Genomic DNA, 60948 nt, shown 5'->3' on the forward strand with positions numbered 1-60948 from the left:
TTTCCTCCTCCCTTTGGTTCGGCCGACTCCCCACCCTCATTCCCTTCCACCGCCATCTCCAATTCCAGCTACATCTTCATATTCAGCTCCACTTTCTTCCATTTTTCGGTCCTAGAAGGCCACGGCCAGCTTACCAAGGACGCACGTAGAACTCATGAGAATACTAAGGCAAGGGAAACATCTTGATTCTAAGCCTATTGATCCCTTTTCATGCTTGGTTTTAGTTGTCACATCCTCACCTCGGGGTTATTAATGCGACGTTACAGGCGCGTCGCCGTCCCATTTCTTTTATCTTCTCATTAAGAGCATGACGTCCCGTTCAATTTTATTTTATCGTTACGAACAAGCGGAAGCATAAACTCGGGACAATCAAACAAACAATGGGGTTAAGACAAATACCATGAGCAAATCTTATATTTACAGGATGGCATATTTATTACATGAGTGTATTCTACAAGCCCCTTTCTACGGGTTTTTTTCCCTTTTCAACACACTACATTTATCCGCGTAGGTTAGGGGAAATTCCTATCTCCTCTAGGGTGACCACAGCTCCCAAAACTGATATGAGACTTCCATACCTACAAATCTGAAAAACAACGGAGTGAGTCGAGGACTCCGTAAGTAAAACTCACTAAACTCCGGATAGGAGTATGCCTCACCATCGAAAAAAGCACATGTCATAGCCACATCAATTGATAGCAGATCAATAGCAAAGATGCTTCAAACACACTCGTTTTTGTGCATAAGATGATCTCAACTTGCCTTTCTATTCAAGCAACAACATCTCGATCAAAAGCATGTACACAAGGGATTCATTATCTCAACCGTTGGTACGGTTCTTTCGGAAATTCTTCAGGCAACGTCCCCTAATCCAAGGGTGACGGCTTTTCATCCAAACTTAATCAAGCAACGTCCCATAATCAAAGGCAACGGCTATTCATCCTAATCCATCGGGCAACGCCCCCAATCAAGGGCGACGGCTATTCTTTTACCTCGTGCGACCATGCCAATAAGCATCATACCAACTTGAGTACTTCACACGAAGTGTGTATCATGCCATGTTGCCTATAAAGTCTTAAGTCATGCCGGGCACAAAATCAAGCTCGTGGCCCGAACCGACCGGTCATGGCACCGACCTACACCAAGCGAGGCTTGAATCGGTACTCCTCAATACCGATCCTCCAAGCAAGGCTCATTCCAACACGCCTCGACGTCGATCCGAACCAAATGAGACTCGTTCATGATCCAAGCATGCTCTTAAGCATATCAAGTGTTCACAAACCACATAATTCATGCAAGCACCACAAACACATGATTCGCCCAACAACGCAACACGACACCTTAGCCAAGGTTTAGTAAGTCTACTTACTACCCTCCAAAGTCGTGGCCGTGTGTGGCCTAAGGGTGAGCCGAGCAGCAAGGGGCGCGGCAAGGATATAGCGAGACACGGGCACGGGCGTGGCAAGGGCACGGCCGAGTTAGAGAGGGCGGCCAAGAGAGAGTGAGGGCGTGAAGGAGAGAGAGAGAGAGAGAGAGAGAGAGAGAGAGAGAGAGAGAGAGAGAGAGAGAGAGTGGTGATGGTAGAATGGTCAACCAATGGTGCAAGAGGGGGCTCCTCTATTTATAGACCTCAACCTCATCATTACTCTTCCATTTGGACCAATAAAATTCCTTGAAGTGGCAATCCTATTTTGATAAGTTGGCTAACCTAGCAAGAAGAGGTGGCAAGCCGAAATAGATGGTGTGGCAAGCCTAAGTATTAGGTGCACGCTTGCTTTCTTCTCATTTGGCCACTTAGGGTGTGAATCATCCTAACATTAATGAAGTGTAATAATGTAGGAGACATCTAAGCTAAGTGACTCACCCTCCCTCATTAATGTTAAATTTGGTGTAATCATGAGCTTAGAATTTGATCTTACCTCTAACTTGCTCTCCAAGACAAGCCCTTCTCTCTAGAACATTTTATTTTGTCAATTTTCCAATGAGTAAGGCTAACATGAGAACTAGGCCAAAGGAAGTGCTAACTTGATCGGGTATGAGTTTCTCGTGTTCATCCACGATTGACCATGCCTACAAACCGAGGTTCGTAGCCGAGTTACCATCGGAAGTGACGGGACGTGGCCAAAGTTGTTTTGGATGACTAAGTCGGTGGCCCATATCAAAGGCACAATGGCCGGCACTGACCGGGTGCGTTGCCTAGCAAACCGAGCACACGGCTCGTGTAGACCGGGCGCACGGCTCGTGCAGACCGGGCGCATGGCCCGTATGCGACCTGGCACACAGCCCATCCGCAGCGTCCACAGGCCGGACGGCACATGGCCGGCGCTTAGGCTGGCCTTTGGCCTTACGGGAGGGTCTAAATTAGGCACATGGCCGGCTCGTGGCCCGGCACATGGCCTGGCACACGGCTTAGGCACATGACCCATTTAGCAAGGTCGTCGAATCAATCCGCGACCGATCCACGACCGGTCCGTGACCCGTCCAAGTGTCCCATGGCCAGTCTATGACTGGTCCATGGCTAAGCATACTTGGTCCATGGACGACCCTCGATTGTCATGTAGTTGTGTGGGATCGATCATTCCGTGACCCACACACGGTCGCACTGATCGATCCATAGTCGTCTGCAATCGATACATAACCGTGCGGAACCACCCTCGACCGAAATAAGACCCCGTGAAATCTATCCATGATCGTCCACTAATCCATGGTGGTTCAGGACCATCCCACGACCAACCCTTATGGTCGAGAAGTCGATCCATGGCCGAATAGCTCGAGTAACTTGTATGGTCCTTAGATTGATTCACTGTCGATTCCTTTGATCATTCCAAGGTCGATCTTTCGATCAAACCATGGTTGATCTCCTAGTTGCCCTTCCGATCGGGTTGATCAGTCCATGACTTATCTTTGGATTGGTCTATGGCCGATTTCTCCCACAATCTGCACGCAAATTCTATAGCCATTCCGTATAGCCAAAATCGTGGATGTCACAACTCTTCCCCCCTAAAAAAAATTTCGTCCCCGAAATTTCAAAACATACATGATCCTTAGAATAGATATGGGTACTTGCGCTTCATGGCCTCTTAACTTTCCCATGTTGCCTCTTCTATTCCGTGGTGTTGACATTGGACCTTAACTAGGGGAATGGCCTTACTTCTTATTACTTGCTCTCTTCTGTCCACGATCCACACCGGCTCCTCAATATAAGACCCTTTGTCGCCTACTTCGATCTCTTCGAAGTTTATCACGTGTGCCAAATTGGCTCATACGTAATATTAATACATGGAAAACATTATGTATTTGAGCAAGTTAGCATTATGTATTTGAGCAAGTTTTTGGTAGCAATGCCAACCGATAGGCTACATTCACAATCCTTTCTAAGATTTAAAAAGGGTCATACGTACATTGGGCTTAACTTACCTTTTCCTCAAAACGAGACACACCTCTCATAGGCAACACCTTGAGAAAAACATGGTCGCCGACTTGAAACTCTAAAGGCTTTCTTTGTCTATCCGCATAACTTTTCTGCCTACTTTGGGCATTCTTAAGTTTGTTCCTAATCACCTGCAATGCATCTACTGTAAGTTGTACTAACTCTGGACCATCGATCTTCTTGTCCCCGACCTCATTCCAACAGACTGGAGTTCTGCAAGCTCGACCATATAATGCTTCGAACGGAGCCATGCCAATGCTTTGCTGGTAACTGTTATTACATGAAAACTTGACGAGATGTAGATGCTCATCCCAACTACCTTTGAAATCAATGACACAGGCTTGTAACATGTCTTCCAATTTCTGGATGGTTCTTTCTGTCTAACCATCAGTCACTGTTGTTGGCCTTGACCAATTTATCACTGCTTCCCTTTTGGCCGGATCTACCACACTTTCGCTGCGCCACTCTGATTATTATTCATTGTTAATCACTACGTGGCCTAGAAATACTATGCAATTAAGCCAAAATTCACACTTGTTGAATTTGGCATATAGTGCACGTGCTCGGAGTGTTTGCAGCACCATCCTTAAATATTGCTTATGCTCACTTGGACCTTTCGAGTACATCAAAATGTCATCCATAAACACTATGACAAGATGGTACAAGTACAGTTCCAATCACCCGGTTTATCAAGTCTCCGTAATAACGGTCTCGGAGTTTTCTGATTCCTCTTGAGTAATTGCATAAATTCTTCCTTGAGCTAGAGGATGATTATCATGCGATGAAACTCCGTCTCGTTGAATCGTTTGTGGCTACTGCTGCTGCATCACTTGCCGTTGTTGCGAGCAGTCCTTTATGCTGTGGCCTTGTTGACCACAACCAAAACATGCTCCCATTCATATTGGGCACAGAGCATTTCCATGACGCCTTTTGCAATTACGGCAGGCATCCCCTGCAGCAGAGATCGGCTTCTGATTTTTTATCTTCTTGTTGGGAGTGAAGAAACGTTTTCGTCCCGGCATCGGCCTCTTGTCATGACGCTGGTTGGATTGAGAGGCTGGATGATAAGGCTTTCCTTGGTTAGTTGCGGTGGTAGCTTTTTCCAAGGAATCTTTCTCTATTAGCTGGGCTCGTTCGTACAGTTCGTTGTAATCCATGAGATTCAACGGCACTAGTTAACTTCGGATGTCCGGTCTCAGGCCATCTCAAAACCTTTTTGCCCTTTCCATTGGATCTTCAATCAGTTTAGGGGCGTACCTTGATAGCTCTGCAAACTTGGCTTCGTATTGATCAACGGTCATATTCCGTTACTGGAGTTGTAGAAACTCTGCCATTTTCCGATCACGAGCACACTCGAAAAAGTATTTTCCGTTGAATCCTTCGACAAAAGCATTCCCAGTTACAGCAGCATTTTCTGGAAATATGATTTCCTTCATCACCTTCCACCAGTGACTAGCATTACCTTATAACTTGTACACCACCAAAGTCATCTTTTCTTCTTCAGAGCACCTTAGAAGCGCAAATATCTTCTGCAGTTCATCGATCCATAACTCAGCTTCTTCGGGATCTCCTGTCCCGACAAATCTTGGGGGTCGTAACTTCAGAAATTGTTCAACCAAACCCATGCATCGTATGGTCATCATTTCCGTTTCCATTTCCATTTGTTGTGGCATTTCTAGCAACATAGTTTACTTGCTACTGAACGTGCTGGCCCATTAATTCTCCAAAGGTCGTAAGAGCTTGCAGAATTCCGTCCAGTCGGCAGTCCTCTTTGGACTTTCCTTTCGAACTTGACTGGCCCTAAGTCGACTTTCCTCTCGTAGTCACTTGATCCTGAGTACTCATGTTTGTCAACTAATAGGACAACTATAAAGATGCCAAGAAAGCTTTATCTACAACCACAATAAAGGGTCGGTCGTGTTAGAGAAATCTATCGAACAAGCAATCACATGCATAGAATGTTCTTTCTAGCTAACTATCCCATGACTCTTAGCGCATCTTATGACTCCCGTAATAAACCCCGCATTTTAATTTTAGAACCGTTTTCCCTCATTCAATGCAAAGTTCGGTCCACTCCTATCCCCTACACCGTCCTAGAAGCCTGCCAGGAGCCACTCAATGATCAAGCCTTGGCCCCGGCGCCACTTCTATTTAGAAGCCGCTCAATGATCAGGCATTTATCACCCCAGCGCTACTTCTATTTAAAAGCCGCTCAATGATCAGGTGTATACCCCGGCGCCACTTCTACCCAGAGGCCGCTCAATGATCAGGCTTCTTGCCCCGGCGCCACCTCTATCAAAAGCCGCTCAATAATCAGGTATTTATTGCCCCGGCGCCACTTTTGTTAAAACTTCTCCTTGATCAGGTCTTATGGCCCCCGCGCCACTCCTCACCCTCATCGGACCGGGTAGTCACAAGCCGTCCCGAACGGCACTTACTAGAAGGGAAACCTACTCTGATACCAAAGCTGGATGTCACTTCCTCACCTCGGGGTTATTAATGCGACGTTACAGGCGCGTTGCCGTCCTGTTTCTTTTATCTTCTCGTTAAGAGCATGACGTCCCGTTCAATTTTTTCTTATCGTTACGAACAAGCGGAAGCATAAACTCAGGACAATCAAACAAACAACGGGGTTAAGACAAACACCATGAGCAAATCTTTTATTTACAGGATAACATATTTATTACATAAGTGTATTCTATAAGCCGCTTTCTATTGGCTTTTTTCCCTTTTCAACACACTACATGTATCCGCGTAGGCTGAGGGAAATTCCTATCTCCTCTAGCGTGACCACAGCTCCCAAAACTGATGTGAGACTTCAATGCCTGCAAATCTAAAAAACAACGGAGTGAGTCAAGGACTCAGTAAGTAAAACTCATTAAAATTTGGATAGGATGACGCCTTGCCATCGAACAAAGCACGTGTCATAACCACATCAATGATAGCAAATCAATAGCAAATATGCTTCAAACACACTCGTTTTTGTGCATAAGATGATCTCAACTTACCTTTCTATTCAAGCAACAACATCTCAACCAAAAGCATGTACACGACGGATTTATTATCTCAACCGTTGGTACGATTCTTCCCAAAATTCTCCGGGCAACGTCCCATAATCCAAGGGTGACGGCTTTTCATCCGAACTTAATTGGGCAACGTCCCCTAATCAAAGGCAATGGCTATTCATCCGAAATCGATCGGCAACGTCCCTAATCAAGGGCGATAGCTATTCTTTTCCCTCGTGCGACCATGCTAATAAGCATCATACCAACTTGAGTACTTCACACGAAGTGTGTATCATGCCATATTACCTTTAAAGTCTTAAGTCAGGCCGGGCACGAAACCAAGCTCGTGGACCGAACCGATTGGTCATGGCGCCGACTTACACCAAGCGAGGCTTAGATTGGTACGCCTCAATACCGACCCTCCAAGCAAGACTCGTTTCAATACGCCTTGACGCCGATCCGAACCAAGCAAGACTCGTTCATGATCCGGGCGTGCTCTCAAGCATGATGCCAAACACATGAGCAAACCTTACAAATGTAAATGCAAGCATGGCAAGCTATATCAAGTGTTCAAAAATCACATAATTCATGCAAGCCCCACAAATACATGATTCGCCCAACAACGCAACACAACACCTTAGCCAAGGTTTAGTAAGTCTACTCACTACCCTCCAAGGTCGTGGCCATGTGTGGCCTAGGGGTGAGCCGAGTGGCAAGGGGCGCGGCAAGGATACAGCAAGACACGGGCACAACCGAAATCGAGAGGGCGGCCAAGAGAGAGTGAGGGCGTGAGGGAGAGAGAGAGTGGTGATGGTGGGATGGTGAGCAAATGGTGCAAGAGGGGGCTTCTCTATTTATAGGCCTCAACCTCATCATTACTCTTCCATTTGGATCAATAAAATTCCTTAAAGTGGCAAACCTATTTTGATGAGTTGGCTAGCCTAGCAAGAAAAGGTGGCAAGCCTAAGCATTAGGTGCACACTTACTTTCTTCTCATTGGGCCACTTAGGGTGTGAATCATCCTAACATTAATAAAGTGTAATAATGTAGGAGACACCTAAGCTAGGTGACCACCCTCCCTTATTAATGCTTAGATTTGGTGTAATCATGAGCTTAGGATTTGATCTTACCTCTAACTTGCTCTTCAAGACAAGCCCTTCTCTCTAGAATCTTCTATTTTGTCCATTTTCCAAAGAATAAGGCTAACATGAGAACTAGGCCAAAGGAAGTGCTAACATGATCAGGTATGAGTGCCTCCTGTTCATCCACAATTGACCATGTCTACTAAACCGAGGTTCGTAGTCGAGTCACCATCGGAAGTGACGAGTCATGGCCAAAGTTGTTTTGGATGACTAGGTCGGTGGCCCATGTCAAAGGCACAATGGCCGACACTGACCGGGGGCGTGGCCTGTCAAACCGGGCATACGGCTCATGCAGACCGGGCGCATGGCCCGTGCAGACCTGGCGTATGGCCCGTGCGCGATCTGGCACGCGGCCCATCCGTAGAATCCACAGGCCGAACGGCACATGGCCAGTGCTTAGGCTGGCCTTCGACCTTACGGGAGGGTCCAAGTTAGGCACATAGCCGGCTCGTGGCCCGGCACATGGCCTGGCACATGGCTTAGGCACATGACCCATTTGGCAAGGTCGTCGAATCAATCCGTGATCGATCCATGATCGGTCCATGACCCGTCCAAGTGTCCCATGGCTAGTCTATGACCAGTCTATGGCTAAGGGTGCGCATGAATACCATTCTGTGCCCGGGAGCTATTTCTGAACAGAAATGATTTTTTTTTATTCTGTGCCCGAAAACAATTTCTGAGTATTTGAAGGCGTTTGATAAACTGTCCAAAATTTCTATTCCTAGAGTAGAAAAAAACAGAAATGCGTTTGGTAACTACACAAAATTTCTGTTCCCAAATAATATTTTAATAATATTTTAAATTTTTTATTTTTTTTTTCTTTTTACCTTCTTTTTCTTCTTTGGCCGGTGGCCGGTCGCCGGCGACCGGCCACAGCCCAGGGCCGGCGAGGGCGTCACGGCCCTCGCCGGCCGCCGGCGGAGGCGAGGGTCGCCCTCGCCGGCGAGGGCGAGGGCTGGACCCTCGTCGCCGGGAGCGAGGCCGAGCCTCGCCGTCGCGACCCACGGCGAGGTCGGCTTCGCCGTAGGTCGCGACGGCGAGGCTCGACCTCGCGGATCCGGGCGAGGCCGAGCCTCGCCGTCTCGGGCGAGGCCGACCTCGCCGTCGCGACCGACGGCGAGGTTCGGCCTCGCTCGATATGGGCGAGGCCGCCTCGCCCAGCGGCGAGGGCCGTGACGCCCTCGCCGGCCCTGGGTCGTGGCCGATCGCCGGCGGCCGGCTCAGCCAGGGAAGAACAACACCACAAAATAAGAAAAGAAAAAAAAGAAAAAGAAGAAAAAAAACTGATTCTCAAAATTGTGCCGAGAAACAAGAAGCAACTTTTTTTTACTTCTTGTTTCTCTTCCAAAACTGTTTCTCGGCACAAATTTTTGCAAAAATGTGCCCAGGAATAAAAAGTTTACCAAACGCATTTCTGTTCCCAAACTATTTCTGGGGACAAAAGAACAAAAATTTTCACTATTTGGCACGTTACCAAACGGGCCCTAAGCATACTTGGTCCGTAGACGACCCTCGGTTATCATATAGTTACGTGGGACCGATCATTCCGTGACCCATACACGGTCGTACGGATCGATCCATGGTCATCCACGATCGGTATATAACCGTGTGGAACCACTTGCGATCAAAATAAGACCACGCAGAATCTACCCATGATCGTCCACCAATCCATGGTGGTTCAGGACCATCCCACGACTAACCCTTATGGTCGAGAAGTCGATTCATAGCCGAATAGCTTGAGTAACTTGTATGGTCCTTAGATTGATTCACTGCCGATTCTTTTGATCATTCCAGAGTTGATCTTTCGATCAGACCATGGATGAACCCCTGGTTGCCCTTCCGATCGGGTTGATCAATTTATGACCTATCCTTGGATTGGTCCATGGCCGATTTCTCCCACAATTTGCGAGCCAGTTCTATAGCCATTCCGTATAGCCAAAATCGTGGATGTCACATTAGTTGTGATGTGCTGTGGATGAATGTTCCTTGATTACATGTGTGATTTTTGATCTTGTATGTGCTTGCATATGAAATTCCAGACCTGGACAGTGAGTAGCATGTGAAGATGATGGGTCTAGATTCTGAATCAAGGTCGAAATAGAGGTTGTATGTAGGTTTAGACTCCTCTAATTGAGTTTTATTGAACAAGATTTCGTGGGTTCCATTTGGAGTGGTTTTCTTGGACTTTGGTTTTGAATTCCAGAACAGTAGCTATCGGACCTCTTCTATTTTCCATTTTTATGGAGAATTTTGTGGACCAAATTTTGAGAAATTTTATTCATCAAAGTTGACCACAAAATCTTGAAATATAACATACTTTAAATTCATTTTTTTAAGCTAAAGTGGGTGGCACGAAGACCCTGTTTTTCACCGTGCTAAACCCATCTTGTATTGTAAAATCAGCGACCTTTGAGTCTTCTCGATTTTTTGTAAAATTTTCCAATTCAATTATGGATATACTTTCTTCACAAAGGTTGTTAGAGACATTCATTTCTACAACATAAAAAAAAAATTCAAAGCATTTGGAGAAGGTATGAGTTGCGAAATGAGTATCTTTTGGGTTGCATGTAAAGGGGACGATGGAGTAGAGAGGAGGACTTTTGATTGACTACGGTAGAGATAGGAGCGGATGGCACTTTTTGGCCTCCTATGTGTAGTTTGATGTATAGGTGGTTTGTAAGTAATGCCCTGGAGGCCAAAAAATATCATCTGTTGGGACTAACTATGCAACCTAAAGGGGGGAGGAGGGGTTTAAATAGGTTGCTTTTGAAGATTTTAAAACTTTGGTGGAAAACAGCGTGTAACAAAAAGATATCACAATACGCCAGCTATATGAGAGGCAATGTATCACTTGTATGCTAGAGATGACAAACAGAAGAATAAGCAACTGCACACAAGGATATATGTTGGTTCGGCTTTGATTCCAAGCTTATGTCCACTCTCACCACTAATAGCCACAAGTTGGGCTGGATTGCACCAGTAATGTGACGATACCAACTCGAGCCATAACGTCCCAGGCCGTCATAAAAACTATTCGGGTTATTTATCAGGTTTGATTAAAAACGCAAGCGGAAGACAACAATACAAACAGAGATATCAGAAGAACATAACGGACAGCTTTTTATTTATCTTTTTCTTTAGGCGATAAGCATAATTACAACACAAAGGAAATGACAACTGCGAGCGAGGTTCAGTCTACTCCTTCTACCAGCTACAAAAAGTCACATCCACGCCTGACTTGAAGCTGTCACATTAAAAGTCCTAGGAGACTACCAGCTAGCGGCCATGATGCAGCTTAAACAAAAAGGGACTGCTGCACTAACACCTAGCCTGATCAATCACCAGCCACGAACCTCTTCATACTCTCGCATGGGAAGGGGACAGGTCCATTCAGGCGACCATCCAAGCGAAAGTAGTATGCTACAAAGCGATACGGCAAACGACCCAAAGAAGTAAAGCAATCGACCCAAACAGTGGTCGAATAGCGCTCTCACACCACACCAGGAACAACAGGATCGGGACACTCGACAAACGATCCCTTGATATCTAAAACTAAACCATAAGTGGCGATAGGTCTAGTCGGCGGAAAGAAAGCCATGCTAACGATTTGAAAAACATGGAAAGTAACAACAGTGAGATAAACTCATAAAGTAAATCAAGCCATGGCTATTCTATTCAAACAGTTATATCACGATTAAAGAGTCTACACGAGATCATCGATTTCCATAATAATATGAATAATGATAATATGCATATGATATGCCCATTAATTTCCCGCGAATGCCACTCCCTTAGTAACCATCAGTTTTAAGAATTGATCTTCTGTAGACCACATAGCAGTAGGCATCTCGCTTCTACTCTGAGGTCATGCGACTTACTTGCGCATCTTCCACCGAGACCACGAAGCACGGCCTTAAGGTATACGACCTTGAGCTTCCCGATTTCCCTCGCTGGCTCCCACGGGGCATCATCGGTTCTCCGTCCGATGGTCCTTACCGTAATCCTCACCATGTAATGTTTATGTATGAAATGATGAAAATGTAAAATGCCAATTTCAATGCTCGACTTTAGTCGAAATAACCATCAGTCAGAACATCCACGGCAATACTACTAACCGTACCATCTCAATCCCAACATCACTGATAATTCTAATATTAATCACATCATTGTGATCATCACAACTAGCTCACAATAAATATAGAATGTTGTAGAAGCATGTAAACAATGAAAGCTAACCATGCAAGCAATTCACGTTCGTCTTTCACATACATAACCACTAAATGATCTCATCGTGCCAATTTAACCATGAAACGAGTATTTTCTCTTCCTCAAAATAAACACCAGCCGCAACATCAACATAGTCGGCTACCAATGGAATTTCCGAATTGACGGAAAAACACATCTATCCATCATTTCTAAAGCAAACAATCTCATTATCACAAACCACTTCATTTCAAAGCTTCCACCATCAATCACAAGTTCCGCACGACTACCGGTCGGCTTCACACATATCACACAACCCAAGCTCCACCTCTAACCATAACATAAAAGGTTGAGAAGAAGAAAAATGGCGAGAATACTCGCCTTAGACACAAACGCAAACTCCGTCCTTCGTCTTACTCACGGTACACCGGAATCCAAGCTTCAACGGAGAGGAAACGGACGAGATTTCAAGAAGCAAAATGATGAGAAAATGAGGACAAGGAGAGAGCACGATTGAGTAAGGGAGGCTGTTGTTCGGTGATGAAGAAAAGAAATGAGCGAGCAAGAGAAGGAAGAAAGAAGATAAGAAGGAGAGAGTCACAAAGTCAATTCTCATCATCAAATTTTCAATCAATGCTACCCAAAACATTATCCAATGTAATATCAATTGATATAAGACAAGAACAATGAAGGGCAAAGGATGGGTTCTGCCGAAAGAAAGGGGAGGAGAGAGAAAGAGAGACTTTCTTGGCAAAAATCATCATCACTTCTCAATTAATTGAACTCCAAAATATCCAAATGAAGTTCATAAAGTGATGAGGAGAGAGAGAGGGTAATGGCCAGTTAGTCTTGGCGTGAAAAGAGAGAGAGAGGCAAAATGCTTTTGGCTTTGTCTTTTTTTAATTGAAATAATGGGGAAAATTAGAATAAAGAAGTTATAATCAAAGACAAGAAGAAGAATGGTGGTGGCAGAATCAACGTGAAGAAGGGGGTCAATGAATTCCAAATGAAAATCAAATTTCACTTATAAATGGCCTCTTTCCCGAAATACCCCTGAAGTTTCCGAAAATTACGGTATTGCCAGCGAGTCAATTTTTTTTACAAGTTAATAGACAACATGAGCTAAAAATGTAAGGCGCCACCATCACTAGGCCCTTTAGATCACACGCCACATCAACAGAAATTATTTAAAGCTCATACACCTCAAAATCACAATTATCGCAAAACCGATAATTCACAGAAGAAACGTAAATAAATCAGGAATTAATCACTCGAGGATTATTCTTCAATAGCTAAAGCGAAATAGCATAACCAAATGTTATTATCTGCACATTAAAATAAGTAAGCCAGAATCGGGATGTCACAAGTAATTTGCTGATCAAGTTACACTCAACAAGCACCCCTCAAATGCTTTGAAATTTTGGCTTCCCTTTTTTGGTTTTATCTTCTTGCATGGCTAAAGACAAGTGTCATTAGCTCTTGACACTTGTTTTATGGCCAAGTGACACATTTCACTCAAGCCAAAGAGAAAAAATGGAAGAAAGAATAGGGAATAAGGGATAGTGGTGGTGGTCGGCCATGCATAAGGGACATTAGGGTTCCAATCGTATCCAATGTTATGTATAATAGGTGCATATAGTAATCACATAAGACATACATTAATGGCCATTGTCCCTAAATTATCTTAAATGGTCATTTGGAATACATTAACTAATATGATTCATTCGTTGGCATCAATATGATCATTCGTGGCTCGCTAATCGATTTGACGAAAATTGGGATGTCACATCGCCGGTCACAGGCAAGGACGCGAAGGCCCTCGCTAGATCTAGGCAAGGGCCTTCGCGGCCCGGCCGACCACGGACGAGGCCATCGTGGGCGGCGAGGGTTGACAGTGACCTCGTCGGCACAAAAATAAAAACCAAAGAAAAAAGGAAAAAAAATCAAAAATAAAAATAAAAATCGAAAAAATATTAAATTATCATTAAAAATTGTCCACATAGCGCCGGCTATATCATATAAGACGGTTGGCGTCCACGTTAGCGATTTCATACCAAAATTAATCGGATGAACTCAATTGGCAAAAAGTGAAAAGGTTTAGAAGCAAATTGGCAAAATTGAAAGGTTTATTGCTAAACTGGCCTTTAGGACTTTTTGTCCATTCGTGCATATAAAGATTCGGAATGTAGTCGGCTATCACCCACCTGATTACTCATCAAGACAATCAACTAAATCCCATCAATTGTATTACTAATATCATTCATAATCCGACGAAAAAGATTAATAAAAAACACTAACCACCATTAACCATAGGCTAATCTTATTGACACAGCATATCTTCTTTCCCCCAATTCCTACAGTCCACTTAGCGTAACTGGTACAACGTTGAACTCGATCATTCCAAGCAGTTTGATGATGCAAAAACACTAAACCCAATCAACTGTTTATAAGATGTATTCTGAATTAATTAAGAACGCTAACCAAAATTACGTGATTGGTATAACGTTGGATTCAATGGTTTTAAGCAGTTCGATGATGCATGTATTGAAAGAGTGAAAACAGCATACCGAGGTTGGAAGGTCACTAACCCCTAAGACTAAGATGTTCAAAAACCAACAAATTTTCAAACTCTTAATCAATTGGAATTTGAATTTAAACGTCAAGTGACCTTGCTCATAAATATAAAAAAGGAACCCATCAAACTAATTAATTAATCGCTAATCTACTTTGAACTTTTCATAGATATCTTCTTGTGCTTCAGCTGACCTTTGAACATCACCGCAAGCTCAATATAGCAAGTGCCAAATACGTGGAATACTCAATCTTATCATAGTCGAGTTGCTTGTCAACCACAATGTGCGAAATCCTAGCTTTTATAATGTGCATAATTGAAACGATAGAACCTACCCAAGTATGTATCAACCAAATCACAAGGAAAAATACCCAATCAGGATCAAATGTAAGAAACTCGCGCGTTTTGGTTGGCAGGGTCAAATTGATTGGTCATGTCCAACCAAGGATTACAAAAACCAGTGGCTTTCCAAGTGTATAAATCCATACGTGAGTTGAAGTCTCTCTCTCTCTCTCTCTCTCTCTCTCTCTCTCTCTCTCTCTCTCTCTCTCTCTCTCTCTCTCTCTCTCTCTCTCTCTCTCTCTCTCTCTCTCTCTCTCTCTCTCTCTCTCTCTCTCTCTCTCCATAGCATTTGCATTTGCATTTGTATTTGCATTGATTCTCAAGAGGGTTCTCTTTCTCGGTTATATAGGGTGAGTTATTTTCGAGTACAAGCTCATAAATTGGACTCACCAACTTAGGTTAATATCGATCTCGCTCTATTCTCCAAGTGCAGCTATATCTAGAGTTGTCATCAAGGTGCATTGATTCTCAAGAGGGTTCTCTTTCTCGATTATATAGGGTCAGTTATTTTCGAGTACAAGCTCATAAATTGGACTCACCAACTTAGGTTAATATCGATCTCGCTCTATTCTCCAAGTGCAGCTATATCTAGGGTTGTCATTCGGGTGAGGCTGGGTCGGTTCGGTTCAACTACATACATAAAGTATGACTAAGTTTTGGTTTAGGGTTTAAGTTTATCGCCATCTGAGCATAGTATCCTTACCAAGCGTCTACTTATAGCGAATATTGAGATGGGCTATAATTTCCTCCAACAGCCATCTGATTTGCAAGTTACAAGTTGTGGACAACATCCACATGCATGCAAAATTAACTAAACTTAATGACAATAATGTCCATGACTGTGCAACCCACCAATCAAAAGGGTGGTCGAAAAAAAACATGTGTCTATCAATCGGCAACTTAATTAGTTAATCATAGATTGGTTAATGTTCAATATGTCTGGTAGAGATTGATCGAAAACGTGATGCATATCCATAGACGGATTGGGATTGGGAAAAGACTGAAAATCGAGAACTGACATGTATCATCACAATATGTGCGGCTTTAATCTTCCTACCTTAATCTCTTTTTCAGTGAAGACGAAGATGGGTGGAGAATGGAGATCAAGTTAATTGCTCCTATTGGTGTCTGTTGCAAGCTTAGTAAGTCGAGGTACATCGAAGCACAAAGCCCCACTACCACCAGTCACGGAGGCGGCCCTTCATAAGATAGCGCCTTCGTTGGACATGTTCATGGATGAACTCCCTCAAATGCCGAGGCTCTATGGTTACTCCAGTCGTGATGGTTTGCTTCTTCCCGGAAATCTCACCATCGGCATGTAAGAGAAAAAATGGGTAAGCTTTCATTTCTTTTTTAGTTGTATGCTATATGCGTTTATGAACGTTAACCGTTGAACCCAAGCTTGGTAATGACCCTAACTTATAATTTAAATAGATATTAATAAGTAATACAGTAAGTCTTGGTTACATGATTATTGTTAATTAAATTTACAAATAGATACCAAACAAGCAATACAGTAACTTGTGTATTTTATGATTTTTATGTCTATGTACAAAAATTCCTTCAAGATTTACCGGCCACCACTGTCTTTGCCTACGGTACATTCGCTGCAATTGCGACCGTGCCCGGTCTAACCATTGAAGTACTTCAAAGCGTCCCCACTTCGGTGACGTGGCTCAATTTCCTCCCTAGATCCCACATCCTCCTGTGGGACCCAACCATCCCCACGGCCATCCCCGAGCACGGCGGCATCCCCACAGTCGTCCACCTCCACGATGGGGTCCACCTGCCAGACTCGGACGACAGCGCTCTCGCATGGTTCACCTCGCATTTTCACGAGACCGGTCCAAAGTGGACTCGCAAGACCTACACATACCCCAACATGCAACATGCCAGAAACCTTTGGTACCATGATCACGCGCTCGGCCTAACACGTGTCAACCTCCCAACCAGTCTGATTGGTGCCTATGTAATACGTGATCCGACATTGGACGCAGAGCTTGATCTCCCGTCGGGGCCCGATTTTGACCACTATCTAATGGTGTTTGACCAGAGTTTCACCGAAGACGGATCTTGTACATGAACTCCACCGAAGACAACCCTAACATACACCCGCAGTGGCAGCCAGAGTACTTCCGCAGTGCCATCATAGTCAACGGCAAAGCTTGGCCATACCTCCAGGTCCAACGTAAGAAATACAGATTGCGCATAATCAATTCATCTAATGCGTGCTAATACAAATTCTCATTGACCGATGGCTTGTCATTCATCATGGTCGCCACTGATTCATCCTATTTGCCGTCGCCGGTGATCACCAAATCGATTCTCTTAGCTCCGTCGGAAACCGCCGACATCATCATTGACTTCTTCACGACTGAGGTGAAAGAAGTAATGCTCAGGAACGGCGCTCCATACCCTTATCCCGGTGGCAGTTTGGTTGACAAGCTGAACGGAGAGATAATGAAGTTTGTGGTACCGTCAGGAAACCCTAACCCACCAGACATATCCCGGGTGCCACCAACTTTGAAGGTCTACTCAACAACCCGAAAAGCAACTGTTAAGAGGTATTCACTTAAAATGTATTGAATGTTGACGCATGGATCGGATGCATGTGATTCTTAACACACGTAAAGATTAATCGTCATTTCCTTAATTTTTGGATCAATTGATGAAATAGTCCTTCTCATAGGTACATAGAGCTTTATGAATATCTGAGTGCAACCGGAGATCCCACCCATTTGTACATTAACGGGAAGAGACTGACAAATCCGGTGATCGAGACTTATAAAAGCGGCAGCACCGAGATATGGGAGGTGATCAACTTGACGGAGGACAACCAACCGCTGCACATCCATCTCGCATCGTTTCTCGCATCGTTTCGAGCGATCAAAGTGCGATAGATGTTGGATTTGGATAGTTTCAAGTCGTGCATGACTAAGAAGAACGACGCAATCGCATGCGACGTGACGGGCCACACAAAGGGAAAGTCGCTCAAGATACCTTCGTACCAAAAGACAAGGAAGTACACGGTGAAGATCAAGCCCGGGTACCAAACGACAATCGTGGTCAAGTTCAACTTGATTGAGAACGATGCGCCCTATCCGTTCGACACCACCACAGAACCTAACTACGTGTATCACTATCATGTAAGACTCGGACACAACTTTTTCTCATTACTTGCCTTATTTTAATAATACATAATCGGAAGTATATGTCGACGTAGAGAAAAACTAAATGCATTGTGTTCGAAATGGTAATGCAGATACTTGATCATGAAGATAACGCTATGATCCGTCCGTTGAAGCTAGTAGCTTGAAGAAGCTAGTTATTTGATGGACAAGACTCAATCAAAGATGATATGATTTTAGGATTGCTATTGCTAGAAATAATTAGGAGATTCTCCATGTTTCCCTCGATTCTCTATATCTCTTTTAAATATGCATGTATTTTCTTCAATTGTGCATATTTTATTGATTATATTTGATTGTAATCGATATTGTAATATCTTACAAATAGTCATTCTCGGAAAACTTGTAGTTACTTCATGTAATACAATACACGGAAATTATACAATTATCTTACATATATTATTATCTTGGTATCAAAGCTATTCATGTCTAACTCTCTACAATGGTCATAGCATTGCCTAAGTGTTGATCTGTCATTTTACATAATTTCTTTCGAAGAACTAACACAACCGTCAAAGTCATTGCCCTCACACGACCCAAATCCTGAAATCCCGCCAAATTCTGCTACCGCACACGCCCTCACGTGACTGCACGTGCTTCACATTAATTAAGATGCTCAATATTTCTCTTGATTCTCCATATCTCGCTTGATTGTGCATCAAATCAAGGGAGATAAGAAGAATCTCTTAATCATTTCTAATATTATTATTACTCCCTCAAAATGAATTCATATGTTACATAAATTTCTTGTTCTTTCTTTTGTGGGTAGATGTCAATTTGATAATTTAAGAAGTGTGACCGAATAAATGTTTTTACTTTAGTTGCTACCCCATAAGGGGTAACCCCTTTGAAGGAAGAATACAAGAGCAGTGAATCAAAGTTGTTAAGCTGTGATTGGACCTATCAAAATGGATCATAGATCCATTTTTTAATCCATATTTGATAGGTTGAGTCATTATATATATTAGATATGATCGGTAAATGGGTTTAGAATGGCAAAACTCAAAAAAATATTGATATTTAATGGGTTCACAATTTATCCAAACTTAACCCACCTTTATGATTTTCTCTTCACCCTCAATAAGAAAACAATGGACTTCTCGGACTATTCCAAGTTCAAAAAAGTCTTGGTGGGCCTGAAAGATGTCCAACTTCACCCTTATTAAAAGTATCTAGACGTCTTCTTTTTTTATCCATTTTTTTATTAATTTTGTAAGTTTCATCTATTAGTTATTTGAGTATATCTTTCATTGGTTGCATTTGGCATTGTTATTTTATGTAATATTCTAATCTTAATTCTTGTTGTTGCAATCCATGCAGCATAAATCATCTTTTTCAATATCTTGCATTCCATGTAATTAAAATTCCAATTCCTCCACGTTATTTGTTGCTATAATTTTATCAATTCACTACCAAGTACTAATTTTCTTATTCTTCATTATGAATCAATACAAAAATTTTAAAATTTTATGCAATTTTGAAAGCTAATTCTTTAACATCTCATAGTCGAAATAGAAATTTTTTTCAAAATAATATATACATGAAGAGCTTAAAGTGGGTTAAATAAGTTGACACGGATTTCATAGGTTGAATTAAATCTAAAAGTAATTTAGTAAATGGGTTGGGTCGGGCATAGGTCACGAAATTTTTATTTCATATAAATGGATCAATTTTGATCAAACCATTTTTGACCCACCCAAACTTGCCCAAGCCAAATCCACCAATTTGACAGCCCTAGCTGTGATATGTAATTTACATCATTTATTGACGGTTCAATCTCTAGTTTCTATCTATTCTTTTTTTCTTATATTGGTCAACAAGTTGATATGGGATATTATTCTTTGTCACTTCATACCCTTGGAATATTCTTATGTCTCATCGATTATTTGTCCACACATTTCTAGGATTTTCTACCAAAAGCATAAATTAAAAAGTGCCAATTTTGCCCTTATCACCTAGCCAAGAAAATAATAACTTGTAAAAAAAACTATCTTATTTTTGTTTAATTAAATTCAATCTAAATGCATGGAGATTGTTAAAAAGTCCAAGCTTATAGGTGAAGGGAGATTACGTGAACTTAAAGAGCACATAAACCTCATAGTCATGCCATGTAGGACACTTCATCACCCTCCCTCATCTGCAAGCCGGTTTATGAGTGACCCATGCAATTTGACGAACGAAGAAATCTAGGGGCTATGATATCCTACAAGAAAATATAACGCAAAAGTTTAAATTAATAGATAGAGGGATACCACATATTTATAAAAATAATAGTAACGAAATGATCGATTAGGATCAATCAACCTTATGCAAAAAGTAAAGATAAAGGATGTTTTAGATGCATAATCATGAACGATATATGAAAAATAAAGGAAATATCATAATTATAAATACTTGTGGATAAGATAAAACCCATATCCAAATAGCCGCATATCCATTCCCCAAATCCCTCCCACTCCCCCAACTTGGTCATATTCTTTGTTCCTATCTCCACAAATTGTCACGTTTAAAGCCCAACATTATCTACTAAATCACCACATAAATTTAGGCCCCCTTTTCGTCACGCTTTTCGGCCACCCGATCACGTCGTTAAACGGGCCATTTTTTCCTCCTAAAAATTTAAGCTATTAAAAAACAGGCCAACAAGGTATCTGTGGTGGATTACTTAACACTCTCCATCGTCACACTTGCAAAACATGATACGAACGGAATCATATTAACAAAACGACTGGTGAAACAAAATGACCGGTGTGTCGGCATTTGAACTCTTGACCTGTTATGCACCGGTATCATGTTAAACAAACGGTTTTTTTTCTAAAAATTCTGATTATCAAGAAACGAGCCAATCATACATCTACGCCAGACGGTCCACACGCGTGTTGGAGTGGAGTGGACAGAACTCGAAATTGGTCAGTTTCATGGAATCTCGTGCTCTTCTGATGAGGCCCATGCATACTTTTTCAGTTGAATTTCATGCGGGACATGAGCAAAGAGACAAAGGAGCTGAGCAAGATATTTATCTTTCTGCAATCATTCTAGGGCTTGGAGGGGGGCTCAATTTCAAGGGCATGTCTGCCCTCAGTTGGACCATTTGGCCTCTTTCACCATCCACTTGAAGCTTTTTGAGTCCATGGGAGCAGCACTCCATCGTTGACCGAAAGACTGACTAGAAACAGGTCCTTTGCCTTTGAGAAGAGGACGATGTGCGATCATGAGAAGATATTGTGTTGTCCTTTGCCGTTGAATATGGCCCCGCTTCCTAATCATTCACTTATAATATAGTGTTGGATTCATTTAATAATGTTGAAAATCAATGTTAGTTCCTTTAACCTTTCATCTTTTCTTCTTTTGCTTATGCAAGTTGCAATCGGCCGGTTGCTCTTTTGTCAAGGAGGCGTTTTTCCACCAGTAGAAAATGGAAAAATAACGAAAAAATCATATTAAATTCTCTCGAAATTCATTAGATATGTTGATAATTTAGTTCGTTAATCATTCTTAAAAGTCACTACCAGCTACATGGAAACCTATGGAACTGCCTGCAGATCCAACGAGTCGATTATTCCAGACCTTTAGCCTATGCAGCTGGCCTTGACCTAAAGCAATTTACACGCGGTTGGTGAGATTTTGAACGAGCAACATCTAATTCTTAAGTTGGAATTCGTTAATCATTCTTAAAAGTCACAACCAACTACATGGAGACCTATGGAACTACCTGCAAGTCCAATGAGTCTATTATTCCAGACCTTTGGCCTATGCAGCTCACCCTACCCTAGAGCAATTTGCACGCGCTTGGTGAGATTATGAGCTAGCAATATCCAATTCTTAAGTTATATTTTTCCCCATTCCCCCAAAACCCTAATCAACAGCTCAGCCTGGATGGCTATGATTCACATCCTCAGAATCGTCCTTTCTTAAAATTTGTCTTTTAGCAACATTAGATACATAAGTTCCCGGTACATGAAATACTTTAGTAATGGTACGAATCGAGTAAAACACAAGCAACGCACTCGAAGTCACGAACTAGGTGTTCTCACTTTGCTTATTCCCTTGCATGTCGCTCAGTTCACGTGCAACTTAACCTCAGAAACCTAAACGTTCTATGTCTTTGATCAAACTCTGCATCGCTTCTTGTGTCCGACGTTTGCTATCCCGAAACGAACCTTATCATCCTAAGGTAAATAACACCGAAGGTATTCTCGTCACTGTCCGATCAGTGAATTCATAAGGACCCACCATCCTGAATTCTTGTCAATGGGGGACCCACATTTGTTGTTTTGGATTTCTCACCGAAAGGAAAAAATCGTAGTTTAGATTTCTTTTTGTCTTGGGCAATGACGAAGATGATCAGATGATGTAGAAACGCTAACGTTCAAGATTTCTTTCACCATCCTTGCTGTATAAATAAACACTCACTCTCCTTCACAAGGCAAAGCTAAACTCTTTACCTCTCTCTCTCTTGAGAGTGTTGAAGTGTGAAGATGGGTATCCAAGTGCCATTGATGTTGTTGTTGTTGTGGACGTTGTTGGGCCTCATGGCGAGGTCGACGATGGCGGAAGAGACGGTGATCCCCGAAACGATGCGTTTCGACACCGGCGGGCTGAGCCGGTCGGCCTTCCCAAAGAGCTTCGTCTGGGGGACTGCGACCTCGGCTTATCAAGTCGAAGGCATGGCCGACAAAGAAGGCCGCGGGCCTAGCATCTGGGACGTCTTCGTCAAAATTCCAGGTACTTCTTCCATCATTTCCATCTGTTGATGCTTCTCAAATTTCAAATCTTCTTTTATCAAGCGGTGATGACAGTTGAAGTAATGTAGTTTCACTACAAAGGCCATCGAACCTTGGTGTAATCAATGAGATACTACACACCACTAGGTAGCGGCCTAATGTTTATCTTCAACTGCGAGGTCACGAGTTCGAACCTGCTCACAGTAGCAGAGAACATGATACACATCACAGTTTCCTGGGTTTCTCATTTTGCTGTTGATGCTTGTCGTTGTCACGTTGATTATGGTGTTGAAGTGTGCTGGTCATGTGATGTGTACAGGAATTGTGGCCAATAATGCAACTGGGGAGGTTTCAGTGGACCAATATCACCGGTACAAGGTGATTGTTTCTTTCCTTGTCGCTATCTGTTTGTAAGGTTCTTATCAGACCGTGACTAAAAGAGCTAATGCATACATAGATGGGACAAAAAGATCCCTTTTTAAAGATAGTATGGTGTGTGAATGTAAGACAGAAGGAATCTATGATTTATATTGTGTCTCTTGTGGGCTGAAACAAAAGTTTTTTGTTCAGACATATATGGTGTCCTAATGTTTCTAAGCTTTGTTTGGTTTACATTGTATCTGTTGTTTATTATAGTTCTTATGTATGGTCCATTCATATATTTGCTTTGTGGACCTGCTTCTTGACAATTTCATGAGAAAAACGGTTTGTCAAACGTGATGTCTTAATAATCCAAGCTCTCTCCTAGCGTTGTTCTACCCATTCGGTATTGTACATAAAGAAAGATGAAATTGCTACATTAATTTTTTCCCACTTATGGATGTATCCAATATGTTTTCGGTACAAATCTATCCTGTCATGCTGTCACAGGGAGATATAAATCTCATGGCAAAGCTGAACTTCGACGCCTACCGCTTCTCGATTTCGTGGTCGAGGATTTTCCCTGGTAATAGCAAATTTCTTGTTCCTATTGCTTTGGAGCTGACCCGGCCAAACAAGTAGTTGGTGTAACACGTGATGTTCGACATAATGCAGATGGAACCGGGAAGGTGAATTGGAAGGGAGTTGCTTACTACAACAGGTTGATCAACTACATGCTTAAGAAAGGTAGATTGATAAATGAATCCGAAAAAGAGTTCAAAAATCTGTCTCGATTTCACAATATCGATTACTAAGACAATCGTGGTATGTTATGCTAAGCTGTGAAATGAGCACATATATGAGCCAAGGGACTATCTCTTTGCAGGCATCACACCATACGCAAATCTGTATCACTATGATCTTCCAGAGGCTTTAGAGAAGAAGTATATGGGACTGTTGAGTCCTAATGTAGTGTAAGTATTATCAGGGGCACCGTATCCAACTTGATGAACAAAGGATGTTTAGCTACATTAGGATTTGATTAGGGCTACATTGACCATGCAGGAAAGATTTTGCCGATTACGCCGATTTTTGTTTCAAGACATTCGGCGATAGAGTGAAGAACTGGATGACTTTCAATGAGCCGAGAGTGGTGGCTGCTCTCGGATACGATAACGGGTTATTCGCTCCCGGGAGGTGCTCGAAAGCCTATGGGAACTGCACAGCTGGAAACTCAGGAACAGAGCCATACATCGCGGCCCATCATTTGATCCTGTCTCATGCCGCAGCGGTTCAGAGATATAGAGAAAATTACCAAGTATGGATACGATTTCATCTATGTTCTTTTCGCTATTAAGCTATTATTGGCCAAGGAGTAGCGTTTATCTGTATCTATTTGAGCTCGACTTTGTCTGAATGGTGAATGTGTGCGCATTTCAGGAGAAGCAAAAGGGAAGGATTGGTATTCTTTTGGATTTCGTTTGGTACGAGCCTCTTACCAGATCGAAGGCTGACAATTATGCAGCTCAAAGAGCTAGGGACTTTCATGTTGGATGGTAATAATGCCACTTGCATCTTAGAAGATCTTGTCAAAGTACTGCCGATCAATGTTGCTTAAACTGGATTTACCCTTTGGAATCATTTTGGTTGGGTGGATTCTGATCAAGAACTCTCAGCACATTTAATGTGCATTCAGAACTTGAGTTTTACATGGTTTGATAGCATTCCCCATTGAGGCAACCTGTATAAGTCATAGATTGCTAAAATTTAATGTCGCATCTTCTTTATGTAGGTTTATTCATCCTATTGTGTATGGGGAGTACCCGAGGACGATGCAAGAAATTGTTGGGGACAGGCTGCCAAAGTTCACAAAAGAAGATGTTAAGACGGTGAAGGGATCAATGGATTTTGTCGGTATTAACCAATACACAGCTTACTACATGTACGACCCCCACCAACCGAAAGCTAAAGTCCCAGGGTATCAGCAGGACTGGAACGCCGGATTTGCCTGTAAGATACTTGATTCTTTCATTATAGTTGAATAGCATGTACATTATACCTCATTGGGAGTGATTGTGTATTGAGAGAATATCTTCTTGAATTTTTTGCAGATAATAGACATGGAGTGCCTATTGGTCCAAGAGTAAGAACCACATTCACTCTGTTTGAATTATGGTCATGCTCTTTGTTTTATCCATTGATCTATGCAATTTACATGTGACCAACGGCGCATTGAAATCATTGCAGGCACATTCTTACTGGCTTTACAATGTACCCTGGGGTTTGTACAAAGCTCTGATGTACATCAAGGAGCATTACGGGAACCCCACCGTGATTCTGTCTGAAAACGGTACATCTCTGTGCAATAAGTATTTTAATCGTCTTCTAGCATGTAATTGTAGTACTTTAAATATTCTGCTGCTTATTTTACAATTTTAGGCATGGATGACCCGGGCAATGTCACGCTTTCTCAAGGACTGCACGACACCACGAGGATCAACTTCTACAAGGGCTACTTAACCCAACTGAAGAAGGCTGCTGATGAGGGAGCCAATGTAGTGGGCTACTTCGCATGGTCTTTGCTCGACAACTTCGAGTGGAGGTTGGGCTACACATCACGGTTCGGGATTGTCTATGTCGACTATACCAACCTCAAGAGATACCCGAAAATGTCGGCCTATTGGTTTAAGCAGCTGCTCACCAGAAAAAAGAACTGAGGTGACTCAAAGATGAGTTTTTATCCTTTGTTTAGAATTTAGAAGAGGATAAATGATGTCAATCATGAAGTGCTTGTCATCATGAATTGTAAGGTTCTGCTGTTTTCTTCGTACTTGGGTTCTATGTTTTGCTTTCTTTTAGTAGAAATAGGGTGCCAACCAATTTGACCTTAAGGCGGGTCAGTGTAATAAATGTCTCATGACAATGCTGATAATTTGCAAGTTTTTGAATCGAGAATCACTTGGTGAGTCACTCTAACTACTCCGCTGATAAACGTAAGTTTGGACAAGTAGCAACATTATGATTGTCCTACAGAATTTCTAACACAGGAAGGACAAAATATGAAGTTTGGTTAATGGATACTGGCATTGCACTGCACAAGAACGGTTGATTTCATGGAATGTTAAGCTTTTGCTCAAGGAAATGCAAAGGCAAATCTTCTGCGTGGCTATTGTAAATAGCTCACATTTGTTGCACACATGACAAATGCCATGTTCAATTTTCATTCATGCCATCTAGTAAGAGCTGATTGCAAGATGCCTTGGAATCTTCAAACGGTGTGCTCACAGAACATCATCTGCCTTCTCTAGATGCTCAAAATGGTAATAAATACCTTATCAGAAGGAAAGAGATGAACAATCAACTCTTGATGTGCGTGTGCACCAGTTCAAGAGTTGAGTCTAACTTTTAAACGCACTGGTTACCAATTAATCAGGATGTGCGAATGATTGGCATCTACTAATCAGTCAATCGCGAAGTTAACACGCACGGAGCAATGCCATTGGGCAGACGACTTGTAGGATAGTTTTAAGCTCATGAATGAAGGTCCCCTCAGACGTACTTACAGTAGAAAAGGAATCGAGAAAAGTAACCTTTACATGAGAAAAAACTTATGAACTAACTGAAATTCATTGGCAATTTCACTCCTTTATCCATAAAATTCTGGCTTCTACATTAACATTGCACTGTTGGTAATGGCTCTGCTCTGATCTATTCTGCTAGAGGATTCATGAGTAAAAATAAGTGAAGCAAAATTTACTGAAAAGCCTCGTGTCAAAATAGCTCAATTGGGGAAAAAGATTTTAATGTATCATACACGAGAAAAATAATTCAAAATACTAGTCCTGTTTTCTGAACCCTTGCAGTTACTTCTTTTCAATTTCTTTATCTGTGTAGCTAGCCTGTTTTCACTAGTGTTGCAGTTAGGAGTAGAAGTTACGCTCTCCTGAGATGCTAATGCATTGCACAAGATGCCTGAATTTCCCACCTCAGTCAATACAGAACATGGTTCAGTATCACCGTCCTTGAGATCAAAGCGAATTTGATTCCGCTTTCTTTTCATGTAATGGTTGTTTTCGGACATGTTTAATGAAACTTCATTGGAACTTGGAACTAGCAAATCCAATTCTTCGACGTCTATCAGAAGGGAAACTTCGTCTTCGCTTTTCACTGGACTTGAGTGAATTTTACCGACTTTTCTTATTTTGAAAGGATTGTTGTCAGGCATCTTAAAAGACATGCTTTCAGAAACCGCCACACTCCCCGCAGCTCTGGAGGTTTCTGGCGGTAGCATCAGTCTCGAAAGCGCAGCTGCTTCATTGCTAAACTTCCTTTCCTGTAAATTGAGCCCCTCCTTCATCACTGTACATGCCACAAACCAATTATGCAGTCATCATAGGTGAAAGTTGCATCACAATTGTGAACCAACAAGACAAGTATGAGAGACAAACATGCATTTCACGCATAATTTAAAAGGCTAAAGATGCTCAATCCTATATGGTAGATAATTGCTTGAATCAGGTAAGCACATGAATATATAAACAGATACACATTCTGCAAGTCCACCTGTGAAGTCTGCTTTCATATATTCATTTGAGATGTTGACGAAGAAGCAGTCTTTCTCTGCAGATAAAGCAGCAGTCTCATCTTGCCAATGTTGACGTGAAGCTGGTATGATGTCGATAGGCACATGGCATCCAGAAGTTTGACAATTATCAAATGCTTCCATGTTTGACGGGTCCACTCTTCCCTCCGCAATTGCAATAGCTATTGATGGAGGGATGTCTCTATTTTATGACCGATGGTTAAAGAGATTACAGTTTTTCCTTTTGTTTGATTAGTAAGAAAATTACATTTATTGGCACACTCTAATAGGGCTCATAGGTCTCACTGAACTTCCAAAAAGTTTTTAAGTAGGCTGTTCTTATCTTTTTATGAAACTGGAATGATTCTACAATCATATGCAAAAAGAGGATACGGTCCAAGGAAATCTAGCTCTCCATCTAGAGCCTCCAGGAGCTTTTCCGAAAGAGGTCTCAAGTGTCTGAGTTTCTTCGTGACGGTGTCATATCTGTATTGAGAGCAAACTAAGTTTACTTATGTACATGAAAAGGACTGCAATAATATACAGATAAATGAAGCTTAGTTGGGAGCTTCGCCTACATTCGAGCATGCTGGAATACCGCTGCTGCCTCGTGGAAATATTTGCAATAATGTTCAGGCATCTGATTTCCCTTTTCAAGCTTCAGAACTGATAACGCCTGTAAAAGAACAGCCCCTGTGGAGTTTAACCATAACTATTCTGGAAGCTTAAATATTTTGTCAGGGCTATTAGTTACAAATACATGCTTCAAACTTGATAATGTTGCACTCTTATGCTTACGATCATGTCAAGGACATGTTTTGCCTATTAGAACTACTTCTCTACATGCATTTTCGATTATATGGGCATTTGGAATTATGAGTATAAGTGAGCTATATTGCCATTTGAGAAGCAAAGAGAGAACTTACACGGTCCATGTTTCGATACTTGGAAACCAGAGAGTGAGCTTTCTTTATCCCTATCCCAGGAACAGATGGAAGGAAATCGCAGCCAGCTAAGACACACATACCTGCAAAGGGACATGAAGCATTTCCTTTTTCAAATTGATCCTCTTTATCGGGACTAAGTCTCATCCACATAGAAGCGTTGAGAATTAAAACTCTTGCTCACTTACATTTCTGGAAATTAAGAACTTTATTGGTTTTCGGAGATTATACCAGGCACAAAAATGCCCAACAAAAAATGGAAACGCAATCATCTCTTTGTAGTGCTAAACTTCAACTTCAAATTTTTATCTTGCCTTTAACGATATTGATACAATCTTAAATCCAAACTTGCCTGTAAATGGTAGTAACTCACCGGTAAATAATGCCATGTCGAAATTTCGAAAGGAAGGTGTACTAATTGTGGAATCGAAAACCTTCTGCAGCAACATCTCCTCACTGTTGCCGTACCTATCCATTTTAAATACAATCTGTTTGCAGGTGGTGCAGATGAAAGGAAAACAAGACCCGTTATTAAAAGATGAAGCCGCAGCAAGAATGATGGATATTTATTCACATTGTATGACTTTTCTGTAGAGTTTCTTACAGCTTGACAACCATATGCTACCAGATCGCTGTCTTCTGTGATAACAGCTGCAACTCCACCGTTCTCTGCTTCAAGACTTGAGAGATAAGCTAATTGTGCATCGGCCTCGTAAGGAGCTACTATGAATTCAATGTTTTCCGACTTCAATATCTAGAAACCCACCAATGGAGAGACTTGCAAGATTAGTAATAGAGGGTTCGGATCACTCATTTGTATTAGGTCTTTCCCAGATTCTGAACTTAAAAGCAATGAGAGCTTATGACAGATGATTAAGATGCATCAATAGTGTAGTAATCACGTACCTGAATCAATTGATGTGCCATGGACGGGGTAATACTCACTCCTCTCTGCAAAAGATAGTGTTTTTTTATGAGACCCAGCACCATTCAAATGAGCAAGAGGTTAAAACTTGACTGTGCAGGCGACAGACTACGTTCTTGCCTCTTAGGTGGATAAAGCATAAAATCTTTTCAGAAGCCCCTTCCAATCTATATGAAAGTTTAAACTAGCAGATGGAGTTACTGTTTGATACCTAATACTTTAACGCAAAGAACTTGCATCTTCTTAGACTAACAATTGCATTTCACAGCATCACATTCACATACGGTGGTTTGCATTGGCCCTTCTGTGCCACTCACTTTGCCAAAATGTACAATACCAAAGTTATAGCAGTTTCTTATGTAACAAAATTTCATTCAGATTGCCTGCTACTTTAAATGCATACTGAGTGTCTTGGCCTTGAGAATTGTATATTGATGATTGACGGAAGCATGACGAGTTCAATTGTACTTCTGTTGGCCAATCAAATAGCTGAAATGCCCAAATGACCTGCTTATTTCGAGCTATAGCGTATACAACGAATAATTGTATTGGGAAAGAAAGGAGAGGGCCGACTCACGATGAACTGCACTAATTGCACTTGACTATCCCTCATCACCAAATGCATTGTAGATAAAACTAGTTACAGGACAGCTAAGCAAAAAGTTGGGGCAACTCCTGATAAAACCACCCTAATCAAACCTTGCACCAGATCATCAATGAATGGATTGTCGGTACCTGGAAGAGCTCTGAGGCAGCTTGGACATCTCCCTCTTTAAACTTCTGCAGGGCCAGATTGCGATTAGCTTTCCTTCTCCTGAAGCACAACAGTCAACCCATCAACACATTTCACAATCTAACGGCCGCGTGAGCAAATCATATCAATCATCACCGTCAAAGCGAAAAATTCATAACCAAACATTCGAGTAAACCAAAGACCCGACCTCTGTCTCTCCTCCTCAGTGGCAGCTTTACACGGAATGCTCCCCCCATCAAACACAACCACGGGAGTCACTTCATAGTGGCGAAGCAGGTTGATTCGGTGCATGAAATAGTTCAAGTACTGCAACTTCTTGGCCCCATCCGTGTTGAGACAGAGCTCCATGCTGCACGAATAAGCTGGAAAAGAAAAAAGTTTTGATCTTTCAGCCGCCCCAACCATCCAATTGCCATGAACATGGCTCAAGAAATACACAAAATTCAAGAAAGTAAAACCAAATGGGCATTGGCAAAATCACACCGCACCTCCCTTGTGAAGCCATGAATAGGCATCAATACCCACCTGCAAAAGAAGAACCAAGAACAGAAAAAAAGGAACATCATTGACAACGGAACATGCGAAACCCATCGTCAAGAATCGGGTTTTCCGGATATTTACGCGCTCGCCAGCGAATTTCTTGATGTGGATCGGCTCGATGTAGCGCTTCATGAATCTGAGGAGACCCTTGATCCCCATTGCTCCTCCTCCTCCTCCAGATTTCGTTCGGGTTTCTTGATCTCGGAGTTCTTGTTTTTCCTCCTTATTACAGGCTGGTTTTCATCCGTTGACTCTTGCTTTTTTTGTTCTTTTTTTTTTTGGATTTTCCCAGGTTTCGTTTTCGCCGGGGGGCGGCAGCAGAGAAAATGGCGGGAAGGATAACGAATGTCGTCAAAAAAGAAATAATAAAAAAAAAGAAATGCTCTCGGGTTGAGGAACCGCGGCTGTCACGATCTTCGTTTGACCCGACAAATGACGAAGCGCCACGTGTTGCGGGGCCGAGCCTGGAGGTGAAAAGCGAAGCGCTTATTGGTCCGTGACTTAAAGGAGAGCTGAGTGGACAGGAGAAGACAGATTTTTCGGGTGCGAAAATCCGACGCCGTTTTACCGCGACTTGCGTTTAAATTTTTTTGAGCTGGGATTCGCGCCTCCTCTATCCGCCACTATTTTTAGAGCTTTTTTTTTTTTTAGCCATTATTGGGATGGGCAAGTTTTTCATATATAATTAATTACACCATCAAGTTTTTAGGGCCATCGAGGTGATCGGTTTCGAGAAAGTTTAAGGGCCTATTTGGCAACTGGCCAAATAGTAAAAATTTTTGTTCTTTTGTTCCCAGAATCAGTTTTGGAACAGAAATCCGTTTGTTAAATTTTTTGATTCTGAGCACAAATTCTTGCAAATTTGCGCCCAGAATCAGTTTTGGAGCAAAATCAAGAATAAAAAAAAAGTAGCTTCTTGATTCTAGAAACAAAAATGAGAATCAATTTTTTTTTCTTCTTCTTTTTCTTGATTTTTAATGTAGCTTCTAATGTCCAGCGCGAGGGCCACCCTCGCCGTATCTAGCGAGATTAAAATATTATTAATAATAAAATATTTTACCTGTCATGAACAAAAAAAAATTATTTTACCAACCATGGCCAGCGACTAGGTCATGAAAAAAAAATATTATTAATAAAAAAATATTTTATCGGCCGTGGCCAAAAAAAAGGAAAAAAATATTTTACCGGCCATGGCCAAAAAAAATAAAAAAAATATTTTCAATAAAAATATTTTTACCAGCCATGGCCAAAAAAAAGAAAAAATTATTATTAATAAAAAAAAATTTACCGGCCATGGTCAAAAATAATAAAAAAAAATTTTAATAAAAGTATTATTAATAAAGAAATTTTTTATCGGCCATGGCCAAGAAGGAGGAGAAGAAAAAAAGAAAAGAAAGAAATATTAAAATATTTAAAATGTTATTAAAATATTATTAATAAAAAGAAATTTTATGCCGTTATCAAACGCATTTCTGTTCTTTTACTATTTCAGGAATAGAAATTTTTGGCCGTTACCAAACACCTTCAAATGCTCAGAATCAGCTCCCGGGCACAGAATTAAAAAAAATCATTTCTGACCAGAATCTGTTCCCGGGCACAAAATGGTTGCCATGCGCAACCTAATTCTAGACTTGAAATTTGGAACTTATCTTGTCATGATCGGTTCCGAGTTTTAGGAATCGCTTATCGCGGAACCAACCCTGTTGGCCATGGAACCGACCTGAAACCAAACCATCTTATCGGTTTCGAAGTCAACTCGAACATCGGCCAGGGCCTTTTTTTTTAATTTTATCATATATATTATACATGTGCAAAACATGAAATAAATCTTTTTTTAATTTGACGATAACATGACAAACATATTCAATTTCAACAAATATTTTCTATTTAAAAAAAAAGAAGTAAAAGAAATTATTTAAGATTAGAAATAAATCGGTTCGAAACCAATTCGATTCTAACAAAAACCAGCCGATCCCGGTGAAATCGATTAGTTCAAGGTGTAGGACCTGGAACTGAACCGGGAACCGGACCGATCCCTTGTGAACCGGCCCGGTTGCTCACCCCTGTATTATTTGGGACTGGCGGGCCATCACACAATGTTGGGCCGGATGTGATTGAGGCCCAAACCATGAACAGATGGGCCCATCTTTCGGCCCGCTTTTCCTAAGTCGGCTCCGCACCCCTCCTCCTCCTCCTCCTCTTTCTTCAGCGACCAACATCCACCACCGTCGTCACACCGATCTCCGTTCACGTTCAAGCGCGAAGAAGCTTTCTTAAACCCACCCCCCCCCCCACCCAAATTTCCAAAACCCTCGCCCGCTCCCAAACTCTCCCCGCATCGATCGGCGCCTCCGCACGGCGGCGGCGAGGCTCCGCATCCTCCCGCCGAGCTCCGCCGCTTCCGCCCTAGGACCTCCGGGAATGTCGCACTGTCTCGGCCGCGGCGGCGGCGGCGGCGACGAGGACGACGACGAGGACGAGGAGGAGGTGTCGAGCGGCAGCGAGGGCGGCGACGCTTTGTTCGACGAGGACATGGAGGCCCTGAGGCGCGCCTGCGTCCTCGCCGGCGCGGACGCCGGCGGCCTCGGCTCGGCGGCGCCGGATTCCGACGGCGACGACGACGACGACGACGATCTCGGGCTGGTGAGGAGGTTGCAGGAGCGGTTCTCGGCGGACTTGGCGAATCCCCTGACGCTGAAGCCCCTGGCGTCCCTCCACCCGGCCGCCGCGGCGACGTCCGACGAGGACGAGGACGACTTCGAGACGCTCCGCGCGATTCAGAAGCGGTTCTGCGCATATGATCACAGTAAGTGTCCCGTCATGCGATGAGAATGTGGGTAGTGCTCTGCTGTTTGGATGAATGACGTCCTTTCGAGATGACGAATTGATACGAAGTGTTGAGTTTTTCTCCCGTAAAACCAATGTGTTTGGCGACTCTGAGAACTTATCAGTGCACAAAAAACTCTCATCACAATGCATGTCGCACTTTGGTTTGCACACTACGCAAATCAGCAGTTTTAGATGAAGTACGTAGATCAAAGTAGCTTCGAGTCTTCAACGTGATTAGATGATGCATATTCGCATTAATATGCTCGATGAAACCTTCAAGTTTGTTGTTCTTGCATTCTGTCTTGCGTTAAGAGGAGCATAATTCCTATTTTGCGGGTTTGGAAGATTCTGAAGTTCGTTTTTTTATGAGTGATTTGAATCTGTAGTGTATTCTTGTTTGCATTGAGCCAGTAGCATCTCGAGAACGTTCTTCCATTACCTATATATTACCTTCTAGATCGCTGACAGTGAATGTTCTGATCGATCTGGATTGTTGGGAAGAAAGCGCTCAGCTGTATGGGAAACACGAGAGCAGAACTCTTTGATTCGTTTTGTTGGGTTCAGTGTTTGTAAAGTGAAGAGAATTTGAAACTAATCTGCTGTTCTCTGCTGTTACGCTGATTTTTCCAGTTATGTTAAGATGCAAGTAAGTACATGGAATGGACTTGTCCTCATTAGATTGCGGAACATCCTGAATATCCGAACAACGAGGTTTCTGTGGCCATTGCAGACAGGGTACTGACCTGATTCCTCTAGCTGAGTTGCAAATCTCTAATAAAGTCAGAAGGTCTATAATTTAATTTAGATAGTGTGGACCTAAGATCTTTTTTATTTCTCTAATCATGCTTTAAGAAGATATCTGTATGCTTGTGCTCCTTTCCTTACAGTTAAAATATTATAAAACTGAACTTGAAGTACGATGGTTCGCATAATCTCATACTTTTAGAGGGTCTATTAATCTGCTTGCTGTAGTTAGGTAATGAGCTCAACGAGTTCTTTGTTGAGTAGGCCACTACGATTAGAAAAAGGTTCCGATCACACAACTTATAATTGTTGGCACAGGGAAATAAAAGTACGTCGGGCATGTTTATTTGCCCTTTGCTTTATAATCAACATTGTGGAGATAATAAGCTCTCTTTTTGATACAAAGACTCCTGATCGCCCTTTGCTAGGAGAATGTGGGCTTGAATCCCTTAGAAAGTGGAAGAGTTGCTAGGAAATGGAGATATCTACAAATTGTTGGTATATCTGTTTGTGCACATGCGCATTTATACATTGTTGATTTTATTCATCATCGAACCCTCTTAGAATCTCTGATCAGATCAGAAACTTCCGTTTCACATGTTTTTTCTGTGTTTTGTTTCTTATATCCATCTGACATGCAGGTAACACGGAGAACAGCAAGAATGGCTTATCTAGCGCTGGTAGCATGTCCAATGCTATGCCTGTAAATATCTTTGGTGGTTGTAAAGTTTTTCCAGATAATGAGGATACTCATGACAGCAGTCAGACATTGAATAAAGATGAGCACCAACCTTCTGCTTTCATAGAGTGGCACCCGCCAGCTCGAAAGCAGCAAGGGCTGGCCAAATATTCTTCCTTCCCAAAATCTGGCCAGATATTCGTTGAAGCCCTTAAGAAGAACAGGTCATGTCAGAAGCTTATTCGAAGTAAGTTAATTCAGATTGAAGCAAGAATCGAGGAGATCAAAAAGCTGAAGGAACGTGTCAAAATCCTTAAAGATTTTCAGGTTTCTTGCAGACAGAGAACTGGGAAGGCATTATCCCAGAAGAAGGACCCCCGTGTTCAACTTATATCAGCACGGAAGACTATTAAGGATTCAAAGGTACTGAGTTTCGTAATCTTGCTTTTTGACTGCTGAAGTGTTGTGAACTTGTGAGTGGATAGGATGTTTCTAATTAATGATCTTTAGCATTTTTCAACCTTAACTATTGCAGATGTAGTACTTTCAGTCCTAGGGAGCTGGTGAGATTGGTGGCATTGATGTTCTTAATTGTTTTGATAATTGTAGCTTTCTGCTCATTTGGCTACACTCTGATTCTGCAGGTCAACGATAAAAAGTTTTCTGCTATGTATTACGGGCCAGCTGAGCATTCCCATGTCTCTAGTTATAGAATGGCATTGACGAGATTTCCCCTTTCGCTTCAGCGAAGCAAATGGTCAGAGGTAGAGAAGGAAAATCTTGGAAAAGGAATAAAACAACAATTTCAAGAAACATTGCTTCAAATTAGCTTGGACCGATTCAGGTAAAATTGCTTATGTTTATGCCTTTTGTTATATGTCTGCACTTCTTTTGTCAATTGTTTCACAATCATTTGTTTTCATTCATGTTATAGATGAGTTCATTTTGGCATCAGCTGAACTATTCTGTTTATGGAAATACCCCTACACTTGGTTCCATTTTTGGATAGGTCTTTATAAACATCTATACCTAATGCATGGAATATTTGTTGGTAGAGTTGATATATATTGCCTCCAACAATTCTGCTATCAATGAAAACATTCTGATTTCCCCAACAACAAAAAAATTATGGAAGTATCTTTCTTTTGAACTATGGGAATAATGTTAGAATAACATAGGCTGCATCTTGGTGGTCAATAATGTTATTAAGTTCTTATGTTGTAGCATTGACTTGTAGAGTTGTTCTCTAACTGTAGATAGGATTGAGTACTATCTGGAAGTCCCATGAAGGAGTTTTTGGGTTTTTTCTTCTCTCTGGTACATCTAGCAATAACACTGCTTGTCTGATAGAATGTCATTCAGAAAAAGAATGTTGACGTTATGATAGGTAAAAGGCAACCGATGGTTCAAACTGATCTATTTCACCCAAATTTTTTGGATCATGGAAGGAAAAGCCCAAAAGGAAAATCATGCCTCAGGCAGTGTCGACAATGCCAAAAGACGACATGCCAAAAAGGAAAATCTTTTTGATGGTGGATGAAATTTTAAATGGCTTCCATAATTAGATATTAGAAATAAAGCTACCCTTGAACTGAGGAGATCAATTTTAGGTGTATATGGAAATACATTTTCTCGCCTGTCAAAAAGAGTATTTTCTTTCCTTCATTTTAGATATAAGCATTTAATCTCCGCAGTTATAACTTCTGTTTTTTCACTGTCTTTTTTAAGTTTATAGTTGATATTGTTTTTTCTGATTCCATTTGCTGACAGTGCTTCAGATGGAGACCAATATGGCTTCGAAGATATACTTTTATCAATTAGAGATCTTGATATCACTCCTGAAAGTATCAGAGAATTTTTGCCAAAGGTTAATTGGGATCAGTTGGCCTCCCTGTACATTCCGGGTAGATCTGGTGCTGAATGTGAGGCAAGGTAAGCAATTCATACGATCAAAACTTTTGTCATGCAGTTTTATTTGGATTTCTAGCATAGGTGGTTATTTTTGTCTGTTTGTTAGTTATACTCTGAATTCAGTAAAAGATAGTCGGCAGGTTTTGCTAATTCTGCATTTGAAAAAAGTTGGATCTGAGCCTGATTGAGATTGGGATTTGAAAAAAGAGTCCATAGGCATGGTAATGAAGTTAGGAAGAAATTGCACTAAAGCGTCAAGTTAAAAACCTTTAAACATCAAAGCTGAAGTTCTTTATTTTTTTATTTGGCCAACTCACACCTGGATTTCATAGTCACCACTTTTAGGAACACGATTGCTTCAGACAATTTTTTATTTAAATTAATTTATTTATCATTAAGGAAGAATTACGTCTATATAGACCATTCTGAAATTCTACACAAGTTGAAATGGGAAATGTGGATAACTTCTCTATTTAGAAAAGGAATTTATTAAAATTGCAATAGACAACTGATACTAATAGATGAGGACACAAACCAATCTTTGCAGGAGCATAAGTCTTGGCCTTACAAAACTTTAAGCAGATATGTTGCGCCGATGCTGTTAGGATTTGACTTGAGTCATGAATTATTGCAGAAATCCATCTTTACCAAACTTGGTCAATGTACCTTAAACTTGTTTTGTCTTGATGACTCTGTGCTATCTCTAATGGTGATACAGCTGATGACAGGTACAGGTTGAAAATATTTCACCTAGGAAAAATCAATCTGAATAACTCCTGTTATATGGGAAAAAAAAGGAGCCCCTCGATAGTATTAAGTATATTGGGTTGGTCCTTTTCTGCACTAGGTCTGTAAAATGATGTGGAGTTTGATTTATCTGATTCCGTTTGAATTTCTTTGCTAATTGTCTGCTGAGCACCTGTGTTACGCCATAAAGCTAGCCATGTAGATACACAATAATTAACTCAGTATGTAACACCTGTTAGAGAAAACTGTATATAACTTCAGAAACTGTTTGCCATTTAGCACTTGTAACCGGCATATCGGAACCTTTTAGAGACATGTGAAGCAATTTGAGAATCTTTCAGGGGGTCCACTATGCAGTGTGCATGACTGGTGATCAGTGACTTTATGTGGGACATTACAATGTTCTTTCCCTTGAGCCATGATGACTGTTGACAATTGGATTGTTTCTTTTGCTCATTTGCTCATATGAACTGCAGATGGTTGAATTGGGAAGACTCCTTGATCAATCACGGCAAATGGACAGTTGAAGAAGATAAGCATCTTTTGTTTTTCATCCAAGAAAAAGGGATAAATAATTGGTTTGAGGTAGCAGTATCTTTAGGGACAAAAAGAACGCCATTTCAATGCTTGGCCCGCTATCAAAGGAGCTTAAATCCTTGCATACTGAAAAGTGAGTGGACTCCTGATGAAGATGCTCAGCTTCGTGCTGCAGTGGAGATTTTTGGTGAGAGTGATTGGCAAGCTGTAGCTTCTGCTTTGGAAGGACGAACTGGAACTCAATGCTCCAATCGGTTAGTTTCTCATCCGTTTGATTTCTGAATTAATATTTGGTAAAGTATTTTCTGTGCCATAAAAAAATGGCTTGCATATCGAGGAGATTAATTACTCTCAAAATAATTGTCAAATTTTCCTTACCGTCTTATCTATTTGGGTTGACCCATGTCACTTTTATTCTATAGCGAGTTCTCAAATGAAGAGAGGATAATATGGCAAAGCTGCAGAGAAACTTAAGTGATAAAAAAGGATTATTTCAAAACTAAAATCTGACGATTCAGCTGAAATGATGGAAAAAAGGTGTCCTTGCTCGTGGTTATGAACATGGAGGGTGTTTATCCAAAAAAGTCTTCCCATTCAGAAACTGTGTTATTGTTGAGAGTTTTAGGTTTGTTTACTGGTTGTTTGCAGCATCACCACATTGCATGAATTTTCCCTACTTATAACCTTAAAGCTTCTTGCATACGTTCCTCTCATTTGAGAGCAATAGAGGCTGCTGGATAATTAGAACTGGCACTAGTCCAGAACATTACGGATGAGACCTCAAACTCATGTGGAATTGCTGTTGCTGGTATATTGTCGCTTGCAAGTTAATAAATATTGCTGTACCAACTTTGTCTGGCCGATACATTAGTGCACCTTCTCAACATTTTTGGACTGTTATGCCCTTTTGATATTGGGGCCCAATGTAATTTTTGTGAATATCTCTCCTTTTACATGTGCTTCTTTATGTAGTCTGAAATATTGCACTTCTTTCCAGCAATCAACTGATCCAAAGAACCGACATGTCTGTTTTATCTTCACCTGGCACGTTTCATCAGTGTTAAATGTCAGTGCCAGCAGTCATGCCACTCTATGTCCATCCCGATTTTCAGACTAGAAAATTGACTGGAAAAGTATCAACCATGTCAAGGAGATGATGCAAATTCTAATTATCAAGCCCCTTGAACCTGTTTGAATGGATTAGCATGCTTACAGCATTTGGAAGTGTATTATATTGGTTGTTTATATGTGAACATGAAACTTGCAGATGGAAGAAAACTCTCCATCCTGCTAGGCAAAGGGTTGGTAGGTGGACTGCAGATGAAGACAAACGTTTGAGAGTAGCTGTGAAGCTCTTTGGCCCCAAAAATTGGATGAAGATAGCTGATTTTGTTCCAGGTCGAACCCAAGTACAGTGTAGAGAAAGGTTTGTACAGATTTGACCTAATGTTACTTTAGATACCTTTGATATGACAGCATTTAAAAAACCTGTTTTCTGACTGCAGATGGGTCAATTGTTTAGATCCGTCTCTGAATTGGAACCGGTGGACACCAGAAGAGGATGCCATGTTGGAGACGGCAATAGCAGAACATGGATATTGCTGGTCTAAAATCGCAGCATGTTTGGCTCCTCGAACTGATAATCAGTGCAGAAGGTTTTTATACTTGTAGTTCTACGCATAATTATGTGGTTTTTGTGCAATTTATGCATATATCAGCTAAAGTTGACTTCCCTTTTGCCTTTGATGCTCCTTTCAATGAGTAGGAGATGGAAAGTTCTGTTTCCACATGAAGTACCTTTACTGCGGGAAGCTAGAAAAGTACAAAAGGCAGCTCTGGTAAGAAACTTTGTCGATCGAGAGTCGGAGCGCCCTGCGCTTGGTCCTGGTGATTTCCTCCCACTACCCATGACGAGTTGTGTATCTGACCCAGATTCTCTAAATCCCTCAATGAAACAGAAGACAGGATTGAGGTAATTGGATGACCATTTTCTAAGTTGGCCTTCATTGCATCCCAGAGACAACTGCAAGACAAAATCTTTTTATTCTTTGAAAAGTTTTTGTCGGCCTCATTCTCTTGAAGATAAAACTGAACGTCCCTTGTCAAAGTCAGTATTCTTAGTTTTAGTCTGTTATTTTCTCCTCCCTGCAGTGTTTTAGTGGAGGTGGGGTCCAGGAGGAAAAGAAAAGCAAATCAATCAAATGCTGTGCAAGTGTCAAGAAGTAGTTGCAATGAGGTTGATTATGATGAATTGGCTGAGAATGGCTCCTCAAAGAAGACACGAGTGACAAAACCATGCTCAGGAAAGAGTAGGCGTCGAAAGCAACATAAAGATCATACGTCACAGCCCGTTTCAACAACATCAGTGGTATCGAATGGTGAAATCAGGGAAGTGAATGGTCTTTCTGGCATAGCAGAACAAGGGAAAAGCTCTCCTCGGTAAATTTTTTGTTTTTCATTTCCTCAAAACGGATATTTAACTTGACAACCATATATCTATGTGAGCAATACATGTGTGCACCCTATTGCACATGTGTCCATTGAACATCACAGTTGTTCTTCTTTATCTAACTTTTGGTTTTATGTATCCTCTCCCTGCAGTGTTCAGAAGAAGGTGGATCCCAAGAAACCCCAATTTAACTCTGGTCTAGTTGTGGAAAAGGCCAGTTGCAACAATGATGAGACAGTGGCAAAACACGGTTCACTTTTAAGGAACAAGAAGGTCACAAAACTGCATTTAAATGGGGGTAGACCAAATGGACATGCAACCGATCATTCATCATGTCAGCTGGATCTGACGTCGCTAGTCATGGCCAACGGTGAAAATCGTCAAGTGCAAGGGGTGTCTGATTTTAGACGAAAACAGAAAATTGTTACTTGGTAATTATGGATCTTTTGTTCATTCAAAGTGCGGTTCATAGAGAAAAATGATCATACAAAATAGACATTGCCAAAATTTCTGGAGTACCTTTTTTTCTTTGTCAGTATCTATAGTTTTTCTCGCTGTAACTGTGGATTGACTCGTCCTTTCTTTATGCAGTGACCAGGGAGTAGGGAAGAAGAGACCAAGAGTTGACAGTCAACTTGATTTGGAGCAAGCTGTGGAAATAATTAGTTGCAATGAGAATGAGAGACTGACTAGAGATAATACTGTTCGCAAGAAGAGAAAGTTATCAAATGCACGTCTAAGAAAGGACGACCATAATGAACACTCAAATGATCAGCGATCATCTCGGCCAGATTCATCATCATCATTGACAATAAAGGGCAAAAACATTGAAGCACACGACACGTCTAATATGACAGAAAAGGAGAAGAATATCCTTTCTCGGTAAATCTTCTTGACTTAGTTCCACTTAAGTAGGGACTGGCTCTCTCTACATATGTCTTTGGTAACTCCTCTCACTACGCATCTTAGTCTAATTTGTGGATTTGGTAAATATTGCTCCTTGTAGTGCTCAGAAGAATTTGAGACCCAAGAAGACAAGAAAAGATGGCCATTCTCACGTGAACCATGATGAAGTGGTGGAAGATGTCTCTGTGGAATTGATTGCTTCAGAGGAAAATGGAAATTATAAGACGTATAAAAGACGAAAGAGAAATGTTGGTCCTCCTGAAAGATGCCACTCTAATTCTGAATGTGTTCCTGCTTTGGAAGAGAAACTCGACAGGTCACGATCAGCATTAATTTCTTGTGAGAAAGATGGGCGTGAACAGCTAATGACTGGGAATGAATCCGTTTCCCAGCATGCTCCAGATACAGATGATGGCGACATCACACTTGCTAGCTTGCTTATCAAGAAACAGAAGACGAAAGACGTTCTTACATCGAGCGAAGGAAATGGCATGCCATCTGATGTAGATCAAATGCCCCCTAATGTTGTATGTATGGGCGAGGAACCTAATCCGCTAGATCTCAACGACAGGAATGCCTTATCAGGGGGACCCACCAGAGAAAAGGCGAGGAATGATCTGGCCTTCGACCGTGAGGATGATGACATCACTTTGGCGTGCTTTTTACGTGACAAGTCTATGAAGAATAGATCTTGAGTTTACAAGCTGAAGCAGGAGTCCGCACTCGTCATCGATTCAGAATTATGAGCAGACAGATGCAAAGTCTCCAGTATGCTGTATCATAAGGATATCAAAACCATCAAGGCCGGGATTCTAGGTGAAAGGGTCAGATCCGCTAACTTCGGGTGTGCGCGTTCCTGAGTGCAGGTATGTGCCTATGAGATTCTCGACAGATCTTAAATTTGTCTGAGTCTCGTATTTTTTGTAATAGTGAAAGTGCAGTGATCGAGTGATGTGTTAGAGAGCATGAGGTTATTGCTGAAACCATTCCAGGCATTGGGATCTTAATGAATCTCCTCCATATGCGAGAGAATCGGCAATTTTGTGCGATAGCCTCTCGGTTTTGGTCGGGGCAACCCGTGCGAAATGTACATACATATAATATATGTGTCTCGAGAAATATATATATAGGCGGCACTTTTTGTTTCGTGAACAGCGTGGGTTAATTAGTCGGCTCGCATCTAGCTTGGTCTCGAATTCATGTTTATGATTAGAGCCGCGCTATTAGCTTTTCTATTTTATTCGCTTCACGTAGGTTTTGATTCTTATTTTTCTAAGCGGTCCAAAGACGATGCAGAGAACAATTGCCGAACTGAAACGTCTAATGCACTTTGGTGATGTAAACCTGTGGACTGTGGTGATATTTTGGGCGGAGGAAATTTGGGAATTCGAAAGGAAATTGGACCAACTCATTTGCTTCATCTTTAAAGCAGAAAGTCATGTATGTACCCCCGACATATTTCTGGGCTAAGCTCTGAGCATCTCCTCTTCCCTCTCTTCAGCTCCTCTCCACGGCCTCGCTCTCGCTCTCCCCGTTGCCGCCAGGCACTAGCAGCAACTTGGCTCCCACACGACGGGTGCCATGTCCCTCTATCTCTCTCTCTCTTTGTGAGCTCATGTCAACCTTGGATTTAAAATTAAGACGGTCAGAATCATCAGCTGTGACAAAACGGGGTATCAACGAGCGTTACACAAGAAGATCTTAATGGAGTTTCTGTTTGTTTCGTGAAAATGAATGATTTGAAAATTATTTTTAAAAAAAAATTATTTATATCGCTCAGAATATTTGATAAGTAAAAAAATATTCTCGTTATAGACAACAATCTATATCTTAACATTCATTCATTTTTTAAAATGATACAAATAATTATTTTTAGGAAAATATTTTTTAAATTATTCATTTTTTGCGAAACAAATGTAATCTATTTAGATTATGTATCGCCTACCTACCCGATGCCTTCATGAGATGGCTTCTTAATATCACTCAAATGCCTTATGGCCACATCCCTCGTATCAGCCAAAGAGCCATTCCAATTCATGAAAAAATATCAAAAAAATGCAATTATATATGCTCCTAAAGTCCGAGAAATCACTTCCTCTTCGCGAGGGAAAAGTACCTAAATTATCACTCACACGGCCGACGTGATGCAACCAATTAATCACTCTACTCATGTTATATGCTTGTCATCTTATGCCGGGCTAAAATTTGGACATGTTACGCTGCGTGTCACTATCATGAGACGTAACAGTCATACGAAATATCGGATCTACCATCAGATTGGTGGTAGAGAGGAGGAGAGCTCAATCAGCCTTCAACGCCGGCAGCCCTAACATAAATCCTTTAGAAGACAACATGAACTGAATTTGCCGTAAAACCAGGTATTATATCTCTGTTCTCAAAAAAATAAGACCGCCCAGAGGCCAAATCTTCTCCAACTGAACATAAGAGTAGAGGCAGGCATATTGCTTCAAGCATCATATCTTAAACAAGATCCTAAAAGGTTCTTTTAAACCACTAAAAAAACAGACGACGAACGAAATCTTTGAAAAACGGTTCAGCAGTAGTGATCGTCAAAAATTTCCTAGTAACGCCCGATTCCCCAGACTCTGATCACGCCATCGTTGTAACCACTGAACAAGGTACTTCCATCAAAGCTCCAGTTCAAGCTCGTGCAGTAGATGACCTGCAATATTATCCAATGATTAGCGTTCCTATTGATACCAAAAAATTCATGCCTCCTACGAAGAAATAATAGCAGGCAAGCACAGTTATACAGTTCGATAATGGTGCGGTGCTTATTGTAGTCAGCATGCATTGGTCACTCACGATATGGGTACTGGCCATTCAACCAGTCTTTTGCTTTTTTCCAATAAATGATCAACTTAGGCAGGTATTCAAGTAAGCAGAGGAAGTAGCATCAAAGAATTCCCTTACGCAGGAATGCCAATTATGCAGCAAAGTATTCTCAATCAAGAATGTATGACCATAAGGCATCTGAGCTACACAAAAACAACAGATTTACAGGAGTTCATCTAACCTATTCCGGCGTACAAAGTCAAGAAGAGTGACCAATGAACTGATTTCTAATTTGGCGTTGTAGGAAAGATGTGTGCTATTGAGTACTATCGAGATGCAGTTGGTCATGCCTAGCACACAGTGCATAAACCTTGCAAAAATATGATTAAGCAGCATAGAGCATACAGCGTATCAATGTTACAGACCAACTACCTCTGTATTCACATCTTTCGAATGTGCTTCCACCACATATTTCCACACAAAGTATCACCAGAGTAAAGAAACGGAAGAACCAGTCCCCAATATAAGGTAAATAGGAAACATGGATGTACACTGTATCAAGCGATAATATTGCTGGAGGATGGAGATAACAAATATCAAAGCATAGCCTGTAGAAAAATCTACCTTCTTAGTTGAGCTCATAGCCCCTGTAGTTTCATCACTTAGATCAGCTTCGTTCTTCAAATCAACCCTCAAGTCCTCCACAATGCTCTTGCTCTCTAGATCCCAGATCTTAATGCTGTTCTCTGTGGCTGCACAGAGCCAATACCTATTCGGACTGAAGCAAAGTGAATGAATAATGGCACCAGCCTCCAGCGAGTACAGCTTCTTCCCTTCTGCCAAGTCCCAGAGCAATATCACTCCATCCTTGCCACCGCTAGCGCAAAGTGACCCATCGGGAGACACAGCCACAGTATTCACGTAGCCAGAATGCCCATGCAGGGTGTTCCTCAGCTTGCAGTTGGTCAAATTCCACACTTTCACAGTGCGGTCCCACGACGCAGACACGATGGTCGGCTGATGGATGTTGGGACTGAACCTGACGCAACTCACCCAATCGTTATGAGCTTCACCTTCCTGAATGGTGTACTTGCACTCCCCCAGAGTGTTCCAGAGCTTGATCGTGCGGTCACGAGATGCTGATACAATCTGCCGGTTGTCGATAGAGAAGGCCACCGAGAGCACGTCCTTAGTGTGGCCCACGAACCTACAGCAGAATCAAATAGAACCCAGTTATGCTCTTAGTCATTCAATCAGGATTCAGGACAGCACTTACAACTCAGGGATCAAAAAACTAAGTCAATTTCACAGAGTCCAAGAATTCCCAAAATTAGTGTGAGCAAAGCTACTTAGCCAAACAGAACTCAGTAGTATGAATCTGAATCTGCACTCTCCGCACCATCAGTGAAGATCTGCGAAGTACAATCCCTATCTAAAAAGAATAAACCCATCAAACTGAAAAGAGAAAAAGTACTGAACTTGAAGAGAATCACCTGGCACTAGAATACCATGACAACAATTTCTTCGTTATGGCAATAAGACTACTCAAGCCAAAATAGACTAGCGCTCAACAACAGTTCCAGAACAAATGCTACGCCCTCGCTATTTCAACATTGGCAAATCACGTAACTTTCACCATTCCCGAAAGTGAAGCAACCAGACACGCCCGAACCAGAGGACAGATTACTCAGACCGTCCATGGGTCGAGCACAGATCTACCAATAGAACAAACCAAAACCCATCGCGCACACGTGAAACGCCATAGGCAGAATGCTGCGAGACTTCCAAAAGCGAAGGGCAAGAAAGAGAAACGATCACCTGCGGGCGGAGACGCCGGCGGCGAGGTCCCAGAGGCGGAGCTCGCCGTCCCAGGAGCCGGAGAGGGCGAACTGGCCGTCGGAGGAGAGGACGACGTCCTGGACGAAGTGGGAGTGGCCGGTGAGGCGGCGGCGGGGGACGCCGTAGACCTTGTCCTCCTTGGTGAGGTGCCACAGGATGATGGACTTGTCGCGGGAGGAGGTGACGATCATCTCGGAGTTGTCGGTCGGGACGGCGATGGCCGTCACCATGTCGGTGTGGGCCCTCATCGTCCCCTTCAGGTGCAGCCCCTCCGCCATCTCCCTAGGGTTTCTCCTGCGCTTTCGACCGCCGGTCGCTCTTCTTCTCTCTTCGGAGAAGGAAGGAAGGAAGGAAGGAAGGAGGAGGCAAGAGTGTCTGTGAGTGCGTGTGGGGGAGGCGCGAGGATGAGTGCTTTGAGATTGAGCTTTATATACCCCTCCCCGGTTAGGGTTTTGGGGGATGGAGTTTAGGGGGGATGATGGTGGTGGTGGTGGTGGTGGTGGTGGTGTTGATTGGAATAGGAGAAACTCTTGCCCGAACCCGGTCCGCGGGCCCGGTGTCACCGCCGGGTCCCGTTTTTACTGTTCGAGATGCACGCGCAAGGCTCACATGATTAATGGTTTTTAAGTGGGGTTTGGTTCTTAGGGGGATCGGGATTTGAGTAAAATTGACCCTGGGATAAGGTCTAAGGGTCGAGCCATGCCGCCGGGGGGGCGTCGGCTCGTGCTTTCTGGGCACTGGGCTATGTTCCGTGCCGAGAGAAAGAGCTGTGGACTGCTGACGCGTGGATGTAAGCTGTTGCGATGCGCGTTCCCCCGGCTTTTAAAGTAGAGATGATTAATGGGTGCGTCCAAGGCCGGGGATCGTGCCCTTGAATTAGGTGTTATGTAGGCTCGCTTTGTTGGCAAAGAGTGCACGCCATTTTTTCACATTGCGAAAAGCTTGGTTCGAGTTAGTTGGTGCTTTTATAGCTAAATGCCCTTATATAGATTCGCTCAAATTTAGGGGTGAGCGGTTCCCGGTTCGGTCCGGTCCCACCCAAGAACCAGGAACCGGACCGGGAGGACCGGTTCCCATTTTCTATGACCGAGGACTGGACCGGCTAGTCCTAGGACCGTGGACCGGACCGGACCGATGGTCCGGTCCAGTTCCAATGGAACCGATCACGTACTTTTAAATTAGGCTTTCTATTTTAAATAAATGTATTTATTTTTCTATTTTCAAATGGAACCAATCACGTTCCAATGGAACCAATTCAATTTTCCAATGGAACCAATCCTTAAAAAAATTGGTAAAGGCAAGAGGGAATAGATTAGGCTTTCTTTTTTTCTTCAAAAAATTTAAAAAGTAAATATATATTTATCGGTTCGGTCCAGTCCGGTCCGGTTCCCACCCTAGAACCGGGAACCGGACCGCCCGAAAATCGGTTCCACTTTTAGGAACCGGGAACCGGACCGATACTCTCGAGAACTGGACCAAACCGGCAGGTCCGGTCCGATCCCGGTTTGGGCGGTCCATCATGCTCACCCCTACTCAAATTTGTCTTAGCACAAACAGGCATAGATGAGCTCAGGTGTCACTAGACCTATTATGATCGATTCAAACTTAAATCTTAGGTCCCGTTTGTTTCATGGAATATAACTTTCAAGAAAAAAATTTCCGAATTTTTTGGCGTTTGATTCACAAAAAATAAACTAGTGAAGGAAAACTTTTTTAGTCAATAGAAAGACAGCAACTTCGATTCTCTGAAAAGATTGCCGATCCTCCCCTCCTACCTCCCCTGATCCCAAAACCCTAGGTCCAGCCTCACTCCTACAAGGCCTTCTTCGGCAATGGCTTCACTTGCCGCCATGACCTCGAGACGCTCAAGAGCTCCATCTATGAGGGAGGGCGGAGGAAGATGACTCCGGAGAGGATTAGGATGGCAGTGGGAGCGAAAAGGTTGGAGGACATGTTGGGGGGGAGCGAGGAGGAGGAGATGCTGGTGTTCGAGGATGACGTGTTCTAGATTGCCGAGGGAGGGCGGCGATGAGTTAGGGTTTAGGAGAGGGAAGAGTCTTGTGAGCAACGATTTTCTCATCAGATCTGGCGATGTCAAGTCTCGCCGACCTTGGGCAAGCTCGTCCCTTACTTGTGGCTGGTTGCCGGCCATCGCCGTAGCTGGCGACAAGCCGAGCAAGAAGGAAGTAAGAAAAAGAAAAAAAATAAAAGAAAAAGAAAAATAATTAAAATTTCTAATTTTTTGATAATTTTCTCTAGGATAATCAAATCATATTTTCCATACCAAATGATGGAAAAATATTTTCCTATTCATTTTCAAGTTTTAGCCAAACACTAAAAAATTTCTAATTTTTTGATAATTTTCTCCAAGATAATCAAATCATATTTTCTATACCAAACGACGGAAAAATATTTTCCTATTCAATTTGATGCAGTATTGCGTGTAATTCCTACGTGACTTATGTAATGTTATTTTTAAATACTTAGCAACATTTCTATTAATCGTATTAAGATCATCCAATTCTATATCATAATATATTATAATTCTATTCTTAGGCCATGCCACTCTCTCGTAATGAGCCAATGACAATATATATTTTTAAATTTAAAAAGCAAGGATGTAGGATTCTAATTCCACCTTCCTCTTTCAAGAACTTTATATAATCAATTATAATTGGGACGTGAATGTTGCGGTGCTTAAAAAAATATTAGAGAAGTTATCTTCTTCAAAAACTTTCACCAGATAAATCAAGTTATTGAAGACATATGCTAGAGTTTACGACATTTGTCTGGACTTTACTAATTGTAATCGGTTAACGCCATTACCATTTGTCTCGTGTTCATAGCAGTCGAATAAGCTTGTGCTCCATGGATTTCCGATGTCACTTACTTGAAAGTTCGATGAGTTCGTGCAAATGAGCGCACCAACTTTAGGATTGCCTCCATCCTCGGTTCTTTGGTCCTTACCCATTTCACCAGGCAACGTTTGCTCTTCTTCTTGCAGCTAAAAAGGCTCAAAAGGTGTATGCACCTATTTAGTGTGATGCCCAAAGATTTACCGTCGACCTCATCATAATTGTGAATTATAAATCAGTGAAACTCGTTGCTGCCGTTTCCATCCATTCATCATTAATTAACTATTACGTTGGATTTTCCGAGGCCATCTTAGAATATCTTGATCAGTTAAGTCATTGGATAAATCCCATTTTATCCAAATATAAATTATTTAGTCTCCACTGATATTTTTATAATTAAATGAAAAAAATTAGGAATAATTTTTTTTTAAAATCATACTAAAAGCATTTCTGTTCTTTTTCAATTCCGGAAATAAAATTTTGTGCGGTTAACAGAAATATTATCTAATGCACCACACTTTTTAATATATTAAATAATGTATTTTTCAATGCATTAACTTTGTGACATACATAATTATCATCTTAAAAATCGAACATTTTTTCATTAAATCTAATGAATGACGTAGGTACCTTCACAAATTATCACTGGATTTTACAAAATCTTTTTTTCTTTGTAAATATCATAGGAAAAATTCCAAATAAAGGCCTAAAATACTCTCATTTTCTCAAATAAGGACCTAGAGTGGACCTTATTTACAAATAAATGTATGAAATGCCCTCATTTCCTTAAATAAGAGCCTGAAGTTGATTTTATTTCAAATAAGGGCTTGAAGTGGCCATGTCATTCTTAAAGAAGGGCTTAATTTCATCGGCTAGTTGAGGGCATTTTTATCCTATATTTTTAGATTTTTTCTCTTTTTTTCTTTTTCTGTTTTTTTTTCCTTTTCGCCGATGGCCAGTCTTAAGCGATGGCCGGCCTTAAGCGATGGCCGGCCATTAGCGATACCCGGAGAGGGTGGGGCGAGGTCGCCTTTGAAAGCCACAGGCGAGAGCTAGCTTCGCCTGGGCGACCCTCGCCGACTTCGAGCAAAGCCAACAAGGGCTTGTAAGCCCAAGCTCAAAGACTCGATTTTTGTGTAAAAATCGGGTCTTTCTACTGACTCTATTCAATTTGACTAAAGGAAAATATTGACGTGATTTTTTTTAATATTTTATTTCTCTCACGTGGCATCTTATGTGGTGTTAAGGTTAACTAAAGCACTAAAACGACATCGTTTTGATCCGAATCCTAATTTTTACACAAAATCTTAATTAAATTAGGTTAAAAATCCAAAATTTTTCTATAAAAAAGGCAAACTCAAAAAATAAAAAATGCTAAAACTTAAAAAAAATATACAAAGAAAGAAAAAACCAAGGCCCTCGGCTGCCTCATTGCCAATGGGGCATCGATGCCTCGGCGAGGGCCGACGACCCTCGTCAACTAGAGGCGAGGGATGGCGACCCTCGCTTAGATCTAGGCCCTCGCCCGGTTCTGACAAGAGTTGCCGGCGACCCCGCCAGCTATGCCCAACGCCCTACTGGCAATGGGTTGGCGGCCCCAAGCAGCCCCCCTACTCGCGTTTCTTTTTCCTTTTGAAAGAAAATTTAGTTTTCTTAATTTTTAATATAATTTAATTAAAATTTAAGTTAAAATTGTCTTTAAACGAAAAATGTCCTTGGCGAGGTTAGACTCTTATTTGATACTGTCACGGCCATTTCAAGCTTTTATTTAAAATTGCCATAGCTACTTCAGGCCATTTTTTAAATAAGATCCATTTCAGACCTTTTATTTTAAAAAACAAGATAATTCAGGTTTTTGTTTGGAATTTTCCTGAGAACATATCAAGAGAGCGATAAGAAAATTGCATATGGAAGCCGAAATAATTTTTTTACTTGGGTTTTCTTGTGTCTACAAATTATTCTCTTCTTCGAATCGACAATTTTTTGTTTGGTCAGATTCTTGGAATCGACATTGGAAGGCACAACTTTTCATGTTCTTGTTGGAACCCCATCTTTAGGTTTCTGCTTCGATTTTGCCTGGTGGACGGTTCCGTCTTCATCTTTTAGCTCTACCCCATCTCGACTCTTGCGAATCCGTGTGCTCTCCGGAGTGGGAATCTTGGGCTGGCAGAGGGAGACCTCGAAAGGGTACAAACCCCCTTTGGAAATCTACACTCCCCGCCAATCAAAGATTCTGCAGGAGCTCTTCCTCAAACGCCCAGTGCCCAGAAGCCCCTTTTCTTGAATCTTCGAGCCATCGCGCGTGTGGCGCTTCCGGAATCTCCAACGAGGGCTGGCATGGATTTCTGGTCTCCATAAGCACCAGAGAAGATGATTTCTTTGAGGTCAGTCGGTGTGTACGCTGTATTTGTGAGGCTGCGGTGTCGTTATGCTGCTTTCTTGCCTGAAAAACGGGCGTTTGCCATATGGGCACTTGCATTTGTTCATGTTTGGTTGATATCTAGCCGAACTGTTACTTCTGTTTGATATTTTTTCTTGACTGAGTTTCTGGGTTTTATCCACATCATGGTGAGATTGTGTAGCACTTTCTGTTTCTGTTGATAAGAACAAGAAAAGTTCGAAGGCCGGTTGATTTATCTTCAAGCTTGTGTGAACACAGGGATTTTTGGCGGAGGCATCGGAGAAAGATTTTGTTTGGTGCTGGCATTTTAGGTGGTGGATACTTTCTGTATAGGCTTTATGATGCTCGTAAGAAGCAGCTTTTGGATCTTGAAAAGGTGTTGGCCGGTGAGCGCGAAAATGAGGAACTCGTCAAGGCTCAGTTAAGAGGATTTAGCTTCCCATCTGTTGTTTTTCTTAATGCAACTGCTGTGGACTGTTACTGCGGCTAATGATATGGTCTCATGCTATGGTTTCTGAATTTTGATGACAGTATGCAAACCCATTTCCAGAATATCCAAAGAATAGCCAATACAACTACCATGCCTCATTCAATGCACTATTTAAGTAGCCGGATAGCGGAAGAGTTGGACTTGACGCACTTTACAGAAAGGTTAATGAGAGGAAAGGGCCAACCCAACACGTTGACGTCTGCAGAGAAACTTGAATTGTGGCATCAACTGAAAATTCTGAGTATGAGTTTGTGCTCTTTTTATTGCTTTCCCTATGTGCCATTGGGCTGTAACATCTTATGAGTGTGCTATCTTAGGTGATACTGTAATCCTTTGACGTACCAGTCTACTTCATAGCAGTATTTCACTTCTCCTTGTTAATTGTTTCCTCCAGGTTTTACCAGAATGTTGGTCTCACTTTGGGCAATGACAATACTCAGCTTGTACATCAGAGTTCAAGTCAATATCCTGGGGAGACATTTGTATCTTGACACTGCTCGGGGCCTTGGAAGCTCTCAATTACTCGTAAGAGCCTCTTCCATATTAATTTCTTTTAAGCATATCGTCCGATGCATCTTTCTGTTGAGTAATCGGGTCGGGTAAAAATTCAAGTACTTTTCTTGTCATAGTTGTCTAACACTTGCTTTAAGGTGCTCTCACGGAGTTTCAAGCATGTTTTCAAGATTTCATTGGATTGGTGTTTTTTTCAGATATCAACTTATCTTCTGTTGCATTACCTCGTCCTCATGGATATGCAGTTAATACTTTTCTTGGCCTTATGAGTACCAAGCGAACGCACATTTTCAAATCACTGGTTATCAGTACCTAAATGAACAATCCTGTTGATCTATTTCTATTCTGTTTTGGCTGTCTCCACTTGTATTACTCTAAGCAATTGTGGATCCTATCATGTAGAACATGAAAATGGAAGGTTATTGTGCTATAGACCACATTTATAGACAGATGTTAGACAAAATGATCTAGTATATAGTTTGAAGATTTAGGAATTGCAAACCAAGCAGAAGCTAGGTAGGGACTAAAGAGATGCTTGGAGATAATTTGGCATATGTTGTCATATCAGGATCATTAAGGCAACTTTTACCCATATTGTTGCGTTTCACGCATTACAATCATTTTATGATCTTGTTACTTTAAAACTAAAGCATCAAAATTGCTCCTTCAGAATCTTCTTACCTTAAACTGTTGATTTATTTTGTAATATGAGCTTTTGCATTTGATTTGTAGGCCTTTCTCCCTGCATAGATGTAGGCTTCATCATCACCTTCTGTAAACCTCTCCTCATAGCAAGAATGCTCTGGCTAGTTAGACAATTAAATATTTGCAATTTCGTTGTACTTGTTTACCCTTTATGATCTTAGCTAGGAGATCAGTCTATATCTTGACACAGGTCTAATTTCCTTTGGATCATGTATGCTTTGGATTTCTCCTGCTCCTCGTCCTCCTACTTTAAGTAGATATTCGAGTTAAACATAAGCATGCTGAGATGTTAGACGTAACTATGGCACATGCAGTATGCTATCAGTAAGGTCCATAGAATGTTCGTAATTGCTAGATGCCATAACCAGAAGGGTCCATTATTAACTTTTTATTTGCCTTTTAGTAACATGTTACTAGTGTCTGTATATTGATGATATATGGAACTACAGCTATTCAAAGTTCAAATGCTCTTCCATATCTCTATCTTGATATAAAGTGTGAGGTGCGTTGACAATCTCTGGACTTCTACACTCAATTAGAGAGCCGGCTTAGTATTTATCTGAAAGCAGAACCTGAACAGTTAAATGAAGATAGAGCATTCATTTCTGATTTTAGTGATGTCGTATTTTTAGCTTTGTGACAATTTTACACAAAACAGAGCACTATACATAAGAGGTTTTATTCATCTGACCACACTTGGTGGGATGCGGCCTGTTGTTGTTGTAGTTGTTTGGAGCAGATACTTCTAAAGTTACTGTGTTCAATCCGAAGTTGCTGCTTTTCACATAGTGTACTTCTATCCCTTGCCTGACTATTCACATGTATAAGGCACCGGTCCTCAGTTCAAGTCAATCCTGTTTGTTAACATTGTTCATGACAGGACGATGCTGATCTCATTGACATGGAGGACCAGCAGAAGTTCCTTGCAAGCGCTGATTTTCTCTCTAATCATGGCATGCCAGCCTTGATATATAATTTGCAGGCAGCAGCCAGTGAAGTTCTCAAAGGGTAAGGCTCTTTGTCACCTGCATCAACATGTCCGTCTCTATGAGGGAGTGTGTGAGCCTCCTTTTAATTTCGTTTTTGGCCATTGGGTCTCACCTCAGAGCGCTTATGGCATTTTTTTGGTGCCTGGCCAATGTGGGTTTTGTGCGGACGACTGGAGGCTGTGGAGGTACTGGTGGTGTTTTGTGGGATACAGCCACTGGGCCCTTTGATGAGCTATTTTGACATGATTTCTCTCTGAGGCTAACTTTGTGCTTATAGGGTATGCTTAGAAATTTCACGAAAATGTAGCTCCAGCATGTTTCTTCGGAGATTTGCTCGATCTTGCTTTCTTAATGGAGTATTTGGAAGTCACTTGCAGGAAGCAATTGAGAGATTTCTTTGACAACGCGGCGCTGCATGAAACAATTATACAAATACTCGACACCTTCATGATCATGGGAAGCCCCCATCAGTGGGTGGGCTATTTGATGCCTGAGGACGCTAGATTGTATAATATCAGTAACACTTCCGGCAATGAGGATACAATAGTCCCTGACTTTACCAAGTTTGACCAGCTAATGGTGGAGGCTCAAACTGTGATATCAAGGTTTGTCTGTCCATACTTAGAATATGAGCGGTGACCATTCACAACTTATTGTATTGCAGTTTCATAAGTGATTTCACTTAGAAAATGCTCTCTTTGACAATGTTCTCTTTCATTAGTTTGATGCTAAATGGCCTTGCATTTAGAGTAGTTCAAGCTTAGCAAGTTCAATGATGGTTCGTTGTAGACCTCTTTAGGGATAGGTCATGCTATTATGTTTAATATCTTGATGAAAGGGTGCATTAAAACTATTCTGTAATGTAACTCAGTGTTCAAATTCATTGAGTAGTTGGTTTACTATCTTTGGACTTGGACTTCTGTTGAGCAAAGTATACTACGACCTCATCATTTTTGGATTGATTTCCTGAATTTTCCTGCAGTACCGAATTCGGGCGTGTAGTTGATGTATCGTTGAAAATGGTTGCGCATGCACTGGTCGAGGAATTTGGACTTCAAGCCGGAGGAAGCAGTGCGACGTCAGGGATACCACTAGCTAAACTCTTACCTCGAGTGGCGCAGATGGGGTCTCTCCTTCTCGAAGAACCAAGCAAGAACCGTTTCATCCAGATAATTAGGGACTCTCCGGATGTTGAACTCTTCTTCACTCTTCTATACACAAATATGCCGAATTCATAGAAATGCAAGCGGGCATAGTCTGTAGTTTAAATTCATCCACGAAATGGACACTTGTTATGTAAAAAGAAAAGAAAAACTCGAAAGGAGCTAGGTTTGGTAATTTTTTTGGTTAGGTTTTGGACACTTTCGAGAGGAATAATGAGGAAAGATGAGTGTTGGTTGGGTGCATCATTCATGTGATTCTTTTTCTCAAGTACTTATGTTGTCCAGCATATTGAACTGGTAGATTGTGCAATCAGATGTACTGATGTTGCGGTGCTGACTCTTCCTAAGATGAAATTTGGTGGTGGAGGTAAACTTTGATCAAAGTTGCCAATTCTGTCATTCTTATGTATACCCAATTGTCCAGAAATGGTTTCAGAAAACCTTGAGGCTTCCTGACTCTTTTCATTTTTCTTATGGAAATAATTATGTTCTAAGGGATCAAGATTTCTTGTGTCTTTTTGGTAAATTATATCTTAAGCATGAGCATCATCTATATGTAATAGCATTTAAATTCTGGAGGCTCTTTTTGTGGAGTGAATTCTTTTGCAAATGGGGTGCTAAATTGTGATTTGTGTGACATAATTCACTCTCTTTCCAGTGTGACCCAGTTTCATCTTACAAAACGATTCATCTTGGTCATGGAAAAATGCCAAAATAAATTCTTTTATTTGGGTTTTATTTCCTTATTTGAACCATACCTAAATCAAGCTATCTTCAACCTTGTCCTCCTATATAATAGGTAATCACCAATACTCTAAAACAATGGGATAACTTATATACTGATTCGATGAAGGGTGGTTCTTCAAAATTTACACTTTCAAATTTTTTTGGTGAAAATATACATAAAGATTAATATAAGTGCACCGGAAGTATTAAAACTTGTTATGAAAGTGCAATTGAGTCTAAAACTTTCAAAAAGTGTAATCACAGTTGTAAAATTTGTCAAATTGATGTAATCAAGTCTTTTCATTAACTCTATCCAACTTGACAAGCGGAAAATGCTGACGTGGTATTTTTAAATTATTTTCTTTTTCCTACGTGACAATTTTTATTATTTTCTTTTCAAATTTGAACTTAAATTAGATTAAATAAATAACAAAGGATAATTTTTGTTTAAAAAAACCAATTACAAAAAAAAAAAGGAGGAACAAAGCTTGTGGTGGCTTCGGCCAGGCCTAGACGACCTTCGTCGGCCCTTTCCAGCAATGGGCGACGATAGCGGTAGCCACTGGTAAGGGCTCTAATTTAGTTAGTTTTTTTTTTGTAGTTTGTAGTGTTTTTTTTTTTAAACTTGTAGCTTCATAATTTTTTTAAAATTTAATTTTGTTTGTATTTATTTTTTAATTTTTTAATTTTTTTTGACATGGCGCTTGATGATCGTCACATTGTCAAGTAATAAAATAAGACACATCATCATTTTTTCATTAGCCTAGTTGGATGGAGTTAACATGGGGACTTGATTGAACCAATTTGATAAGTTTTAAGACTTAATTGCATTTTTTTTTAAGTTTAGGTTAATACCATGAAATATCCCAAACTGGTACAACTGTGATAAATTTACTCTAAATTAATTTTTTCACCAAAAAAAACTCAAAACTGCTACATCTGTGATAAATTTACCCTCCGTTAGTTTCCGTTACATTTTACTGTTAAATTACTAAATTAGATTATACGTGACAGTTGATGGTTGTACCAGTTTGGGGTTTTTATCCCTCTGTTTGTTACAGATTTATCAATTTATGATTTTTCATGATATCAAGCCAGTTTCACGGAAGACAAATTTGTCACAAATATACCAGTTTGGGGTTTTTGATGGTCAAAAAATTAGTTTTGGGTAAATTTATCATAGGTGTACCAGTTTGGGGTTTTTCGTGATATTAACTCTTAAAGTTTTAAGACTCAATTACACTTTTAGGATAAATTTTAGGACTTCCAATGCACTTATCTTCTTAAAGATTTGATCATGAGAGAAACAAAAGAAAGAAAAAGAGAGAGAAAGAGGGGGAATTTTATTTCCTTTCTTTTCATATTGCACTTGTATGGTTTTTCTTTTGGGCTTAATTGCAAAAGAAAAGGAAGGAAAGGTGATAAATACAAATAAAAATAAAAAAAATAAAAATAAAAATCGGGGTTTTCGTCTTAAGGAGAAAAAGACGGGCGCGTCAAAACCAACAGCCGCGCAATTCGTAATAGAGCGGCGCTTGCTCTGTTTCTTCCCCTCTACAACGGCCGCCGTGCAAATGGGTCGGAGCGGCGACGCCTCCGCCTCCTCCGCCGCCGCCGCCGCCGCCGCCAACGGCGACATCCTCATGCTAGAAGCTCCGCCGGACGCTCTCGCTCGTCCGTGGACGACCCCGTCCAACGCGGAGACGATCGACGCCCTGCCCTACATCGACGAGGACTACGGCCACCGCGCCGTCAAGGACGAGGTGGACCGGCTGGTCGAGGAGGAGATGCGGCGGAGCTCCAAGAAGCCCTCGGATTTCCTCAAGGAGCTGCCTCCGGTCCCCAAGCTCAAGTTCCAGGTGAAATCCCCGCTCCTCGCTTGTTAGGGTTTCTCGAAGGAGTTCAGTTTCAGTGCCGTGTCGTTCTCGAGTAGAAGAAGTTTATGGCTTCTGTATGTATGAGATGAGTGGTTGTCTTCCGCGGAAACACCATCGGGAACAAAGATCTCGCTAGTTCATTTCCCTTTGTTGAGTTTAAGAGGCGCGAAATCGATCGATTTCTCTTATGGGCGTGGCCTAGAGCCGCATTCGGAAGAGCTTTTGCTAATGCTTACCGAGCTTAGCGACCGTCGATATCCTGCAATTCAAGAACCTTTTAGGCATAGGACTCGTTACAAGATCCGGTGGAGCACAGGAGCCGAGTTCCGGAGAATAGCTGTGATGCGAAGCTGTGACAGAAAATGATACAAATTCTCAATACCATGTGCGAAACTCTTTAGGGTCAACCTTGGCGGGATCGTTTATTACTCTTTTCGTCTTGAATTTGATTGGTAAAGAGAGAAAAATTAGGAGCAGATATCCGTTTTCCGAACCCCTCGCGGTCACTTGCTGCAGCCGTGATCCTGTGACCGAGACATGCTTGATGCTGCATTAATTGAATTGCCAAAGTTATAGATGCCCGCACTTTGCCCCTTTCGTGCTCCCCTTTTCTTTCGTTGCCTCTAGTGTCGGTCAATGTCTGAGGTTCATGAACCCCAGTGACTTATGAGCTCATTAGTTCTGGTCTTCTCACACTTGAAAAAAAATCAGACTGAATCTCAAAGAAGTAAAAATTTACTGAGTTGAGCTACAAGCTGCAGTGAATTCGTAGATGGCATGTTTCCAGCACAAGCAATGATTCCTTACTTTTCAAACAAAGCAGGAAAGGGTGATGCTTTAAGATTTGAAACAAAAAACAACATCAAGACATCTTTAAAAAAAAATTTCATTTTGGAATGCAGAGTTGTTTAGTTGTATTGATTGTGCACCTACTTATCAAAGAACTTGAATGCAGAATAATCCTATGCTTGCTAGAGAGTATGAGCGTGTGGTGGCAGGAAGGCCCCCTGTGCCTTTTGATTCCTCTCGGTACAGTATCGATATGGTACCTCCACATAGAAGGGATGATCAAAATCTCTGGAAGCAGACACTGCAAAAAAATCAGCGCTTGCTACAGTACGAGGTTGTCAGGTATCACATGATTCGCTATGTTCTTTGCTGGAGAATAGCCAATGGGAGATGTAGTGCTCTATGCATTTGCGGCTTTTGACATGGTCTGTTTGACTTGTCCCTTTTCGCTAGTTAAATTTACTGCTTGGTTTGCAGGCTGGAAAATCTTGATTTGATGTCTAAACATGGTGCTGATGTCTGGATTAAGCATAACCGGCAGTTGGAGGGATTCTTGGCCAGGTAGGTCTGAGGTACTATTTTGAAGTCATTGAATTCATTTGAAATCCAATGGTTATAGTTGGTATCATGATAGTTCGTCAAGCTTGCTTTATCAAATGTCCTGTTTACATGGTATTTACTACGTAACAAACAATGCTATCGCACTTTTCCTCTTTGATGGAGTGTCATCTTATCCTAATTTGGTGTAAACCTTATAGATTTTATATATTGGGACAACCAATTCTTTTTCTGATGATTTTTTTTCACATAATTGACTGACTGGCTCATCATAGATGATTTTTTTCTTTCTTCAATTTGATAAGTTGCAATCATTGCTGCCATCATATTTGATTCCTACTACTAAGTGATGAGCTGGTTATTATGTTGAACTTCTTCCTTTTTCAGGCTGCAAAAGTTAGCTAGTGAACAAAATGAACAGATAGAGACTGTGAATCGTGAAAGAAAATATCATCAGGTATGTTGTCTTTGCAGTTTCCATATGTATCTTGATGTTTTCATTCACATAATTTTGCATGTGAATGATCTGAAAATTCTTTTATTAACAGCAAAATACTGCATATGAGCTTAATGCTCTGTCTACACAATGGAGGGAGCTCTGTCAGAAAAATATAGAAATTCAGGCTGCTTGTGTTAATATCGAAAATGAGCTAGAAGAGCTAAATAGAGAAGCTGCAGAGAGGTAATGGCCTTTTTCGCATATTTTCCGGTATAGGTTCTGGGATACTTTGGAATTAACTATTGGTTACCTCTTTAGGGGTTGGAAGTTGGAAACCACTATGGAGAATGGTCCTTCTCTGCATTAACATCACAAAGGTATGCCTGCTCACTTACAATCTCCCTCAGTTTATGTGGTTATAATATGACAGTTTCATTATTCAAGTGGGAACCTATGAGCTTTTCCAATCCCTTCATTGTTTCCTAGAGACCAAGACACTGAAAGTATAGCCTGCTGACTATTCTGACTATTGTGAAGCTACTGTTAATATCTTCATGCGTTTCGGGATTCCTTTTTCTGCCCCTCTTCGGCTATTTTCATTTACTATGCCACTGGGTCGCACCGATTTACTCTACTGACAATCCTGACCCTTTCTTGTAGGGTTAGCCTGTACTTGTATTGACTTGACGGTATATCTTGAAAAGTCGCAAGTAACTCTCTTGATGCTGCAGCTGATTCTCCTTGCTGATGTATTGCCAAATGCCATTGATGGATCGAGGAAATAGGTTAATCTGTCCGGATCGTATAAATTAGACAATTAGCCTGTATTCTAATCATCTCTTGTACCAGTTTTTCCTCCATTTGTCTGGACGATCGAATTTTGAATACATATCAAGTTCTTTGCTTTAAAAGTTGCAGAGAAGGTTGGACAGAATGATTTACTTTAATGGTGATCTTAATGTTCTTAAGCGCGGAAATAGGTTCTGAACCGCCGAATGCCGAAATTCCTGCACAGAATGCACTTTTTCCTCATCAAGTGACACCATGTCGGCAAGATGTCAAAGCGCAGGCGGCCATGGTGGTAAACTCGAGATCTCCATCCAGTGGCCATGGACGGGAGTTCAAAGTATTGAGAGAGAGAGAGAGAGAGGAAATCTTAAATTTTTTGACAGGTGGGTCTCGCTCTGAATTGTACACAATATTATCTCCAGTAACATGATGTCGACAAAGAAGAGTACAGTATTTTTCGAGGGGCGACGACGGTAGAAGAATAAGCTATTTGAAGATTACTCGAC

General features: G+C 41.5%; 6 protein-coding genes and 1 pseudogene across 6 annotated transcripts; 5 read left to right on the top strand and 2 right to left on the bottom strand.

The window, feature by feature from the left end:
- Positions 1–15713: 15713 nt before the first annotated feature.
- LOC115676587 (multicopper oxidase LPR1 homolog 1-like) lies at positions 15714–18010 on the top strand (annotated as a pseudogene).
- Positions 18011–22218: 4208 nt separating this feature from the next.
- On the top strand, positions 22219–25936 carry LOC115676607 (beta-glucosidase 44-like). The gene is made up of 11 exons (XM_030599551.2): positions 22219–22607; positions 22926–22984; positions 23477–23552; positions 23642–23713; positions 23853–23940; positions 24032–24284; positions 24407–24522; positions 24759–24976; positions 25078–25109; positions 25214–25316; positions 25406–25936. Exons 1-11 carry the CDS (start codon positions 22361–22363, stop codon positions 25681–25683), a joined length of 1542 nt encoding a protein of 513 aa, XP_030455411.1. The 5' UTR covers positions 22219–22360; the 3' UTR covers positions 25684–25936.
- Positions 25937–26718: 782 nt separating this feature from the next.
- LOC115676606 (exonuclease 1) lies at positions 26719–30970 on the bottom strand. The gene is made up of 12 exons (XM_030599550.2): positions 30793–30970; positions 30660–30696; positions 30359–30533; positions 30153–30231; positions 29399–29443; positions 29097–29246; positions 28866–28980; positions 28475–28575; positions 28127–28224; positions 27942–28034; positions 27530–27750; positions 26719–27325 (listed from the first exon to the last, which is right to left on the bottom strand). The coding sequence occupies exons 1-12, from the start codon at positions 30868–30870 to the stop codon at positions 26775–26777; spliced, it is 1743 nt and encodes a 580-aa protein (XP_030455410.1). The 5' UTR covers positions 30871–30970; the 3' UTR covers positions 26719–26774.
- Positions 30971–32925: 1955 nt separating this feature from the next.
- LOC115676605 (uncharacterized) lies at positions 32926–41468 on the top strand. The gene is given in 12 exon segments (XM_030599548.2): positions 32926–33517; positions 34926–35386; positions 35608–35807; positions 36734–36895; positions 38098–38412; positions 39426–39584; positions 39664–39813; positions 39924–40130; positions 40310–40597; positions 40760–41038; positions 41199–41319; positions 41321–41468. Coding segments are annotated over 12 exon segments (2754 nt in total). The 5' UTR covers positions 32926–33132; the 3' UTR covers positions 41348–41468.
- A 2407-nt stretch (positions 41469–43875) lies between these two features.
- On the bottom strand, positions 43876–46560 carry LOC115676623 (guanine nucleotide-binding protein subunit beta-like protein). The gene is made up of 3 exons (XM_030599565.2): positions 46128–46560; positions 44934–45516; positions 43876–44196 (listed from the first exon to the last, which is right to left on the bottom strand). The coding sequence occupies exons 1-3, from the start codon at positions 46424–46426 to the stop codon at positions 44095–44097; spliced, it is 984 nt and encodes a 327-aa protein (XP_030455425.1). The 5' UTR covers positions 46427–46560; the 3' UTR covers positions 43876–44094.
- A 4363-nt stretch (positions 46561–50923) lies between these two features.
- Positions 50924–55647, top strand: LOC115676622 (peroxisome biogenesis protein 3-2). Its single transcript, XM_030599563.2, has 7 exons — positions 50924–51387; positions 51663–51824; positions 51936–52135; positions 52289–52419; positions 53993–54120; positions 54479–54706; positions 55084–55647. The coding sequence occupies exons 1-7, from the start codon at positions 51374–51376 to the stop codon at positions 55337–55339; spliced, it is 1119 nt and encodes a 372-aa protein (XP_030455423.1). The 5' UTR covers positions 50924–51373; the 3' UTR covers positions 55340–55647.
- A 1860-nt stretch (positions 55648–57507) lies between these two features.
- On the top strand, positions 57508–60564 carry LOC115676771 (pre-mRNA-splicing factor SPF27 homolog). Its single transcript, XM_030599756.2, has 7 exons — positions 57508–57849; positions 58823–58998; positions 59134–59217; positions 59602–59671; positions 59763–59896; positions 59972–60030; positions 60314–60564. The coding sequence occupies exons 1-6, from the start codon at positions 57565–57567 to the stop codon at positions 60018–60020; spliced, it is 798 nt and encodes a 265-aa protein (XP_030455616.1). The 5' UTR covers positions 57508–57564; the 3' UTR covers positions 60021–60030; positions 60314–60564.
- The last annotated feature ends 384 nt before the right edge of the window (positions 60565–60948 follow it).

The sequence above is a fragment of the Syzygium oleosum genome, unplaced genomic scaffold, assembly GCF_021117445.2.
Source record: "Syzygium oleosum isolate NSW1041296 unplaced genomic scaffold, Sole_v2.1 Sole_v2.17, whole genome shotgun sequence".
Lineage (NCBI taxonomy): Eukaryota > Viridiplantae > Streptophyta > Magnoliopsida > Myrtales > Myrtaceae > Syzygium > Syzygium oleosum.

Coding starts and splice junctions, on each gene's coding strand:
- LOC115676623 (XM_030599565.2), bottom strand. CDS start 46,426: ATGGCGGAGGGGCTGCACCTGAAGGGGACGATGAGGGCCCACACCGAC. Junction 45,517..46,127: donor GCCGGCGTCTCCGCCCGCAG/GTGATCGTTTCT, acceptor ATTCTGCTGTAG/GTTCGTGGGCCACACTAAGG. Junction 44,197..44,933: donor CTATGAGCTCAACTAAGAAG/GTAGATTTTTCT, acceptor ATAATATTGCAG/GTCATCTACTGCACGAGCTT.
- LOC115676607 (XM_030599551.2), top strand. CDS start 22,361: ATGGGTATCCAAGTGCCATTGATGTTGTTGTTGTTGTGGACGTTGTTG. Junction 23,941..24,031: donor CTGTTGAGTCCTAATGTAGT/GTAAGTATTATC, acceptor TTGACCATGCAG/GAAAGATTTTGCCGATTACG. Junction 24,523..24,758: donor AGGGACTTTCATGTTGGATG/GTAATAATGCCA, acceptor TTCTTTATGTAG/GTTTATTCATCCTATTGTGT.
- LOC115676622 (XM_030599563.2), top strand. Junction 54,121..54,478: donor GCCAGTGAAGTTCTCAAAGG/GTAAGGCTCTTT, acceptor AGTCACTTGCAG/GAAGCAATTGAGAGATTTCT. Junction 54,707..55,083: donor GCTCAAACTGTGATATCAAG/GTTTGTCTGTCC, acceptor ATTTTCCTGCAG/TACCGAATTCGGGCGTGTAG.
- LOC115676771 (XM_030599756.2), top strand. CDS start 57,565: ATGGGTCGGAGCGGCGACGCCTCCGCCTCCTCCGCCGCCGCCGCCGCC. Junction 57,850..58,822: donor TCCCCAAGCTCAAGTTCCAG/GTGAAATCCCCG, acceptor ACTTGAATGCAG/AATAATCCTATGCTTGCTAG. Junction 59,672..59,762: donor GTGAAAGAAAATATCATCAG/GTATGTTGTCTT, acceptor TTTTATTAACAG/CAAAATACTGCATATGAGCT.
- LOC115676606 (XM_030599550.2), bottom strand. CDS start 30,870: ATGGGGATCAAGGGTCTCCTCAGATTCATGAAGCGCTACATCGAGCCG. Junction 28,981..29,096: donor TAGCATATGGTTGTCAAGCT/GTAAGAAACTCT, acceptor ACCTGCAAACAG/ATTGTATTTAAAATGGATAG. Junction 28,035..28,126: donor GTATTCCAGCATGCTCGAAT/GTAGGCGAAGCT, acceptor CTCTCAATACAG/ATATGACACCGTCACGAAGA.